Source organism: Camellia sinensis, chromosome 8 (genome assembly GCF_055761805.1).
Source record: "Camellia sinensis isolate YWXY chromosome 8, ASM5576180v1, whole genome shotgun sequence".
In the NCBI taxonomy this organism is placed as follows: Eukaryota; Viridiplantae; Streptophyta; class Magnoliopsida; order Ericales; family Theaceae; genus Camellia; species Camellia sinensis.
In genome coordinates, this window is record NC_138968.1 from 148,598,460 (window position 1) to 148,670,548 (window position 72,089).

The 72,089-nt window shown below is 37.6% G+C and overlaps 4 protein-coding genes and 2 long non-coding RNA genes across 6 annotated transcripts; 4 read left to right on the forward strand and 2 right to left on the reverse strand.

Annotated features, from left to right (window-relative positions):
* The first annotated feature begins 3,021 nt into the window (after positions 1-3,021).
* On the forward strand, positions 3,022-3,534 carry LOC114291162 (pyrroline-5-carboxylate reductase). The gene has a single exon (XM_028235214.2). The coding sequence runs from the start codon at positions 3,022-3,024 to the stop codon at positions 3,532-3,534; it is 513 nt and encodes a 170-aa protein (XP_028091015.2).
* An 8,574-nt stretch (positions 3,535-12,108) lies between these two features.
* LOC114301997 (uncharacterized) lies at positions 12,109-31,545 on the reverse strand. Its single transcript, XR_003643273.2, has 2 exons — positions 31,343-31,545; positions 12,109-12,445 (listed from the first exon to the last, which is right to left on the reverse strand). It is a non-coding gene; the product is annotated as an uncharacterized LOC114301997 (long non-coding RNA).
* On the forward strand, positions 25,565-28,626 carry LOC114283451 (uncharacterized). The gene is made up of 5 exons (XR_014337196.1): positions 25,565-26,027; positions 26,264-26,445; positions 27,948-28,055; positions 28,131-28,211; positions 28,337-28,626. It is a non-coding gene; the product is annotated as an uncharacterized LOC114283451 (long non-coding RNA).
* Positions 31,546-51,660: 20,115 nt separating the features above from the next.
* LOC114298437 (mannan endo-1,4-beta-mannosidase 2-like) lies at positions 51,661-56,605 on the forward strand. Its single transcript, XM_082883785.1, has 5 exons — positions 51,661-52,466; positions 53,387-53,584; positions 54,603-54,725; positions 55,149-55,363; positions 56,006-56,605. Exons 1-5 carry the CDS (start codon positions 52,110-52,112, stop codon positions 56,412-56,414), a joined length of 1,302 nt encoding a protein of 433 aa, XP_082739911.1. The 5' UTR covers positions 51,661-52,109; the 3' UTR covers positions 56,415-56,605.
* Positions 56,606-58,318: 1,713 nt separating this feature from the next.
* Positions 58,319-59,591, reverse strand: LOC114298436 (microtubule-associated protein). Its single transcript, XM_028243005.2, has one exon. It carries the CDS (start codon positions 59,358-59,360, stop codon positions 58,560-58,562), a length of 801 nt encoding a protein of 266 aa, XP_028098806.2. The 5' UTR covers positions 59,361-59,591; the 3' UTR covers positions 58,319-58,559.
* Positions 59,592-66,505: 6,914 nt separating this feature from the next.
* LOC145798174 (uncharacterized) lies at positions 66,506-68,121 on the forward strand. Its single transcript, XM_082885660.1, has 2 exons — positions 66,506-66,935; positions 68,051-68,121. The coding sequence occupies exons 1-2, from the start codon at positions 66,506-66,508 to the stop codon at positions 68,119-68,121; spliced, it is 501 nt and encodes a 166-aa protein (XP_082741786.1).
* The last annotated feature ends 3,968 nt before the right edge of the window (positions 68,122-72,089 follow it).

Here is a 72,089-nt window from a genome sequence, read left to right on the forward strand (position 1 = left end):
TTAGATATCTATCACATGGACTCTTTATATTTGCATTTTTCACATCAAGGACTCAAGGGATAAACATTTTCATTCGAAATGGAACACTTATTTGAGGGAATCTGCAGGGACGGAAAGTGAAAAAGAGAGTTAAAACACTTGAAGCCAAATCCAACTTTGAAAAAAGAGTAAAGGGCACTCTCACGCATCCAACACTTTTTGGACCAAAGTCTATGTGCTCTGAATTTGATCATTCATCGTTCCTTCGCTCGTTCGGTCTACTACCTCCCACCTGCCCATTCAAATATAAAAAAAAAAAATAATAATAATAATAATTAATTTTTACATTTGTCTTATTAGAGTATCTCTAATCTTTAACATTTTCTTTCATCGGTTATGAGAATAGAGAAAAATTAAGAGAGAATATAACTCTGTATATTTTAATAAATAAATGTGAGTAAATACAAGACTCCTTTATATAAGAGAAGAAGAAGTTGATATGAGAATGTACAATATAGTAATAACACAATATGGTAAGAAGCTAATATGATAAGTATGATAGACAGAATATATAGTTACTATATTTAACACCCTCCCTCAAACTCAAGTAGGGATACTAACTTGAGTTTGGAGAGGGAAATTAAAACATAAAATAAAACTAAAAAATAAAAAATAAAAAAAATAGATTGCAAAGTCCGAACAGGAGCACAATAGCACTTGAGATAGATCCAAAGCTGGAGCTAATGCTGAAAGATAGTTTATGGTCGTGTCGAACCATTGTAGGAACTGACTAGAATCAATGTCGGGACAGTTTACGTGGTCACATCGGACCATTATAAGAATTGACCAAAATCAATGTCAGGACAGTTTACGGGGTCAAGCCGAACCGTTGTAAGAACTGACCAGAATCAAGGTCGGGACAGTTTACGGGGTCATATCGGACCATTATAGGAACTAACCGAAATCAACGTCAGGACAGTTTAAGGGGTCATGTTAAACCGTTGTAGGAATTGACTGGAATCAATGTCGGAACAGTTTACAGGGTCATGCCGAATCGTTGTAGGAATTGACCGGAATCAATGTCATGACAGTTTAAGGGGTCATGTCAGACCGTTATAGAAACTGGATGTTGAACCAGCAAGCATGACACACACATAACTTATGACGTGGTGTTAAACGATGATGACAACTTGACTGAGTGTGCCAAGAAGCGGCTTATTAGAAAGTATGCTAGTGGGAGGCTTAGATGGTGTGCTAGGGGACGACTTTGGTGGTGCGCCAAGTGGCAACTTGGATGGTGCACCAGAGGAAGAGGCTTGGGTTGTGAGCCAGAGTGGGTGTCTTAAGTAGTTTACATGGTATATCACCATACTCACCATGATATAGGTATAATACCCCCCTCAAACTCAAATAGATTTGCAGATAGAAACCTATTTGAGGTTGAAACAGAGAGAAAAACAAAGTGGAGTAGAAACACACAAAAAAAAAAAAAAGGATTATGAGGGAAAAAAAATATGATAGAGATATCTAGGGTAGGAATAAACCAGTAGACAAAAGAAGAGATCACCTCGAAGTGATACTGACACGAAATATGACAGTGGAAGGGGTTAAGGTCCGGCGGGCGGCCAAGGTAAGTCTGTTGCCTGTTGGTGAAGCGAATTACTAGGTACTTAACCTAACTTTGATACCATGTTATAATAAGAGAGAGAGAGAGAGAGAGAGAGAGAGAGAGAGAGAAATCTGTATTATATTGAATGTTGGGTTGAATAATTATGTAACAATGTATACAAGACTCCATAGAAAGAGAAAAACCTAAGTATGATAATCCTAAATATGGTAATGAATATAACATAGTATGCATGATAGACAACATATATAGTTATTATATTTAACATCATCAATGAAAAATGTTAAAAAATAATTCTCAATTTGTTTTCGATATGCACGTAAATTGATCTGAACACTCAAATATAAAAACAAAAAGAGTAATGCACCAAACCCTGGGGGGTGACCCAGCACCCCCACATACACATGGGGGCAGCAAGAGTAGGACACAAAAAACAAAATTAAAAAAAAATGTACTAATCAAAAATCACTGGGGGTAGTGAGGGTCATCCCCAGTGGGAGTCTCACTAATTCTTCAAACAAAAAAAACAAAAAAATGATAGTGAATTTAAAAAGATGAAGTATTACACATGAATTTTTTCATCAAATTTGAGTTAAGAGAAAAAATTTATAAAGATTTTGAAAAGAACTTGATGAAGAAATTAGAATAGTTCATATCAAATTAAATTTTTTATTCAAATTTAAAGTTAAATTAAATAAAAAAATAGATAAAAGATTGAAAATACTCTCATGATTAAATTTTGCTGAATTTAACAAATGTCATGCAGGAATGCATTTCTAACCCTTTTACTTTTTTTTTAATTTCAAGCTCCCAGTAACGTTTAATTCAGCTCTAAGTTCAAATTCTTATTTTCATTATGAAAATGAAATTAATTAAATTAAAATATAAACTTGTAATCCAATAATTTTAAGTGAAAAAGGAGAATATTCGGTAAAGTCATCCTTACGTGCCAATATTGACCCATGTCACCATTTCACCTCGCAACCCCCTCATTGTTCCACAGCGTATTTTGAAGAGTATAACTCTTTTTAAAAAAGAAGTATTAAAATAATAATAATAATAAATTCTAATTTTAAAATTTTAAAAAAAAAATTAATGTAGTAATAAGAGAAAAAAAATAAAAATAAAAATAAAAACATAAGTATATCTATCACATTACATATGAACTCACTCCTTACCATATTATTACTTTAAACTTTCAAAATTAAAACTCTCCATCTTAATTAAAAAAAAAAAAAAAAGTGATAGTGATCGAATAAACTGACCCTTTTTTTTTATTTTTTTATTTTTTATAATCATAATATGCTTACATATCTCCCCTCCCAACCAAACAAACAAACAAAACCCAAACCCCAGCAACTCCTACATAGAAAAGCAAAACACAAGATCAAGCCAAAACTTGAAGCAAAGCAATCATGGCAGAAGAACAAGACACATCTCCAACAACATCAACCTCAACAACAACTAGTTCTGTGTCGATCATTAAACTCATGAGCAAAAGAAGAACATGGGTATGTCTATTTGTTCTCGTCTACACAATTCTCTTGTCATCCTCATGGAACATACTCAAATCCATACTCTCTTGGTACCAAATCAACTCCTCAACATCCTCCCCTTCTTCTGGGTGGCCGGCGTTGTACGCCTCGGTGGTTCTAGGGGCGGTGTTCGGGTTGCTGTCGATGGCCGCCGCCCTCGCCGTGGCGGTGCCGGCCACCCTGGTGACGTGGATCACCGTCCTGGTGCTTCTCACGTTCCGGGGGAAGTCCCGTAGGTCGTTGCTGGTCGATGCCAAGAAATTGACGGCTGAGATTATTGGGTTTTTGGGTAAGATCTTGATCAGGGAAGGGAATGTTGTCGCCGCCGTTTGTGCTGTTTTGGGTTACTTTGTACTTGTTTGGAAGAACAGAGAAGAGGTTGGGTCTTATTAGCTTTGGAATTTGATTCATATTGATTTGGATCACAGAAATATTGGGAAAGTTCTTTCTATTTCTTCAATCTATCCCTCTAAATCAGAAGAAAATTGTGTTGTTGTTGTTTTTTTTTTTTTCATGAGTTGGAAAAGCTCTTCTTCAGTTAGGGCCTCACGCTTGATAGTTTTGGCTAATTGTAGTTTATCATTTATTTATTTTTTTTATATTTTTATATTTTGTAATTGTTTTAACATATTGTTTTTTTGGGTTTTGTTACAAAAGTAATAATTTTATATTATGAATATATTACAAAATATATCCGTGAGATTTGATTAAAATATGAATCGCTCCTTGTAATTTTGAAAATTATATTGCACTTTCGAAATTTTCAATTTCATAACAAATCGTCTTTTTTATTAAAAAATCATCAAGTCAATTAATAATTTTTTAATGATGTTAGAAATATGTTTTAATTAATAATTTAAATAATTTTATTATTGTATAAGAGAACAATTATTAATTTAACTTTTTAGTTAAATTCTATTGAATAAAAAATTTTGATAATAAAATATTTATAATTTTTTAAAACACATAAAATAATTTATACGTAAAACAAATTTTAAGATGTGTATATGTAACTTAACATTTTATTATTATTTGTCAATGTGACTCTCATCTGCTTACAATGTACGCTATGCAAACTAATTTGATTGTTTGGGTACTGACGAAAATTGCTCTTCAGTATTCATTCCAAATTATATACAAAATGTTGTTTAATACACATTAATTAAATAAATTGTAAAATGAATTTATAAATAATAGGTATATTGGGAATAATATTTTCCTTGTTGACTCTTGTCTTTATAAATGTAAACTAATGTCCTTATTAACTATATGTCACAAACAACTATTTTCAATGAGTCAATGATAAAAGTTCCCCATAGCTCAAAGCTCACTATTGGATTTTTTTTTCTCGTTTTTTTGGCAAAATCTATTAGCCAAACATATGGGTTCCACACCTTACACGAATATCTAACCCACTAACAGCCCAATAGTGGCATTTTATTGGCCTCAACACTATTGGGCCTCAGGCCTTATACCTTTATGTGTCAGTAACAGCCGGCCCAAATTTTGTTAACTTGGTTGGGCCTTTCCACAAAAGAGGCCTATCTATTAAGGGTGATTCTATTTGCATTAAAAAAAAGAAAATTCATTAATTACGTTTAAATTTTTAATATTTTTTATTAAATTATTTAAATTATAATTTACTCTCAACATCCTTATATTGTTTTTAAATTATCCTTTAAGTTCCGCCTAAATAATAAACAAATCAAAAATGTGTTTGGTAACGTTTACATTTTCAGTTTATATTTACAAAAATTTTATAAACTGGTTTTTGTTTATTTTTTGTTTATTTTTAGAAAAACGTAAACTACAAACGCGTTTGGCAATTGACAAAATGTTTAAAAAAATTTAAAAATATAAAAAAGAGTGAGAAATGGCAAGTGGTGGCAAGTGGCGGCGGAAGATGGTGGTGGAAAGTGGTGGCGGGTGGGTGGTGGTGGTGGGTGGATGGATGGGTGACGGTGGCGGGTGGTGGGTGGTAGCGAGTGGGTGGTGGTGATGGTGGCGTATGGCGGGTGGTGGTGATGGTGGCGTGTAGCGGGTGGTGATGGCAGGTGGGTGGCAGATGGCGGGTGTTGGTGGGTGGGTGGGTGGGTGACGATGGCTGGTGGTGGGTGGTAGCGAGTGGGTGGTGGTGGCGGTGATGGTGGCGGCAGGTGGGTGGGTAGTGGCGGGTGGATGGTGATGGTGGATAGGCGAGTGGGTGACGGTGGTAGGTGGTGGGTGGTAACGAGTCGGTGGTGGTGGGTAGTGGTGGCAGGTGGGTGGCAGGTGGTGGCGGGTGGTGGTGGTGGCGGGTGGATGGGTGACGGTAGCGGGTGGTAGGTGGTAGTGAGTGGGTGGTGGTGGTGGTGGGTGGTGGGTGGTGGTGGCAGGTGGGTGGCGGGTGGGTAGTTGGTGGTGGTTGCGGGTGGGTGGCAGGTGGCTGGCTAGTGGTGGCAGGTGGCTGGTGAGTGGTGGTGGCAAGTAGGTGGCGGGTGGTAGTGACAGGCGGTGGATGGTAGTGGCGGGTGGTGGGTGGTAGCGGGTGGATGGCAGGTGGGTGGTGGGTGGTGGTGGTGGTGAGGAGTGGATAGTGGTGGCGAGTGGGTGATAGGTGGGTGGTGGTAGCCGATGGTGGGTGGTGAGTGGTGCTGGCAGGTGGTGGTGGGGGGTGGGTGGTGGTGGCGGAAGACGGTGGTGGCAGGTGGTGGTGGGGGGTGGGTGGTGGTGGCGGAAGACGGTGGTGGAAAACGGTGGCGGTTGGTGGCTAGTGTTGGGTGGTAAAAAAAAAAAAACTGAAAACTCAAAATAGAAACACATTTTTTGTGTTTTCATTTTTTAGCCAAATTTATAAACTGAGATCACTGATTTATAAATCAAAAATTTTACCAAACAAGTTCTTATTTGAGTTTTTAAAATTTTTGTAAATATAAACTGAAAACTGAAAACGCAAGTGTTACCAAACGGCATCTAAAAGTTAGTTTGGGATAATCTAAATAAGTGCACTTTTTTATTTTTTATGAAATATGAGTTGGGTTCAGGTCAGATTTAAAGTGATGTGCTAGAAAAGTAATGTAACTTAAATAAGATAATATGACTTAAATAAGATATTGACTTTTTAATTTTTTTCAAACATGCCAAACCAGTCATTAAATTACGTGACTTAAAAAATCCCTTAATTTCAAAGCCCTCAATTCTAACCCTTTTTTTTCTTTCCTCCCCTCTCTCCCTCTCCTTTCCTATTCTCTACAGCTTACGTCCTCCAAAACCCAACATCCACGAAGACCACCACCACCACCAGTTTTTTTAACCAAGCCCTCTCTATAATCCCAAAAGCTCACCAAAACACTCATCAATTTTTATCATCATGTGCAGCAGCTCACCTTGGATTCCAGTGACCCCATAGATTTCGGCAACACCATAAATTCCGGCGAACTTCTTTTTAATCACTTTCTTCTCCTTTTTCTCTTCTTCTTCACAAGTATTAAATTCAATGAACAATTTTTTATCAAAACCGATTAATATTATGTATATATTGTAGCAAATGCGTTTGTCAATTTTCAGCCGCAATAGTAGTTCAACACTGTAAAGATTGACAAAATCTCATAAAATTAAATCTTCATACCAATAGCAAAAGATTGACAAAGAAATTTGAACGGTTTATTTTTAGGGAAAATAAATGACATCGTTTTTAGGAAAAAATAAAAAACAATTACTCAACTTAACTCTGGGCTTAAATTGCAGTTGCCAACATCCTTTGTCCAAAACATAGCAAAAATGAAAAGTGGAGAAAAAAAAGATGAAGAGAGTTAATTATAAAAAATACGTATAAATGGTTTGGGATGTATTATGAGGAACAAAAATTATTTTAAAGTTTAATATATATTGCCTTTATTATTAAATATATATTAAGATATAATAGGAACTAAAATTTTAAATAGATATACTGATTTATTATGTTGGTACAAATAGAATCACCCGTCGATTTAGAAAGAAAGAATGATCAGAATGCTAATATTTGGGGGTGATTATTCAGTATTCTTAAAATATAAATATTTGGTGCTTCATAAAATTTTGATTGGTAGAGATTATGTTAGAAATGAGAGAACAACATAAAGATAATTGATGATTGATTTAAAATATAACCACGTAATGTTCCGAAATTATTAAACCCTTATAAAAATCATGTTTGGTTGACGATTATAACATGGATTATGAATCTCCCTAAAAGGTGGTGGAATTAGTATTATTATGATAGTGGGATTGCTAATCATATCTTATTGAATTGAAGGTTAAAAACTATTTTATTCACTTTGCATAACAAATTGATATTTTATAAATTTAATTTCATCCAATTTATACTATTATATTAGGTTAGTAATTCCATCACTCAACCCCTACTATACTCAAAATATCAATAATCTTAATCCAATGACAATTGGTTTGGGTGAAAATTGTGCTATTATGTTGACCTTTTGTCAATTAATTTAACTTATTATTTGGAGAGTTTTTTAATAGAAAGTATTTTAAATAATGGATATGTCACATGATATGATATACTTGATGTACCATTCTATTTATTAATGGATATATGATAAAATTGGGATCCAAGGAGTCATTTTGTGCTTAATATAGATGGTACTTGATTTCAAATATTGAATATTCAATCACATCAAACTTAAATCTCACTTTTATTTAATAATAAAGATTTGACATTATATATTTCAACTATGTAACATACTCATTAGATAAAATAATTTATATTTTTTAAGGTCCAATTCACCCCGAATAATAGGGTAACAAATACATGATTGTTTTGTCTTTTTGGTGTAATCATTAAAAATTAAATTCAATAACTTTCACGAATTATGATAGAAGCTACTCACAAATGAACGTTCAAGTAATGTTATGTACGTAAAATTACATTATTAAAAATTATTGAAAATGTACATATCAATATAATAAGCTCACTAATATATATATATATATATATATATATTATCGGTTACTTTTCTTATTATTTTTATTTCTTATTATTTTTACCATAAAAGATTTATTATACAAATATTTACATTTTTTTCTAATATGTTAAAGTATGCGTAGATAAAGTTCGCAAAGCCCTATAATTGCGGAAGAATATTGATTGGTAAGCTGAGGTTGGGCCCCTTGGACAACAGACATGCATAGTGTATACTAGTGTCGGTGGCTCTTTTTGTTTCTCTATTATTTGATTGGATAAATTACAATGACACCTTTGAGATTTATATTTATTACAATTTTTTTTTACTTTTTGAAAATTACATCTTTCTCTCTGAGGTTTAAAGTTTCATTACATGATTTTTTAGTTAGTTGATTGTTAAATCAACTAACAGATTTTGCTGATATCAGCAATTTAATTTTTTTAAATATTAATTTTGTCCTGACTAGGTATATTATATTGACACCCCTCACATTTTAAAAATTATAATTTCCTCCCCAAGGTTTAAAGTAGTATTACCAATTGCCCTCTCAGTTAGTATTAGTTGAAAAAAAAATTACTACTCAAATTTTTAAATTTCTGTTTAAAAACCAACATAAACTCATTTTTTGAATTTACGTTTTTTTCTCAAATTTACAAACTGAGGCAACCATTTATAAACAAAAAATGCCAATTTTTAAAATCTTTGTAAATATAAATTGAAAACTGAAAACAAAATGGTTACCAAACAGGTTTCAGATGGTAAAAATGTCGTAAAATTAACAAATAATTAAATAAGTTACTAACGTAATAAATGACTTATCAAAAGATTCTTAGGCTATGTATGGTTTGATTTTTAGAATTTTTTTTAAAATTAAAAATTAATTTGGTTAAAAAATAAAAAATAATTGTCATTTTTATATAACTTTTATCTTTCGAGTGGTTAAAAGTAATTTTTTACAAATTAAATATATTTCTTCATATTTATTTTTCTTAAATTAGTTTTTTTTTTAAATGTCGGAGGGAGGATCCGTATTAAATTGAAACCTCAGGGAGTGTCAGTATAATTTACTCTTTAAAGTATATATAAAGGTTAAGGGTAAATATGTCATTTTAACTTAAAAGTTAATACCGTCAAATAATTACATTGACAAGAAAATTAGTATAATTTTTTAAATATAAAATAGAACTGTAATAAATATAAATATCATGAGGTGTCAGTCTAATTTTCCCTATTTGATTTGATTGCTTTCCCTTGTATACTAATGTGGTCTGGTGGGCTTTAACAAGTTGTCATATTTTTAAGGCAAAGTATATTCAAAGCATTTGCAAATCATTATCATAAACTTATATCTGCAAAAAATTGGAATTATGCAAAGACGATTTTGAAGGAAATGTACACCACAATGGTGGTCAAGATGAGTGCTTGGTCTAGTAATGCATGCACCATTCTTTCACATTGACTTGTCGATCTACTATATTGAGACTCACAATTATTTATGATTAAAATTATATGTTAGAGTAGGTGTTATATAGTAATATAAAATAAAAGTATTTATTAGTATAGAAAGTGAGAGGTACTCTAATTGTGTAGTTAAACTGTGTGCTAAAAATATATTTTTTTACATAATAATGGAATGTCCATAACTATATTTTTATATTAAATAAAATAATTTTAAAATATAAAAAATGTTAGAGTGGTGGTACTAGTTCCCCCAACACTTTCACTGACTCTTTATCTCTTTGCTAATTATGTAGTCATAGTTAATACCTGACTTAATAAAAACTTAACATATGGTTTGTTTGAGAATTAATTATCTTAGTAATTTTTTGATTTTTTATAAAAAAAAAAACATGCGGAAAGATAGAAAAGATGATTTTGGTAGTGATTTTTTTGACTTTTTAACTAAAATAACCTATTAACAAATGAGATTTTAGCAATGTATATATGTCCCATTTGGTGTAACTGTTAAAACAGATTATAAATTATAATTTAACAAATTATAGGTTATGACTTTAATCATAAACTGTTAATCTGTTTGGTGTAACTGTTAGATTATAGATTTAAATTGTTGAGTAGTGTTTATTAAATAAGTTGTGAAGTAATTTTTTCAATTAATTTTTATTTTTTGTTATTCATTACTTGTCTACATTTCTCATAAATAATAATAATAATAATAATAATAATAATAATAATAATAATAATAATAATAATAATAATAATAATCTAGAGTCCATTTGGGTCTTTTTTTATTTTAAAAAAAACAAAAATAAAATAAATCTAAGAGTATAACTGTAAATTAACATGTCCACAATAGAAGCTGATAATCAGAAGTAAGGGATGAGCAGTTTCTCAGAATTAACTTTTTTGAGTTAAAATAAAGTGTTAGAATGAGAAGCTATTTGAAATAAATTTAACTAGTTTTTACAAAACTAAAAGCTATAAGTTAGCTCAAAAAAACCCAAACAAACACCCTCATAGATAGCCACAATTAGTCCATTGGAGCAAAAACAAAAATGTTGGTTTACTATCTTTGTGTAATAATAATACTAAGAACATCTCCAATAGTATGCTATATGGCATGGTATTGCTATATTTTGCCTTGAAGCTTCCAAATTCGCACTCTTATGGCAAGTCATTTGGCTTGCTATATATTACATATAGGAAAATGTTGTGTTAAATATACCACAAAATTTATTTATAGATAAAAACTTTGTGTCCATATATTTCATCTAAGGACTCACGTATAGCATTTTGATTTTATATTTTGTGAGAAGAGTTGAAATTTTTTACATTATATCATTAAAACAAGATTGCTAAAATCAAACATTTTAGCACTATTCATTACTAAATTATAGTAATAACTATCTCTTCATCTATCCAACCATTTGAGATGCTTTAATGGGTTCATTGGAAGTCCATTAGAGATACTGATCGTAACATTGAAAAAATTAATGAGTATCTTTTTAGTCTAATATCTCAAAAACATCACACCCCACACAATACAAAATTGGAATGTGCGACAAGTTTAGAAAATTTAAGTGAGGGACTTTGAATAATTGTTAGGGCATATTGGTGTTATCTTGAACTAGTATAAATCTTTGTTTTCTTCATACATACCAAGAGTACCAGTTAATTCTGATCAAAATCAACTTTAGTCTTCAAAAAATTAACAAGTAATGAAGGGCTTAGAAAAAGAAAAAAAATAAAAGAAAAGGTAAAGAGAATTAAAATAAAAAAATAATAATAAAAAAAGTAATGGCTCACTAAAATTTCACTATAAGAAATTGTACTTTTGGCGACTAAATTTTTAGTCGCCAAAAGTAAGATTTTATTTGCCAAAAATTTTTCCCGACTAAATATTTTGATCGCCGGATTTGTCGTGGGAAGATTGTCGGGGAAGGTATTGACGACTAAAAAATATTTAGTTGCCAAAAGTCGTATCAATGCTAACCAAATTTTTAGTCGCCAAAAGTAAAGGTATTGACGACAAAAATAATCTTTAGTCGTTGAATGAGGATAAATTTTCAACTACTAAAATATTTGTTGCCAAAACTTGAAGTATCTACGGTGACCAAAATATTGGTCGCTAATATTTCTTTTTTTGTGCATCTAATTTTTTTTAGCTATTAAATGTTTAGTCGCCTAAAGTCTTTTTTTTTTAAGCTACTAAAGTTTTAGTCACCAAAAGTGGTTTTTCCTTTTTTTGGCTACAAACATTTAGTCGCCAAAAGATTTAATTCTTTTTAGCTACTAACTATTTAGTCACTAAAAATATTTAACTCCATTTTTGGCTACCAATTGTTTAGTCACCAAAAACATTATTTTATGTTTTGTTTTTTGTTTTTTTGTTCAATTAATTTGTCTACAACCTGTATGTATCCACCGCAACCTATAATAGGTATAAAAACAAAACAATATATATATATATATATATTACCATCCATTCCATAACACATATTTCACTTACAACCATCAAACAAAAAAGAATAACTTATAATTTCAACTTCTATACAAACCAAGTATATATTCCAATTGGAAATAATAACTTCATACATAACAAATAAGCATACAAAAACAATGTCATCTTTATACAAAAATATATGTACTATGCGAAATGGCCATTTGGCATGATACAAATTACCATGGTAATCTGTACCACGACGAAACGTAATCTATAAGCCATGGCAATAAATACAAGTTCGATGTCAAAAGTATTATGTACCCCACCAAAAGTTATATGTACAATTCATCTAAATTCCACACAAAAAGCAGAGGACGACAAAAAAGTGGGACAGTTCAAAAGTGTAAATTATCCTCTATACACAAAAATAGAAGATCCACATGTCTATGCCAAAAGCCATCTACAAAACAAAAATTACACCCATTAGTTCCATATAGCATTTGAACATAATTTCTATGCCAAAAAAAGTTATTAGATCTGTAAAAGGATTTATTATTATTATTTTTTTTGGCTAAGGTGTATACATAGTTTCATCCCTATAGTCACAATATTTTGAAAATGAAATTAACATTACTGAAATATTAAGAACCTAAATAACGCAAAGTGCATAGGAGTACAAGTCCAATTAGCCTCTAAAAAAATGATAACCAATGTAAGGTCGTGCAGCATATATATCCAGCAGCAATGAGGAAAAATTTAACCATTAAAAAATTACAATTAACGTAAGGTTGTGCAGCATATTCAACAATAATGAGAAAAAATTTAGCTCCTAAAAAATGACAATTATGTAAGGTTGTGCAACATATTCAGCAGTTATGAGAAAAAAATTTAGTCCCTAAAAAATGACAATCAATGTAAGGTTGTGCGGTATATTCAGCAGTAATGACATAAAATTTCTTTGCAAAACAACTTGGCAATGCTTATTTGTCAAACCAGAATGTGATTAAAGGTCAACCTTAGGGTTAAATTGGGCCTACAGATCAGGTATATTTCTCTTCAGTTTGGTTCTTTACGACCCTGTTTGGTTGTCACATTTAGCAGAAATGTCATGTTGTTGAGTAAATTTTTGCAATGTATTGAGAGATCATTGAAATGGTTTTGCCTATTGCATATAAGCTATGACAATGCAATAAATTAGGCCATTGATTAGTCAATCCAAACCACCTAGAATCTTATAAATGGACCTATCTATATGATCATTCTCATCATTGAAATGGTTCGGGGGCTACTTTGCATTTTCGCCCCCCGAACAGTTTTTTTTGACTAAGTTTAAGTTGGTTTTCACTCAAACTCCCAACTATGAGTGTTAATTAAATCTCGTCTGTCCCCATAGGTCATATTTGTCATGAGGAAGCTACCTGTGACATCCATAGAGGGCTTCGGGGGCTGCTTTGCTTTTTCGGCATGAACAACATTTTTCGACTAAGTTTATGACGTTTTTCACGCCAACTCCCAACCTACGTGTGATAATTACATCTCGTCTGTCCCCATAGGTCCTATTTGTCACAAGGAAGTTACACGTGACATCCATAGAGGGGTTTGGGGGCTGCTTTGCATTTTCTCCCCCAAACGGTGTTTTTCGACTAAGTTTACGGTTTCACGCCAACTCCCAACCTATGTGTGATATTTACATCCCGTCTGTCCCCATAGGTCCTATTTGTCACAAGGAAGCTACCCGTGACATCGATAGAGAGAGTCGAGGGTTGCTTTGCATTTCTGGTCCCGAACGGCCTTTTTCAACTAAGTTTACGGCATTTTCCACGCCAACTCCCAACTTGTGTGTGCTAATTACATCTCATATGTTCCCACAAGTCCTATTTGTCACAATGAAGTTACCCATGACATCCATAGAGTGATTCAAGGGCTGATTTTCATTTTCTCCCTCGAATAACCTTTTTCGACTAAGTTTAAGTTTTTTTTTTTCACTCTAACTCCCAACCTACGTGTGCTAATTACATCCCCGTCTGTCCCCACAAGTTGTATTTGTCATGATAAAATTACCTGTTACATCCAAAGAGCCTCCTAACATGAAATTGTCAGTGTGTTATATTGATGCCCTTTACAGCAGATTTTTCGCTTGCAGCAACCAAAACTTGCACAGCATGAGTCAAACGACTATGTAAAGGTCAGGCATTAGCCATTGTGTTGTAGGTTCACAATTGGCCGATGCAGGGATCTTATCACACTGATCAGCAGTGAAAATCTCAGGTTATGCTTGGTGATGAATACTTGAGTGGTCCTATGTAGGGTACGTGTGTGTGAGACAGAGCTTGTGTGTGGAAATCTGCCTCTCTTAGGACAAGTTGGATTGCCATCTCCAACCATCACTACATCCCCCGTCCAAAGGAAAAAAGAAGAAGAGGAGAACAACAACTACAACTGAAACAATTTTCTTAATAAGAGCCAACATCTAGAATAAATTAAATGCAATAGACTTTTCCTTTAGCATTTACTGTTTTTCTTCTAGAGCACACAATTAGCAGATGGAATCACCATTCATTATAATAAAAAACACATTACACAAATGGAATCACCATTCATTAGCTTAAGGAAGTAATCATTCCGTAGTTGTCATGACCCGAACCCGCCCCCGTGGGTTAAGGACATAACCGGCCAGTAATCATGAGATTACCTACGGCCTTAAACCAAACCAAACGTATTTTAACAGAGTTAATGGGAGCCTAATGGGAGCCAAACGGAAGCAATTTAAAACTTTGTCCATAGAACTGTGCTTACATGGCATATCATAACAACCATACATATGCACATTAATAACTCACAACAAAATATGTACTACATAAGGTTCTGTACATACATGATCATATAAGTCTAAGTCAACCCATCACGACTATATACAATAGATGCAAAGTCTTCGCCAACATGACAGAATATAAATACGTAACAAAAGGCCGAAGACAGGTCTCGTGCGTGAGACACAAAGGCTGACTCTCCTAAAACCTTTGTTGTTCTACATAGACTTCACTGGGGCTCAGTTTGGACTTCTCTTGGCTCATCTACAAACACATGAATGAGCGCGAGCGAAAGTCCAGTGAATAATATCAATTAAAGAAGCTATACAGACGATATGTAGAACAACATGCTTCAAACGGCCTTAGGCCCAATTCATATTTCTATTTAACATATATACACAATTTAGGTCAAGTGACTGCGGTTCCAAACAAATTGGTCTTCGGCCCATTCAAACTTTCATTTGTGTCAAAACGGCCTTTGGCCCATTCAGATGACAAAATGGCCTTTGGCCCATTTATTCGTTTATGTCGAAACGGTCTCTGGCCCATTCATTCATTCGTGTCGAAATGGCCTTTGACCCATTGATTCATTCATGTCAAAACGGCCTCCGACCCATTCATTCGTGTCAAAACAGCCTCCGGCCCATTCATTCATGTCAAAACGGCCTCTGACCCATTCATTCATGTCAAAACGGCTTCTGGCCCAACCATTCATGTCAAAACGGCCTCTGGCCCATCCATTTGTGTCAAAACGGCCTCTGGCCCATCCATTCATGCCAAACGGCCTCTGGCTCATTCATTCTATTATCCAGATCAGACTGGCCTCTGGTCCACTCATTTGGTATAGCAAACATTGTCCACCAATTGAATCAATAAACTTATGAAACTTGCATAGAAGTAAGCAATTGGACAACAACATGTTTCAGATATCTCTGTTAAGATATTACTCACAGTGATTGGTTGGTTGGTTTGCCTTGGAGCTCGACCCTACACATTCCATGAACACAAAAGGGTCACAAACAATTCGATCCGTTCTTAATCCACATATTCCTCTTTAGACTTCATTCTTATCTCTTTAACTTATTTATAATGCTCAGTGTATGCCTAAGAGTGCTTGCAAGCGAAAGAGAATGAAAAACGGAACACAGGATACATTTTCAAAATTTCAGAAAACAGGGTCCCTGCTCGAGCGGACCCATGAGGTCTGCAAAAGTGCTGGATGCATCAAAATTACGCTCGTGCGTGAAGTCTGGCGCTCGAACTGAAGGTTTGTCTACATAGCTCCCCGCTCGAGTGTGAACTTCCCCACTCGAGCGGACATCCATGTCTGCAAAAATACTAGGAGCACGAAATTCACGCTCGAGCGGCAGTTTCCCCGCTCGAGCGGACATCAAATTCTGGAAAATCCAGAACATGTTCTTGAGTTTCAATTTGATGTTTAAAGGTTCCAAATGCATGATTTTGGCTCAAACTTCACATGTACATGTACTAATCATGGTACAAACACCAAATTACATCATCATGAAGCTCAATTTCATGAATCAAACACATGCATGTCCTAATTTACACCAAACTTGCTATTATGATAACAATTCCATGTATTTTCAAATTCATTTCTCATAAATTGTACATGCATGTGGGATATCACTCCCATTTCAACTTACATGGTGCAAATGGTGATTACAAACATGAGCTTTAACCAACATTCTACATGGATCATGTATTTTGTGTTCAAACATGCAAATTTTAAAGCAATTACACACATGCATGCATGCATTGATCTTCAATTCAACATGACCAACCCAATTTCATGTCAAACTTACACTTGATTACCCAACTAGCTTGAATACACAAAATTACAAACTAAAACTCATGAATTACTCACTAAAGAGCTTTAATCTTCACAATTTATGGCCAACTCTTGCACCTAGCCTTCCCAATTCACAATTCATAAGCAGAAGTACACCAAGATGCCTCTTTTCTCTCTCAAGGTTGGCTCTCTGTCTTTCTTGAGTTCAAAATCAGTCAAATGAAGCTAAAGAGAGAATTTGAGTGAATGTGGCCCACTAAATAAGCTCCTCTAATCAAAATTCCTAATATTTAAATAATTGAGCACTACCCCATTAATTTAATCCATTTAATTTGATCCGAATCAATTTTCAATTAAATTTCACCGTAGGCTCTAAAAATTATGCCAACCACAATGGCATAATCAATTTCAATTTCTGTGGCCGATAGGGCCTTCAATTTAATTTTCAAAGCAGACAATCAAACAGATATTCCTACGGTGAATAGATGGAAATTCAAAACTACATATTTTCACATAATGGCACACAAAATCATATTAAACACATAATCATATTCATGTTAATGACCAATTAACATATTACGGAACAGGGATATCACAGTAGTGGTGTCTAAGAATGGCCATTTCATTCCATTCCATCTCATTCTAAGCAACCAAATAGAGCAATATTAAAGCATGCAATTAGCAGGTTTAGCTCTAATGCAAAAAAGATAACCCCGACATAAAGTCAACAAAGTGAACTACATCATAGGTTGCAACTTGAATGATGCAGTAACAGTTGCACTTGGGAAACACAATTCTCTGCTTCCTTTGAGGCAAGTTGGGTGTACAAATTGCTCAAATGGAGCAGACAACAAAAAGTACCTTAATGAGCTTCAACTCCAATAGTCCAATGATTAAGCAGTAGGTTTATCTGAATCCCTTGCTTAGACGTTAGAATGAGATTAGCTATTTGAAATGTAAGACCATGTCTTTTCATCACCAAATGAGGTTTATTAAATTATTATCTTCTATGACCTGAGTTTACAGTTGTGGAAACATGCAAGTTGTAAAAAAATGACCATGATAAAGCATGCAATACATCTTTCCTATTTACTTGGCATGAGCTATAGAACAAGTTAAGGTAATATAGAACATGGAAGAGGACATACATAACAGGTATGATGCCATGAGAAAAGATTGCAGACTCTGACTTAATACAAGACATGCTATATAGTGAAAAATGAAATATAAGTTATATGACCAATTTAAAGCATAAAAAAGTAAAAAGGCTTTGTGCAATTAACTGGTATTTCTTAATTAGACTTCAAAGTTCCCATGAACAATAGTAAGTTATTGAACTTTACAGTAAAAGGCCACTACCTAGAATAATTGTGGGAATCTCCAATTGTCTAGAATGGCCCCCAGTCTGAATCATCAAGCTTTTACAAGTCTAAGGTAAGGATCTTAAGAGTTCCATAGTTGATGTTAATTAACTATACCTTCTGTTAAAATTTACCATCACCTACCACCAATTTACCATCACCTACCACCACCTACTCCTCACCTACTACACTCACCCTCTCCTATATAATGAGCCACTCACCATTTGTAATATACACAATAAATATATAAATCAATAATACAATTCTCTATTTCTCTTTATACATTAAATTTCTACATGGTATCAGAGCTATAGGTTAGCTCTTGGTGATCTTCACCTTCCGGCGGGCGGCAACCTTGCCTTCACCGCCCGCCGGACCCCAACCGTGCCAATTGAAACCTCCAACACATACCTCCTCGCCTTTCACCTTGGTCTCTGCAACCTCACTCTGTAAAATCACCACCTCCATCGGCGTCGTCCAAGTCGGCAACGGCAGCTTCGGCAGCTACCCTTCTTCCATCCAAGTCTCCTAGCCGTTCGATGGCGGCCTCGCCTCGAGACCAGGTCGTTCGGAAGCAGAACAACAATCCGTTGTCAAATCTCCCGAAGAGGACCTGTATGTGCTCGCCGACGAATCATCCGGGATCGTTCCGGTGTAATCTTCACAAGAATTGCAACATCTCTGCCACCCCCACCTTCCTTCATATGGTGGACGCAGACCAAGTACCACAGGTCTCTCTTCTTTGTCGAGATCAGCCTCCTTCAATTTCAAGGATTTGTGTGTCAAACGGAGGAGAAAAGAAGAGTGAAGGGAAGTCTCCTTCACTAAAATGGAAAGCTCAATCTGGAAATAGACAGACAAGCAAACATGATTTTTTGCAGTTCATTGATGATTGGCAAGAGACAAGAACATTAACAGCTTCACTAGAGAGAGTTGAATCCTGGATTTTCTCTAGAATAGTTGAGTCAATATGGTGGCAGACCTTGACCCCTCATATGCAATCTCCAGTTGAGGATTTGAATATCACTAAAACCATTGGAAGGATATGACGACCTGCCTTGGGAGACCAGCAACAAGGCAACTTTTCGATTGACCATTGGAAAAATGCTTTCCAAGATGCTTTCAAAGGACTTTGTCCAGTTCGCTTGCCGTACCAGATCAGATACTATGGCTCTCTGGGAAGGCTTGCAATTGCCGTACCAGATGAGATTGATTGGGATTTTGCCGGAAAGAAGAGGCCCCTTGTGGTATTCCAGGAGGGTACTGGGTTGGTTTTGGACTAACTCAGTGAGGATTGCTGCGAGATCCGCCTTGAAGATCCACTCCTCCAACCTGCGATGGTTTCCTTATCGACTTGGTTTCGATACATAGCCCACAACCTTGAGTTCTCTGTCTGTCTCTCTGGTCCCTTTCTCTCCACTAGACCCACTTTCATCATATTCATTATTCCCCTTGTTCCCCACTCTCTCAGTATATATATATATATATATATAAAACCCACTTTACTTTTCTTTATTTTATTTTATCACAAAAAAAAAAAAAAATAAATAAATAAATAAAGAAAAGTCATAAAATAAAAATAAAAAATAAAAAAATCAACTCCACTCACCTTTGAATTTTCATTCCCCAGACACCCATGTGGGCTTGTCCCCTCTCTCTTCCGTTTGATTTCAACTTCAATATTTTTATTTATTTTCTCTCACTCACTTTTAATCTCTTTCAAATATCCCTCTACAATAATATCTCTTTCTCAAATAATCCATCCAAAAATATTTTTTTTTGTAGGACCCGACCAAACACATTTAACTCTGGAACCAACCCATGTGCACTTTCTTTTATTCTACTTTTTGGTCCATCATTCCACCACCTCCCTTCTTTTCTTTTTCCTAAACCATCTTTTTGTCCCACCGCCCAAATTTTATTTTTTATTATAAAACTTAATTGGTGCTCTATTTTTTATTCATTATTATATATTCATCATCACCATGCTTATCCTTTCATCACTATCTCCATACTTTTTTATTATTCGATTCCCTTACTTTTCAAAAAAAAAAAAAAACATTCATCATTCCACAAACTCATTTTATTCATGTCGGGGCTCACCCCGATCCCCATTTTACATCAAAAAAAAAAAAAACCAAAAAAAAATAAAAAATAAAAAATAAAAAATAAAAAAATAAAATAAAAAAATAACAAAACAATCACACCCACAGTGGGATTTTTTCTTCTCTACTCTGCAGCCGGTCTCTTCTTCTTGCCTCCGTCTTGGACGACCCTTGACGGTGTTGCCTCCGTGTTTCCTAGACCACCAAACATGTTGCCTCCTCCCTGCTCCTCCACTACAGCATATGGTGGACCTCCAAATCGGAACATCACGGTAGCCTTCCGCTTCAGCTCCTTGTTTTCTGCCTTTAGCACACTTATCTCTGCTCGCGCATCCTTATACATGCGTTGGAGCAGAGCCAGCTGGGAGTTTAACTGTTGCACCTCATTTGTCCTGCTCTGCAGCCGGTGCGACAAGTTTGTGACCGCAGTCATGGTTTCCACACATGACTTCAGAGTATACTGATTGGCCTCAATATCAGTTTGCACCGCCATTTTTTGCTCCACCGACCGCATCGGAAAGTTCAACGGAGCAAACACAGAGGTGTTTGGTTGAGGTTCACTGGCCACCGCACCAGTTCTCTCTCTTGTTGACTCATTGAGGTCTGGAAAGAGAGTGAGCAGACTACGGGACGAAGAGGCCATTTTCTGGGCAACCGAGTATTACAGAGTGTTTCAAGATTTGCAGCTCTTAGAGACACTCTCTCAGCAAAAGGAACTATCTCTCTCAGCAACACGAAGAGTTTTTTCAGAGTTTTTTAGCGGGTTTTCTGCCTCAGTCTCAGCCTCCGCTTCGATTTATAAAGACCTTGACGAAGAGGCAGACACGTGCATCATGAGCCGCTCGGCGCTCGCCGACAACTTGGAACGCCTTTTGATGGCACGTCTTTTTATGGATTGGGCACGCCTTTTGATGGCACGCCTTTTTATGGATTGGGCACGCTTTTTGATGGCACGCCTTTTGAAAGATTGGGCACACCTTTTGAGGGTGCGACTTTTTAGGGGTCCGACAAGACTCTGTAAACTGTCCCGACATTGATTCCAGTTAGCTCCTTTATGGGTCCGACAAGACTCTGTAAACTGTTCCGACATTGATTCCGGTTAGCTCCTTCATGGGTCCGACAAGACTCTGTAAACTGTCCCGACATTGATTCCGGTTAGTTTCTACAAGGGTCCAGCAAGACTCCGTAAACTGTCACAACATTGTCTGCTACAACGGTCCGACATGACCCCATAAAGTGTCCTCTACACCGTTATGACACCACCATACAGTGTCCTCTACAACGTTATGACACCCCCATACAGTGTCCTCTACAACGTTATGGCACCACCATCTAGTGTCTTCACCAATGGTCTGACACGACCATACAGTGTCTCCTATCCTTTTTTATTTTTATGTATTTTCTTGTTTTGTTACTCTCTCCAAACTCAAGTTGGTTAGTTTCTATCCTCCTTGAGTTTGCGGGGGGCTGTTAAAATTTACCATCACCTACCACCAATTTACCATCACCTACCACCACCTACTCCTCACCTACTCCTCACCTACTACACTCACCCTCTCCTATATAATGAGCCACTCACCATTTGTAATATACACAATAAATATATAAATCAATAATACAATTCTCTATTTCTCTTTATACATTAAATTTCTACACCTTCTTTTTTCCCTGATTATTCTTCTTAATTTATAGTTTTACCTATCTGCCTTCTATTTTTCCCTTTTCCTTTTTTTCTCCCTTCCTTTTTTGATGTACGTTGCAGACCAAATACTCTCCATACAAAATAAATGTAAAAAACAAAAAACAAACAAAAAAACACAATAACCTTAATGAACCAACACCAATCTCTATTCAACATCCAATCCATTACAACTTTAGTGAGAGCAGCACATGAAAGAACAGAAGATGATAGATAAAAGAAATATTTGCCAAATTAAGGAAACGACAGCTTCTGGAGTACTAGTCCAGTTTCATGAGTTGAACTCCCAACATTATTTAGGAACACAGCCATTTAATAATAAGAATACAAAAATAATAGGAATTAAAGGGGTAGCAGAGTATTAATAAAACAAACATTTGACTAATTGTCTACCCAGAAGAAAAGTGCAAAGGAGAAGAATATAATAATCATAAACAAACCAGCCCTCTTAACCAAAAGCTTACAAATAAAGGTTGTAGCAAATTGACTATAAGAAGGCCTAACAAATAAAGCTTACAAATTGGACAATAATAATTATCAACAAGTATCTATGATGTTAATTGCTTGACCATATTCAGAGCATATTTGGCTATATTAGTAATGCCATTCAATTGGATGGGGCTCCTAATTTAGTGACTTACCTCATATTCATAAGCTTATCCTACTCAATTCTGGGAAAGTGTATATTTCATTGAAATCATGTGGTTACCTTATGGAAATCAGAATAAAGTCCTTTGGAGTATCAAAACACCAGGTCCTTTGTTGCTAAGTCTACTAACATCACTACAAGAAAAGTGGGTTTATGAGACGGAACTATTTGCGACGGCACACTTGCCGTCTCAAAAAGTCACTTTTTGCGACGGCAGAAAATGCCGTCTCAAAAAAGCAGAGTATTTGCGACGGCACCATTTGCCGTCTCAAAAAAGCGGAGCATTTGCGACGGCACAATTTGCTGTCTCAAAAAATGAGAGCATTTGCGACGGCAAAAAGTACCGTCGCAAATGCTCCGCTTTTTTGAGACGGCAAATGGTGCCGTCGCAAATACTCTACTTTTTTGAGACGGCATTTTCTGCTGTCACAAAAAGTGACTTTCGTGTTTTTTTTTTTTTTTTTTAGTGAATATTTTTAAATTTTTAAATATTTTTTTTAGATGCACCTTACTTAGATATATCTAAAAAAAAATTATGAAAAATATTCTTAAAAATTAATAAATACATAAAAATACAAAAAAAAAATGTATTGAATTATTGTTTTTTTTTTTTTGTATTTTTGGTATTTAGTGAATTTTTAAAAGATTTTTTTTACAATTTTTAAAATTTTTAGGTGTATTTATGTTAGGTGTGTCTAAAAATTAAAAAAAATACTTAAAATATTAAAAAAATTCAATAAAAACAATATAACACGGAAAACAATAAAGTATAATTTTCTCAAAAGAGTTTTTGGAAAACTCTAACCTAGCATAGTGATTGTGGTTTTGAGATAGCTTCATATATATACAGTCACAAAATGGTTTGAATAAATTCAATGGTATTTTTCTGTCACAAAAAAAAATTAAAAAAAACAATGTCGTCTTACTCTTTTGATATAACATTTTTCTTTTCATTCATTTTTTCATCTTCTTGTCTCTCTGTCTCTATCTCTCTCTCTCTTCTCTTTATCTCTTTCACTCATCACTCTTCTTTCTCTGTCTGTCTGTTTCTCTCTCTCATTTTCTCTCTGTGTCTCTCGCCTATCTCTTTTTTAACTTTTTAGGTGTATTTATGTTAGGTGTGTCTAAAAATTAAAAAAAAAAATACTTAAAATATTAAAAAAATTCAATAAAAACAATATAGCACGGAAACACAAGAAAGTATAATTTTCTCAAAGGAGTTTTTGGAAAACTCTAACCTAGCATAGTGATTGTGGTTTTGAGATAGCTTCATATATATATAGTCACAAAATGGTTTGAATAAATTCAACGGTATTTTTCTGTCGCAAAAAAAATTAAAAAAACAATGTCGTCTTACTCTTTTGATATAACATTTATCGTTTCATTCATTTTTTCATCTTCATGTATCTCTGTCTCTATCTCTCTCTCTTCTCTTTATCTCTTTCACTCATCACTCTTCTTTCTCTGTCTGTCTGTTTCTCTCTCTCATTTTCTCTCTGTGTCTCTCGCCTATCTCTCTTCTCTCTATCTCTCTTATCTCTCTCTCTCTCTCTCTCATTTCTTATCTTTCTATCTCTCTATATCTCTCTCGCTCATTTCTCTTCTCTTTATGTCTCTCTCTTTTTCTGTATCTCTCTCTCGCTCATCTCTTTTCGCTCTATTTCTCTCTCTTTTTGTCTATCTCTCGCTCATCTCTTGTTTTTCTCTCTTTTTCTATCTCTCCATCTATCTGTCTCTCTCTCTATCTCTTTTTCTGTCTATCTCTCTCTCCCTGTCTTTCTCTCATTCATCACCCTTCTCTCTATATCTCTCTCTCTCTCTGTCTACTTGTCTATTTGTCTACTTCCCCCTCACTATGCTCGCATTGTTCACTCTCTTACTCTCATCTTCTTTATTTATCAAGCTCCTTCTCGATTTATCAATCCACTATAAGAAAATACACTTTTAGTAACCACTTTGTCTATCTCTCTCTTTCGCTCATCACTCTGTCTCTTTCTCTGTCTCTCTATCTCTTTTCTCTATTCGTCTCTCACTCGTCTCTCTTTCTCTCACTACCCATCTTTTCTACCACATTTACCACTACTGCAAATGCCATTCAACTACCACCACTCTTCTCGTTCTCTCTCACTCATCTCTCTTTTTCTCTCTCTCCGTCTCTCTCACTCATCTCTCTTCTCTCTCTCTCTCTATTTTTCTATTCTCTCTCTCGTTCATCTCTTTTCGCTCTCTTTCTATATGTCTCTCTCATCTCTTGTTTCTCTCTATTTTCGATATGTCTCTCTCTATCTCTTTCTCTCTTTATCTCTCTCTCACTTATCACTCTTCTCTCTCTCTTTCTCTCTCTGTGTCTGTTTGTCTGTCTCTCAGTCTTCTCTCCCTCTCTATGTGTCTGTTTGTCTATTTGTCTCTCTCTCCCATTGTGTTCATATTGCTCACTCTCTCCCTCATCTCTTCTCTATTTACCGAGCTCTCCACTACAAGAAAATGCACTTTTAGCGACCACTTTGTCTCTCTCTCTCTCGCTCATCACTTTGTCTTTGTCCGTCTGTCTCTCTCTCTCTATCTCTCTTCTCTATCTGTCTCTCACTCATCTCTCTCTCACCACCCATCTTCTCTACCACATTTACCACAACTGCAAATGCCATTCCACTACTACCACTGTTGTCACTCCACCTCTACAACTATCATTACTACCACCATCGCTACCACTCCATTACCACCACTACTACTACCATTACCTCTCATCCACCACCGCTACTCTATCTCCTCTACCACTACCACAACTTCACCACTTATCTCCTTCACCATCACTACCACCGCCACTATCACCTCTTATCCACCACCTTCACCACTATTGCCACTTCCTATCCTCTACCACAAAAAATTAGTTCTTGATTTTTAATAACAAAAAAAAAAGGGCACAAAAAAATATTTTTCATTGATCACAAAAAATTAACTTTATTTTAATAGAAAATATTATTCCTACTTCTACCAAATAAAAAAAAATATTTTTTTATTCATTAAAATAAATATGAAACAAATAAATTTTCAACCTTACTAAATAAAAAAAAATTCATTAACTATAAAAAAAAATTATTTTAATAAAAAATAATTTTTTTAGCAACAGCATCCTCCGTTACGAAAAAAAAAAATCGTTTTATTATTTAAATATTCATTTATAATGAAAATCAAAAAAAAAAATCCAAAAAATTTCCATTCCCTCCCCTCTTTTCCATTCCCGCTCGGGTTGCCCCACCCCCAAACCCAAAATCCCCAATCTCAAAAATCCCTAATCCCCCCCCTCTCTTTTCCATTCCCGCTCGAGTTTCCCCCCACCCCAAACCCAAACCCACGGTCGAGGAGGAAGAGGAAGAGCAGGAGTTCTAGGCGTAGAAGTAGGAAATCGGAATCAGTCGGTGATAGTGAATCGGATGAGTTGAGTGACCAATGCCATTGCCTAGGGCTGAAGAACATATTAGCTATGGAGGGGCACTCAGGCCTGGTGAAGGTGATGCCATTGCTCAGTACGTTCAACAAGGAAAGCGTATCCCACGGAGAGGTGAAGTCGGTCTTTCAGCTGAGGAGATTCAGAAATTTGAGAGCCTTGGGTATGTGATGAGTGGTAGTAGGCATATTTGGTATATATGGTAGATCTATCAATTTCGTATATATGTGAGAAAATCGAAGACGAAATCGATGTATTTGGTATATCTATAACAGAGATCTTTAGCTTAAATATGGTAGATCTATCAATTTCGTTTTCCCAACACACACACACACACATACATATATATATATATACATACATATATATACATAAGAGCTTATTGAATGACATTAATAGGAAAGCGAATGGGTCACTTTACTTGGCGGAGGTAGAGGAAAGGAAAGACATCAAGCTTAAAGTTGAAGGTGGTTCCATAAATTTTGATTTGAATACTAGAGGGAGCTATGATTTCATTAGCACAAGTAGATCTGAAATGGAAGCCAAGACACTTGCATATAGGAGTTAGAATTGAAAATATGGTATTTTACATTTTCTTCTATTGATATATATTTCACCTTCAGTAGGTAAATATATTTGTTGTCATTACTAGTCCAGATACATTAATGCTATTATTCTGAGTCTTGTTGCCATGATAACTCATCAGCCGATACCTATGTATTGGTGGTGTTGATAAGTTTTGTTGGGTCTCTGTATATTAAAGTATGTTGCGTCAACACGTTGAACTATGGAGCCTACGGGTGAGGACTGAAGGTCAAACAACTCATATCATATGGGATGATTAACGACATGTTTTTGAACATTGTTAGTGATTCTTTGATTTTTTTTTTATTGTACTGCAAATTATTTCCAAACTTCCTTTTTCATTATTATTTTTAATATATATATATATATATATATTCTTGTGAATTATGGTTGATAAGTTGATATATATATTCAGCAGTCTGAATTATGAGTTCTGGGCCATAATTTGATCAATTCCATGTATCAGATTGCTTATTCTCTAAATTACTCATCACTGTCAATCGAATCAGTCTTATTTAACCTTTTCTTACTCGTTCGTTAAAAGGGAATGCATTTGGTTCTGATAAATTGATTCTGTAGATTTCTCTAGGGTTCCAATTGTTGATGGCTACTCATTTGCTCATCTCACAAAATGGATGAATGTTGCTGGCAGGCATATAACTTCTTATCTCGTTGATTTGCTTCAACGTAGAGGGCAAGGGTCAACATCAGTTATTCTCAATATATATGTAGTGTATTATATTTGAAAGATGCCAAAATGGGCATAACCTTTCACAGAAAAATTACTTGTACTTTGATTGGAATACCAAACTTTCATTTCTGAAGGTATGCAATGAATAGCACCGCTGACTTTGAAACTGTTAGGGATGTCAAAGAGAACCTTTGCTATTTAAGGTGAAGAAATAACATTATAGTTTGGTATGCTTTTGGGATTTGTTTCATTACAATTTATTAGATTTGTTTTCCTGCTGTTATGATTGCAAAAGGGAATATCAATTGGGACTCAAGACTACCATCCTTGTTAAAAATTATACTGTAAGTTTATTCTCTTATCTATTTGTGTAATTATATAGAATCTTCTAGGAATTGTTCAAGTTACTTTCCTTTTGGGCATGTTGTGACTGTGATTGTGACATACAAAATATCCCAAGCTGGGAGGTTTAAAGCAATTAATAGCAATGGTTGTGTTTTTAAAATTATCTCATAGTAGTTTAATATATGGTGCCTTCATGCGGAATATTTTAGAAGTAGTTGAAAATATGTACTTATGGATTTTTGTCTCATATTTCTCTTTGGTCAATTCAGTCTGGTATGCCTTGTCCATGATCTGTCGGTTATCCTCAGTTCTCTCAAGCATTCATTTCTTCATGGGACGTGGATGATATTTTTAGAGAGCATATGTTTAACTAATTGTTTTAAAAAACAAGCATACTGATGCAGTCATGTGGCTAATTTGAAATCCTCCAGTAATTCATGAGTAAAAATTTGTGATCTACAGGTGGACATTGCCTATGCTCCATTCATTGAAAGGTTTCAAATCTTCTTTGAAGATGCCTTGAAGTATGACATCACATCAGGAAGACCAAAACTAGCAGCATGGATTGAAGTGAGTTAATGAACTAAACTCATTCTTGTATATATCTTGAATGATGGTATCTCTTATTATCGGATCTATGTGCAGGAGCTGAACAAGATTGACGCTTATCCATAGACAAAATGTGAACCCAAAATGCTTGTTGAATTCTACAAGAAACGTTTTCTGGTAATCCCCTCATGCCTTTAAATTAAAATTCAATGGCACTCGGATATGCTTTGATAGTGAAAAAAAAAAATTAAAAAAATCAAATAAAACTGCTAACACTTCAATATATATATCTTCACTTGCAGGCTCAGCAGTGAACATGCAGCAGCTGTTCATAACTCAAATAAGTGGCTTGATGCCCTATAATCAATATCTCTAATCTAAAACTCAAATGTATCCGCACGGGGATGTGGATTTATGTTTTGTTTTTGTTTTTGTGTTTTTTTGTTTTTGTGTTTTGAGGTCAGGGTATGTGGAATTGCTAATAAGATCAAGAGTTGTCTATGTTGTAATGTGTTGATGTGTATTACATCATGCTCTTCGTTTTGGTTTGTTTTTTACATGATCAGAATTTAGACCATATTTTCAGTTTCAAGGATGTCCAAATGCTACTTTTCAGTTTCAGATTTTCTTTGACCATGCAACTTATACAGTTAAAAACAAAATTTCATACTTCATTTGCAATTTCTCACGCTTCCTTTATGAGAGACTAAGTCTGTGTCTGATTCATTAATTTGGAGAGGGATTGGAAAAGGAAAATCTTGTCAAATTTATGAATCAAACAGTCTAAAAATTAAAATAATAAAATCTGATGTCATATTTCATTTTTAATTTCTTACACTGTTTTTGTGTGCAACTAATAATAGACAAAAAAATAATAATAATAACCAAAACAAAAAGCAAAAACACCAACAAAGAAAAAAAAAAACAGCAACAAAATTTTATTATTTTTATTGATTTTGTTATAGGATTTATTTTTTGTTACGGCACTAAACTGTCGCAAAAAATAAAATTTTATTATTTTTTAATACTTTTTGCGACAGCAGCACATTGTCGCAAAAAATAGAGATTTTCATATTGTTAGTACTTTTTGCGACGGTACCATACCGTCGCAAAAACAGTGTTCTTGCCACTGCAAAAAAAAGACTATTAGCGACAGCATTTTTTGCCGTCTCAAATAACATTTTTAGCGACGGTAAAATAGTGCCGTCGCAAAAAGTCAAGAAATTTCAAACATTATTAGCGACTACAAAGTGCCGTCGCAAAAGGTAAAAATGCCGTCGCAAAAACATTAGCGACGGACTGTGCCATCGCAAAAACTCTTTTGCAACCCCCCCAATTGCGACCCTCTCTTGCCGTCGCAAAAAATCATTTTGCCGTCGCAAAAAGTTTTTGCGACGGCATTAGGAGTATTAGCGACGGTATTTTACCGTCGCAAAAAGTTGAAATTTTTGTAGTGCATTACGCCTCAAAACCTATTCGAAGCACAAAAAACAAAATAAATAAATAAATAAAATAAAATAAAATAACGAACAAAACCTATAATCAACATTGTAATAGGTTTGAATAGGAACCTTAGAAAACAATTCTACGTTCATCGTACAATATTAATGTCAATATGATGAATTTTTGTAGAACTTTTAGTACCATATCAATAAACTTCTTCTTACCTTTTAGTAGGATAACCATCTGAACCCTGCAAGAGGGTTGTGAGCCGTGAGTGACTGTATTTTCTCATGTGTGAGTATGACTACTACCTCTCTTGTAGTTGAAAAGGAAGATAAATGGAAAAAATGCTTCCAAAAATGATTAAGCAGTTAAAAAGGAGATGTTAACTTTTCGGGAACTATACATAGTAAGAAATTTGTCTCTGTGTTGAAAAGGAGCAAACATGGTTATTGGTCCAAATTAAACATGGTAATCCGTGTGACATTTTCAGCATGCTTCGTATTCTGTTGGGACTTTGCAGTGCACCGTAGGCAATATCAGAGGAGACTTAAAAGCCATAAAGCTAAAGATGTTAGTTGAAAAACAAATTAATTTTGTGTGCCCACTTCTTGTTTTATATCCTATTAAAAAAACATAAGCACAATTGCCCTAAATTCGTGTGTGTTCATGAAATAACTTGAGTTTAGAAAAAAAAATTAGAACTACTTGGCATTAAGATTTTTGTTCTAAAACAATTTGCAATTGGTAAAAAAAACAAAATTACACGTCAAGCCTAAATAAAAAAAATTACATAATTAGCTATTAAAATTAAGAAATCCTCAAATCAGGCCTAAATAAAACAAATCAAATCTCATTCTTCCAACCACATGTCACAAAGGTGCAATGAATGCTAAATTTCAACAATAAGCTCTGCACATACTACCTTCGTCCATGTAATTCTTCCGCAAGTTTTTATGCACTTGTTCAGCCTATTTTAGTGTTTCTAATAGTATATCAGTGTCTTAGGCATGCTTCTAATAGCATATCAGGTCTTAGGCTGCTTAGGACTCCTCCATAAGCCTCTCATGACTTCTCAAGACTACAAACTTCTCTCTTGAGGCTCCCAAATGCTTTATCTTTGCTGCAACCTAGATGTTAAGGCCTGAATAACTTTCTATTTTTGAAATTTATTCAAGTAACCTGTATCAAGGTTTTTTTGGCCCTTACAATGTATAAATTCACACTTAAGGCTCAAATGCCTCACTTTTAGCCCACTCTAGTTGTCTTCATCTAAGACCAATGCAATTTATTTCAGCCTTACTCAGTATTCAAGGACAGAATCAAAATTCATACACGGAGGAGGCCAAGACCAGGCACATATATATGTGTTAGACTAAGCAATGGTGGTGTTAAACTATTAATTTTTTGTCTGAGCAACTCTCAATAGGGCATGTTTGGTTGTCAAATCATTTTAAAAAAAAAATAAATATAAACAAAATTATTGATTAGGATTGATATTTGCAATGCTAATGCCTTGGCAAGGACCATAATTTCATACAAATCAAACACAATAACCCATAATTTTGGACATCAAGAATAAACCCATTTTGGACATCAAGAATAACATAATTTCATACAAATCAAACACAAAGTACCCATAATTTCACAAAACTAAAATCAAACCCACAAAACTAAAATCAAACTCATTTTGGACATCAAGAATAACATAATTTCATACAAATCAAACACTTCAACCAAACCCATTTACGAAATCAACACAAAAGTAAACTACAAAAATCATATAAACCCTAGATCAAGTGTGAGAGATGGGAAATACGGGAAGGGAGAGAGAGAGAGAGAGAGATGGATCGAGAGAGACAAACCCAGATCGACAGAGAGGGAGAGGACCGGGAGTGACAAAGACAGAGAGACAAAAACCTATTATTTGCGGCAGTGGCGGTGGTGATTTCCGGCGGCAGCGGTGGTGATGTGCGACGGTGGAGAGGAACGGTGGCCAGCAACGTGCAACGGTGGAGCGGGTGTTCGGTTTGGTGGTGAGTGGTCTATGAGTGGTCTGTGTGTGTGTAAAACAAAGGGCGCCAATATATTTACACTTCCCTAAAAAGAATATCCTACCTTTAGCAACTAAACTACAATTTGTCGCCAAATAAGAGTCAATAACGACAAAAGTTTTTGTAGCTGTTTGATGAATTTGGAGACTAAATATTTCTTTTGTCGGCAAAAACTAATTGAGCAACGACTAAATTTTTTTAGTCATTGATAGTATATTTTTTCCGACTAAATTGTTTGGTCGACAAAGAGTTCCCCAATAAATAAGCCTATTTTTTAGCGACTAAAACTTTTGGTTAGCAAAAGATTGTGTACGCCGACTAAAATTAGAATTAGTAGTCCAAAATAGAGACAAGCGCCGACTAAAAAATTTTCAATCACATATTTTCATATTTGTAGCAACCAAATTTAATTTTAGTTGCCAATAACTAGTACATGGCTACTAAAAAATTTTACTAGCTAAAAGTGCACAACATTGCCGACCAATAGGAAAATTAGTCGGTAAAGGTCTGACTTTTGGCGACTAAAAAAGTTTTAGTCACCGAATTTGGTCGCCAAAGGTGCATTTTGTTGTAGTGTTAATTATTCAGGTGTCACTTTTTAATCAAATTTTATAAACATTAGTAAATTATCATTGGAAAAGAGCACATTCTTTTAATCTACATACAATAAAAAATTAAAATGGACCATTTGAAAAAGAATGTGCCATTTCTTCATATAATATAATGACAAAAATTTGAATAGACATAATCTAAAACCCCATATTTGATTGACCATGTAAAAAAAGAAAAGAAGGGAGAATAAAAAAATTGTTTTGACAACATCCTCCTACTAAAACATTAGGCATTCACAAGTTGGTCAACTTAGTGATGTTATTTTAAGATAAAACACAAAATATTAATAACATTGAATTATGATGGCCTCCAATTTCAAATCCAATGCAAAGGATGTTAAGGATTGAGCAAACATTTACAAATAGCACAACTTTAGAACAAATTTTCTTTAAAAAAAAAAACTTGCGTCTCATGGAACTAGTGAGAGAATAGAACAAACCAGATATAATATTCTTGATTTCACATTAATATTTTGATATTGTGAATGAGATTCAATAGGACGATGAGGTGATTAACTCAATCAGTCTAATAATATATTAAGTACATACACTTTCAAAAGATTAAATACTTAGACAAAAAGAGAGAGTACATGGTCACATTTTAGGCCCACAACACTAAACAAGGAACAACATTGCTAAAAGTTATTTTAACTCAAAACATATATTTCATTGTTTATTGGACAGCCCTTTAATTGAGCATTGATCCATGTTTGACGTAGACTTGTATTAGTTGTTGAATGAGTTGGTTTTGATGATGATGATTGATATATATATATATATAAAGATGAGAAAATTATTCTTGGTTTGGTAGATATGACCAAAGAGACTTTTAAATTGAGCAACAAAACGCATCTTTTTGTCTATCTTTGTACAAGGAACTGAAAATTTTCCCCTTTTGTACTGATAGTCCTTCAAATAAAAGATATTTCATGGAGTCAAGGCAGAGATTTAGGGTCCACTGAATTTTATAAGTGCAAAAATGCGTTGTAGCTCAAAATAGTCAAGGCTCGAATGGCCCGACCCTCTCTCTCTCCTTTATCTTTTTCTTCCATCTCGAGAAGGAAGAAGAAGAAGAAGAAGAAGAAGACCAAGGCAGAGGAGGAGCTATTTTGATTCTAAGATCTTGATTACGATTTTGATTTTGATTCTGATTTTTGGTTTGGTTTTGGATTTGATACATTCTGTTTGGTAAACAGAAATTGATTTTGATTTTGAAAAGGAAGAAGAGAAAGAAAGAATAGAGGAAGAACAAAAGGAGAAGGAAAAAGAAAAAAAAAATTGAAAGAGTGATTCGTTCCCCTCTATTTGATTTGTTCAAATCCAGCTTTCTCTCTTTGAATTAATCAAATCCAACAACTCTGCCTCACATCTTCTTCTCTCCTCCTCCCCCTCTATTTTTTTTTTCTCTCTTCCTCCCTCTTCTCTCTTTCTCTTGCCTCTGTTACCAGTTTTAGAGACAAAAGTGAGGGGGAAGGAAAGAAAATATATATATATATATATTGCAGAGTTGAGATTATTCCTGTGTTACAAAGATTGGCCAAGAAAGATGATGGTGAAGAACAAGTGAAGTATGAGAGATTTGGGAGAAAGAGAGAGAGATACGAGAGAATCCATTGTCAGCTGGTTTTATGAGACCGAAAAAGAGAGAGAGAGAGAGTATAGAGAAGAAGAGATGAGAATGAAAAAAAAAAAAAAGTGCCAAAACGATGTTGTTTTGGCACCTCGAGCCACTCGAGCCTTGACTACTTCGAGCTACTTAGCGGGATTGTTTATAAGTGGCTCATCGATAAAAAGGACAATATTCTTCATCAATTTAACTTCTACTTCTTCTTCTTTTTTTTTATTTGTTTTTAAAAGTTATGAAATTTGTGGAAAGAAAAGAAAAGGGAAGATATGTCACGACCCGCTCCCCGTATGTAAGGGTTAAGCATCGTGATGGCTAGTAACTGAGGTTACTTACGGCCAATTCTTAAACAAATCAAATAACGCGAGCGGAAGTAATATTTAAATAAGGGTACATTGGAGCTTCTATTTTTATTATAAAATTTATTGACCAAAAAGGCCGATATTTACATAGAAAAATATTAATAAAAGTGCTATGTGTGTTTATTCCGCAGCCCCGCATCTAAGACTTTCCAAAGCTATTCTTGAATTGCATTGTTTCCTGAAAATTGGTAAACAACTATAAACACATGGCAGAGTGAGAAATATTATACCAAGAGTATAAGGGACACGAAATAACCATGGTTAGTTAGTTAGGCCAAAACATTTATATAACTCAGTTTGGTGAATAAATCATTGGTAAACAAATCATTTAAGTGGCAGAAACTGCTCATTTAAGTTGCATAACTGAAATACAGATATTATGTAAATATATAACCATAACCACGGTACAGAACAGAGGTCACATAAATGATAGTCAGAACAGAGGTACGGATTCAAGAGGTGGCTCATACGGATTCTAGAGGTGGCTCCCACAATAGTGTAGCATTTAGCTCCACACAGCACTGCACTTTGGTCAGCATCGAACAGAGGTCAATAGATCCATGACAAACAGAGGACCACAAAGTGGTCAAACAGAGGCCAACGGTTATTTAAGTCCCCCAAGGCGTGTGACTACCGTGGTGGTACTTACAAAACATAATTGTTGACAAGGTTATAGTCAAATATTCTTAAAATATAAAACAAATATATCCATGGATTTCCTTTTCACAAATAGGGGTCAGAAAATAAACCACGTAACTGAAATATTTATATAATTAATAATAGTTTATAAAACATAACTTGTATAAAATAAATATGGTAAGTCAAAACATACGTAAAATACATTATGGTGACTCAAGGTATAATATAATTTACCTTAACTCTAATACATTACTTTTTCTTTTAACTATTAAAGACCCTTTTAACTTTCACCATTTTTTTCTTCTTCCTTTCTTTTCTTTCTTTTCTTTCCTTTCTTCTTTCTTCTTTTCCTTTATTTCTTTTCTTTTCTTTCTTCTTTTTTGGTCTTTCTCTAGGTGGAACGCCTTCTCCCTTTTATAGGGAGGGGAGAGCGCGTACGTGGCTTCCACGTGGCTAGGCGTCGGTCTCTCTCAAATTTAATTTATAATTATATAGATTCATTTTTATTCTTAACAGATATTTAAGATAATTACTTTTTGACCTATTATTTTAATATAATTATATAAATAAATTAATTTCTAATTAAATTATACTTTATCGTATACCAACTGAGTGGGAGATTTATGGTCTGGAATTGGGCCGAGGTAACGGCCGGGCGGGTTGAGAGCCCAATGATGCATGGGGCTAAGATGACCGGCGATCCGCCCGTTGACGGGCTGCCAGGAATTGGGCCGGGCAGAAATTGGGCCAAGCATGTGCCGACCAGACCGTAAAGAAGCTGCTTGGCAGACAGTGCTCGGTTGGACCGAGCTCCTTGATCAGGCAAAGGCGGAGCCAGTTAAGCTGAACGATTGGCGCCCGGAAAGGCGTGGTTAGCCGAGACAATTATTTGATCGGCAGTGAGGCCGACCACAGGAGGTGCCTCGGGCTAGGCTTTGCCGAGATGCAGCCTAGCCCGGTCCTCCTTGGGCTTAGCCAGTGAAGTGCTTGGGTATGAAGCACGGCACGACAGTGGATAGAGCAGCACGGCTGCCGAGCTCCAGCTGTGAAGGCAGGCAGTTGAGATTAGGTGATGGTCAACAAGGTTTATGCTAACAGACGGGATAGCGGAGCCACGTGTCAGGAGATGACTGGGAGTAGATATGGGGCACAGAGGGTATATATGCATGTGAACGCCCCCCGTACAAGAGGGAACACGAACATTTTGGTAAAGAAATTCTTACACTCAAACACTCTTCTCTCTCTCTATCCTAAGGTGTGTGCTAACTTGATCGTCGGAGGGTTTTTCCGGCCACACACCGCCGGGTAGCTCACCCTTATTGGCTCGCAGGTGATCGGACAGAGACGGAGCTCGGAAGAAAGGAGTACGGGCTTGCCGAAATATTTGCTCCCCGTACAATTGGCGCCGTCTGTGGGAAACTTGACAGACAAAACCTTGTTGTCCAAGTTCATCTGATCGCCGTCCATAGCGAACAACGACGAGTTTCCGTTGTCTGCCATAGACGGAGCCACCCCGGAGTTCACCCGAAGGAGAGAAGGTCCTCCCGCCATCCATCCAATGGCGGACTTGGGGACGCCCACTGGAGGATAGTCAGTAGACGCGCGGGATAAGCGCGGAAGAAGTCATGGTCATTCGCGGAGTCCAGACGGTCACCGGTGGAGGAGAGACTCACACGCCAGGCGACTGGAAAGTAGATTGAGGGACCAAGATGCTGTCATCCGGCGAATGGCGGCGGAGATGGAGGACCTGAAGCGGCATGTCAAAGGGAAAGGTGTAGCTGGAGTGGGAGACCACAGTGAGTGCACCCTATCCCGCCGTTCAGGCGAACAGAGTCAGCGACGTACTCAGTCCATATCTATTACCAGAAGTTACCAGGTTGGTGATTCTGACGCGGGTGCAGAGAAGTCTAGCGCGCAAGATAGCACCTATAAACCCTCACGTCCGGAGACGACGTCGAGGTACTCTTACTCCGCTCATTCAGAGGATTTGCGGGCAGTTTTAAAGGAGCGGGCTCGCCGGCGCGAAGCTCAGAGAATACCAGCGTTCCAGCGGTTATCCTATGGGGTTCACGCCAGCGAGGAGGTTGGAATGCCTCCACCCCGCCAGGCAGTGCCACTCATTGAAGATACGGACTTGGCCAGGCTGAGCGCCACCCCTTTCTCCCTAGAAATAGAAACAACGCCACTTCCGGCAGGCTTCCACCAGCCTAAGTTCACACTCTACGACGGAAAAACCGATCCTTACATGCATGTGAGCCACTTCCGACAGGTTATGGCCGGACATAGGCGAAATGACGGACTTATGTGCCTAATCTTCCCGTCAAGTTTAGGCGAGCTGGGCCTAAAGTGGTTCGAGAGGTTGCCGGAAGGGAGCATACAAAGGTGGCATCAGTTGGCCGAGGCGTTTGTTACCCGCTTCAAAACCAACACAAAAACACCAAAGGAAGTCGATCACTTGCTAAGTGTCAAGATGGAACCGTGCGACACACTGAAGGCGTACAACTCAAGGTACTGGGAAACCTTCAACGAGATCTTGGATTGCCCGGTCAACCTCGCAATCACGCAATATAAGCGTGGTCTCCCGGTCGGCCACAGATTGCGGGACTCGCTGACCATGCACCAACCGACCTCCATGGGCCAGCTCATGCAGCGCATCAATGAGCACATCAGAGTAGAGGATGACGCGTCAGCTTCTACCGTGAAGGCAATACCGGTAGCAACAGACAAGAAGACAGCAGGCAAGGTGCACGCAGTTGGGCAAGAGTCCAGCCGCGCAAATGAACGAGCAGAGGAATCAGACTGTGGCTCGAATCGCAAAAACCGGGGTAGAGGACGTCGGAACGACCGGGATGACTATGCCCGAGACGATGTGGCGGATGCTGACAGAAGATTGAAGGCAAGGACTGGCATCACCACGGTCTTCAAGATTCCAATTTATCGCATACTTAGTGAAATCCGAGACGAGGAGTATGTCCGGTTCCCGCTAAGTTGGGTGATGGACAGAAGGGTTACAATCCGTGGTATCGTTGCACATTCCACCGGGAGAGGGGCCACCGAACAGAGGATTGTTTTCCTTTGTGGCAACACTTAGAAGAGCTGGTCGCGGCCGGGCATCTAGACCTTTACATTGATGGCGGCGTAAAGCCGAATCAGGCTCCGGTCGATCCCAGGGGACAGGATGACCGAGACGCACCACCACAGGGGGTCATTAATGTCATCCACGGCATCGTAGAACCGGAGCATGTTTGCGAACTCCGGGGCATGATAAAAAAGGCAGAACATATGCGGAAAGTTTTGTCGGTACAACCTGCCATCAAAAGGGGGAAGACAGAAGAAAAAGACATGATTAGTTTCACCTCAAGGGATTTAGAGCGTATCCAGACGCCGCACAACGATGCCCTGGTAGTAACACTACGCGTCAAAGAATTCGATGTTAGACGGATCTTAATCGATCAGGGAAACTCGGTCGAGATCATGTATTATGATGCGTTCAAGCAGCTCAAACTCCGTGAGACAGACTTGGCTCCGGCGACTTCACCACTGGTTGGATTTAACTCGCAACCGGAGTGGCCCTTGGGAAAGATTATCCTGCCGGTCAAAGCGGGATCCGTGGTCAATCAAGTGGAGTTTTGGGTGCTACAAGTGCCTTCGACGTACAACCTTATCCTTGGAAGGGGATGTCTTCACGCTATGCAAGCTGTAGCGTCGACCTACCACCAGGTGATGAGATTTCCCTCGGCTATGGAGGCAATCGAGGAGATTTGGGGCGATCAGGTCATGTCCAAGCAGTGCTTCGTGGCGGTCAACGGGAGCCGGGCTGCCAAAGGATTCGTTCAAATGATTGAGGGACCGGAGGACCGGGGTGTCCTGGATGATGTGGGCACCAAGGCCGAGGACAAGGCTGTTGAGGAATTAGTTGAAGTGTGAATTGATACAGAACAGCCGGACAAGTTCTTCTTGCTCGGCTCAAGTCTCATGGCCATAGAAAGGACCGAGATGGTCGAGTTTTTGATGGCCAACATCGAAGTCTTCGCGTGGTCGCCTTACAACATGCCTGGCCTCGATCCAAGTTTTATCTGCCATCACCTCAATGTCTTCCCTGGAGCGAAGCCAGTCATCCAGCGAACAAGGAGATCGGCACTGCATCACGCCGAGGTAGTTGCAGAGGAGGTGAAGAACCTGCTTGAGGCACGAGCAATACAGGAAGTGCACTACCCTTGGTGGATTTCCAACACTGTCGTGGTGTCCAAGAAGAATGGAAAGTGGCGAGTTTGTGTCGACTATAAGACAGTCAACCGAGCTTGTCCCAAAGATAGCTTCCCCTTGCCGCAAATTGACCAGCTTGTGGACCTGACGGCTGGACACAATAGGCTCAGTTTCTTGGATACCTACCGCGGCTACCATCAGATCGCCATGCATGGGCCTGACCGAGAGATCACCTCTTTCACGACACCAATGGGACTCTTCTGCTACCGAGTCATGCCTTTTGGTTTGAAGAACGCCGGGGCAACCTTTCAGAGGATGGTGACCAAAATGTTTGCCCCTTTGCTCGGCCGTACAATGGAGGCTTACATCGATGATATGGTGGTAAAGAGCCGACATGAGGCAAACCATTTGTCCGACTTAGCCGAGATGTTTGCCATTTTAAGGAAGCACCAGCTGCGCTTGAATGCATCAAAATATGCCTTTGGCGTGGGATCCGAAAAATTTTTGGGGTTCTTAGTCACGAACCGAGGCATCGAAGCAGACCCTACTCAGATCAGAGCCGTGCAAGAATTGAAGCAGCCCAGCTCGGCTAAGGACGTGCAGCATCTGGCCGGGATGGCCGCCGCGCTTAATCGGTTCATAAGTCGATCATTAGATCGCTGCCGCCCTTTCTTTCAAGCATTGAAGTCAAAGTTCTCGTGGGACGAAGAGTGTGACCGTGCTTTGGCTGATCTCAAGGAATATCTGTCTACTCCGCCACTGTTGGTTACACCAAAGCCGGGTGAGGAACTTTACCTTTATCTTGCCGTTTCCCAGCATGCGGTCAGTGCGGTGCTAGCCCGTGCTGAAGGAATCAAGCACTTCCCAATCTTTTATGTCAGCAAGACCTTGCTGCCGGCTGAGACGAGATATTTGCCGTTGGAAAAGCTTGCGTTGGCATTGATGATGGCTTCGAGAAAGTTGGCGCATTATTTTCACGCCCATACCATCATCGTACTGACTGAGTTTCCCCTCAAGGCCTTGTTTGAACGGGCAGACTTTTCAGGCCGAATTCTTAAGTGGGCGGTCGAATTGGGACAGTTTGATGTGAAGTTCCAGCCGCACACCGCTATCAAAGCCCAGACCTTGGCAGATTTCGTCGCCGAGTTCTCACCTGGCACTCATCCGGTATGCCCGGTCGATATTACCGTGGCAGATGGTGAGATGCACGCCAGGCCAACCGAGGTACAACCAGTTGGAGGAGGTAGCGACGCGGAGTTTGCGCGCACCATTGAAGCACCCTCAGTTTGCACGGTTTTACCACCCGGTGATGCGATGATGGAGTTGAGTATCACCGACCCATCCGCTCTGTCCGGTCCCGCATCACCAAGAGGGGAAGAAATGGAGCCGCACGGCTCAGAACCTGCGGCCGGCTTAACACCGCAACCTGATGATTCGCCTACGGACTTGAGCATTACAGATCAACTTGCTGAGTCCGGCGTCGAATCACCAATGGGGACTGAATTGGAACCGGTCAACACAGAACTCGAAACCGCACAGCCAAACAGTTGTGATCCCATTGCCCTTCGCAACTCTCAGGACCCATCAGACTGCTGGAAGCTTTTTGTGGGGGAAATGTGGAAGCTTTTTGTTGATGGGGCGTCCAACCGTCATGGTGCCGGCCTTGGTATCGTTCTTATCTCCCCGGATGGCCTAACCATTGAACATTCTATCACGCTTGGCTTCCCAGCATCTAACAACGAGGCTGAGTACGAGGCCCTTCTCGCCGGGCTCAAGAGTGCAATTCATATGAAGGCTGCCGAGCTCCTGGTGTACAGTGATTCCCAGCTTGTGGTTAACCAAGTCTCTGGGATTTACGAAGCAAAGGACGACAGGATGGCGAAGTACCAAGCTCTGGTCAGGGAGCATATCAAGCAGTTTGAGGCAATTAGAGTCCAACAGATTGGCTGTGAAGAAAACAGCCGAGCTGATGAGCTGGCCGGCCTCGCTTCCATGGTAGATAGTACTCCAAACCCCCTGTTGATTGACTTTCTTCCGCGGCCAAGCATTGAAGACGCCGGGCAGACGGATGTACTCTGCGCCGCGCTAGGTCCTTCCTAGATGGACCCCTTGATCTTATTCCTCAGAGACCGGACTCTACCGACTGACAAGAAAGAAGCCCACAAAATCCGGGTGAAGTCAGAGCGGTTTTGGCTCTCTCCATCTGGTGCGCTCTATAAGAAATCCTTTACCGGTCCTTATCTGAAGTGCGTGCACCCGAACAGTGTAGAAGCCTTCTTGTACGAAATTCACGAAGACATTTGTGGCAGCCACATAGGGGGCAGGTCCTTGGCCTACCGAGCTATTTCGCAGGGATACTGGTGGCCGTGCATGCAGGCCGACGCACAAAAATACGTCTGCAAGTGCGAAAAATGCTAGAAATTCGCCCATCAGATCCATCAGCCTGCTAGGGAACTTCTTCCCCTCACCAGTCCTTGGCCCTTCGCCATGTGGGGGCTGGATATAGTGGGGCCACTGCCAACAGCACTGGGCAACCGGAAATTCTTCATAGCGGCCACAGATTACTTCACGAAATGGGTTGAAGCTGAGCCCTTGGCAACCATCAAAGAAAAGACGTGAAACGGTTTGTCTGGCAGAACGTGGTCACCCGGTTTGGCGTCCCCAAGATTTTGATCTCTGACAACGGCACCCAGTTTAATGGTCGCCTATTCAGAGGATTTTGTGAAGATTTGAAAATAGAATTCTACAACTCCACCCCGGCTTACCCGCAGTCCAATGGCCAAGCCGAGGCATCGAACAAGACTATACTGGCTGGGTTGAAAAAACGGCTGGAGAAGGCAAAGGGAAATGGGCTGAGGAATTATCCAGCGTCCTTTGGGCATACCGAACAACCCCGCGGCGATCTACCGGGAAAACTCCATTTGCTTTAGCTTATGGCATGGAGGCAGTCATACCTTTGGAAGTTGGAATGCCCACCCTTAAAAGCGAGAGTTTTGAGCCCGAGCTGAACGCCGAGGCTATTGCCTTGGAGCTGGACCTAGTGGAAGAGCGTCGGGAGAAGGCCCTCATCCATGTGGCCGCCTACCAACAAGAGCTTTCAAAGAAGTATAACAAGACGGTGCACCCCAGACCGTTCAAAGTTGGTGATTGGGTTTTGAGGAAAGTTATGGGCAACACCCTGGTGCCAGGAGAAGGCAAACTAGGGGCAAATTGGGAAGGACCTTACAAGATCACCGGTCTGGCAGGCAAGGGGGCTTACCACTTGGAGGATCTAGAGGGAAGAGCAATACCCCGGCCATGGAATGCGGCCAACTTGAAACTATATTACTTTTAAGTTTTTGCCTTCTTTTCTTGTGCAAAGGAATTTTTTGGCTTGCACTTCACAATGTAAATCTTTTTGTCAATCTATAGAAGTCATTTTTGCTTTAGCACTTGGACTGTTGTTTTAATGAAAAAAACCAAGATGAATTATTCCGGTTGGAAGAGTTGGTGTTTTGTCCAACTTAGGACTCCTAACCGAGATAGTCTATTCCGGTTGGCAGAGTTGGTGTTTTGTCCAACTTAGGACTCCCAACCGAGATGATTTGCTCCGGTTGGAAGAGTTGGTGTTTTGTCCAACTGCGGACTCCCAACCGAGATGATTTGCTCCGGTTGGAAGAGTTGGTGTTTTGTCCAACTGCGGGTTCCCAACCGAGATGGTTTGTTCCGGTTGGAAGAGTTGGTGTTTTGTCCAACTGCGGGTTCCCAACCGAGATGATTTATTCCGGTTGGAAGAATTGGTGTTTTGCCCAACTCAGGATTCCCAACCGAGATGATTTACTCCGGTTGGAAGAGTTGGTGATTTGTTCAACTTTGTTATTACCAACCGACATGGTTATTTCGGTTTAAAAATTCGTTTTGTTAACACCGAGATGATTTGCCGAAGATGGAATTGACAACAACCGTGAAAACACTTAGCGAAATTTGAGTTTTTTCATTGATAAGAAAGTAAATACAAAAGGTGGGGACAGAGCCCGGTTACATCAAAAGCGCGAAAGCAAAAATACAAAAATAGAAGACAACTAAACTAAGGGGGAGAGATTGGTAAACTCGTCCTCCGCGGCTTCAAGGTTGATGGTTGGACTTTTGTCTCGTGCACCGGGCTCGTTATGGCCGGGCTGCTCCTGCATCTCGGCATCTTCTGCCTCTGAATCTGTCTCACCATCTCCTTCTTCAAGCCCTTCCTCGGCCTCAGCTTGTAAAGCGCTGAAGACGTCGTTCGCGTAAGGCACGAGGTAGACCGGTAGTGAAGCAGGAGGAGGATTGGCAAATACATCGGTGTTAGAGCCCTGGCCGAGATGCTCGCAGGCAGGCTTCCAACCAGCCTTGAAGTAGATGTCTTGCGTTGCAAAGACTTGCTTCTTATAGCTCTGCTCGGCTTCGTTAAAGCCGACGTTGTTAGCAGCCCGGCAGGCTTTCTTCTTCGACTTCTTGAGCGCGTCTACCTCGGTCTGGAGCTCGTCCCGTTTTTTCTCGGCCGTATCCAGCTGACCGAGCAGTTTGTTGTTATCTGCGTTTGCAATCTCAAGCGAAGACTTTGCCCGGCCGAGCTAGGCTTGAAGGCTCTCCACTTGGCTGGCTGTGTCATTGGCCTTTTGCCTAAGCCTATGGATGCGCTCCAATGCGAGATGTTGTTTCTGAATGGCCTGCAAGAAGCAAAGTTGATTAGAAAAATGAACCGGGCAAACACTTATGAAATTTTCAGAGGAACATTGACTTACCCTGGCCATAGACTTTACTGACGATTTGACCAACCGAGTGTCAGGGACGTGGTCGCTGCCGACCACGTCGCTCGGTAGTAGAAGAGCTTTGGTAAGATCAAAGGCGAGCAAATGCTCTTTGTCGCCCTTGATCGAAGCCGTGGCCGGGATGTCTTGACCCCGGTGCTTCAACTGTGGACGCCAGGCCGGCACTGGGGTGGGGGCGTCAGATGGATGCTCGGTAGTCAGCTCGGCAACTAGCTCGGCGGATGGGTCTGCCCGAGCTCTTTTACCGGCACGTCGTGGAGCAGGTTCTCGGCTGGACTGCCCGGTCGCTTGTGAGGCAAGAGCGACCATAGCGCCACTGGATTGACCGGCGGCTGGCGAGCGAGTGACAACGCTCAGCATCTTGGCGGATGTGGCGGTGAGCAGGTTCTTGATTTTGCTTCGTTTGGCCATTTCTTGTTCCTCTGTCAGGCGAATGAGGGGAACGTCTGGCAAAGTTGGATCTGGTGGAGGCGTTGGAGCGCGCAGGAAGTCTGTAACCTTACTCCGGCGGGGAGCGGAGTATCTGTATGTGGGACTGTAGCCGAGCAACTGGTTGCAATCTCAGTCGCGATAACGGAGCGCGATCCTGATTGCCTCTACGTTGGGGAAATGATAGTTGGCTTGCAAGGCTTGGATTGCTACAAAAGAAACAAGAAAGAAAATGATTAAAGTACAAAAACACGAAGAAAGGGTGTTAACCGAGATAGTTTGGGCGGCTTACATGTGCTGCCAAAGTTTTTGCTTATCATCCAGCCCGGTACCTCGGCTGTCTCGTAATTTCCAGACACCCAGAAAAAATCGTCGTCGTGAAGATCCTTGTCTGGTGTGCCGGTCACGATTTTCTCTCTGCCCGGTCTAATCTTGAGATAATAGGCGAGACCGTTGCCGGTGTGGCCTAGGGTGTATTAACGCAGGATCTCGGCTAAACCTAGGCTTATGCCTAACCGGTTGTTTAGCTCGTGCATGCCGTTTATTATCCGGTAAGTGTTGGTGGACACTTGGGTGGGTGCTAGCCCGGTTCGGCGTAGGAACTCGATGATGAGTGGGTTCAGAGGGAAGCGGAGGCCTCCCTCGACGATTGACAGTACGGTGAAGGGGCATTGTTCGGTTCTACCCCAAGGGGTGGTCTCTTCTTCTACGAGCTCCAGTGGACATCGGCCGGGACGCCGTACTCCTCCCTGAACGCAGCCAGCACGGCCGGAGTATCCACTAGGAAGCGGAATTTCCCCATTTGTGGCCGACCTAGTATAGCTCGGTTGAGGGGTTTGGCACTGTGGTAATTGGTCGCTGCTCGGTCCTGAGAGCCTCAGGAATGGACAGTGGTCCCCTTGGACTCTGCAGGAAAAGGATGGCAAGTGTAAGAGTGAGCGCGGTCGCGCGAAAGGAGCTGGACTTTAGCTCGGTCATTAAGAGTGCCAAACCACCTCGGTTGTCTAATCTAACTAAGGAGCTCGGTCGCCCAAGCAGACCAGATGTTAGCCCGGTTGAGCGGCCAAGTCCTTTTGTTATCTCGGTTTTTGCTGGGATATAGGCAAACATGTTATTTGCTCGGTTAGATTGGTTTTTTGGATCAAATGAAGACTAGGAGCCCGGTCCACTCCAGTTCTTCAGTGTTCTTCAGGAAAATAAAGAACACCAAGAATAGTGGGCGATTTGGGACAGTTTCTATGGCCTATGCCCTAAGAGCTATGCTTTAGTGCCCTAATGTGTGTAATATTAAAGAAAATAGTGACTAAAGAGGGATTGAAGGTCTTACCTGTGAAGGGTAGGAACTGTTCCTTCAAGCACGAAGAATGACAGTCGAGGCTGGGAGGAAGATGCTTGAGCTCCAAGGCGTCAGTTAGAAGAGAGGCAGTAGGAAGAAAATAAACAAGAGGGGTCTGGTATATGTAGGCAAGAGAGGCCGCCCAAATTCAAATTTTGGTAAAAACGGCGGGTTGGCTGCTCGAGGGCCAATGGCAGCCCACTACGTGTCCCCATTTATGGCGACGTCAGAACTGAAGAGACAGGTTGAAGAGTCGAAGAGCCAACCGAGATACTTTCAAAGAAGAGGATGCCAGCCGAGGAGTACAACCGGGCAAGTTTGCAGACAGTAAAGATTAACTAGCCCGGTCGCCCTTTGGCGTTTTGAATACCGAAGAAATGTTACCACGGTCGAAGTATAGGTAATCCCAGTCACACTCACGCGGACGGAATTAAGGGGCAATTGAGTGGGAGATTTATGGTCTGGAATTGGGCCGAGGTAACGGCCGGGCGGGTTGAGAGCCCAATGATGCATGGGGCCAAGATGACCGGCGATCCGCCCGTTGACGGGCTGCCAGGAATTGGGCCGGGCAGAAATTGGGCCAAGCATGTGCCGACCAGACCGTAAAGAAGCTGCTTGGCAGACAGTGCTCGGTTGGACCGAGCTCCTTGATCAGGCAAAGGCGGAGCCAGTTAAGCTGAACGATCGGCGCCCGGAAAGGCATGGTTAGCCGAGATAATCATTTGATCGGCAGTGAGGCCGACCACAGGAGGTGCCTCGGGCTAGGCTTTGCCGAGATGTAGCCTAGCCCGGTCCTCATTGGGCTTAGCCAGTGAAGTGCTTGGGTATGAAGCACGGCACGGCAGTGGATAGAGCAGCACGGCTGCCGAGCTCCAGCTGTGAAGGCAGGCAGTTGAGATTAGGTGATAATCAGCAAGGTTTATGCTGACAGACGGGATAGCGGAGCCACGTGTCAGGAGATGACTGGGAGTAGATATGGGGCGCAGAGGGTATATATGCATGTGAACGCCCCCCGTACAAGAGGGGACACGAACATTTTGGTAAAGAAATTCTTACACTCAAACACTCTTCTCTCTCTCTATCCTAAGGTGTGTGCTAACTTGATCGTCGGAGGGTTTTTCCGGCCACACACCGCCGGGTAGCTCACCCTTATTGGCTCGCAGGTGATCGGACAGAGACGGAGCTCGGAAGAAAGGAGTACGGGCTTGCCGGAATATTTGCTCCCCGTACACCAATAGTAAATTAATTATTTATTTATATTTTGACCCTTAAAATTATATTATTTTACAAAATTACGCATAATAATATATAATAAATTATATATTTTCCAAACTGAGATTAAATAATATTAATATAAATTCTACAGAATAATTAAAAATCTAAGTTGTTACAAGATAGATTTGAACAAAAATTAACTTAAATATTATTTGTATTTCTCTTTTCATTTCTTTTCCGACACATTTATTTTCAAATACAAAATCCAAGCACAACTTAAGAATTTAACCTTGTACTATTTTCAAATTGGAAAAAGCCTTAGACTCCTACTGGGGTGACCCCCCAGGCCCCAGTGGGGTGTGATTGGTCCTTTCTTTTTTTTGATCTAATGACCAACCCCTACGTGTGTGTGAGAGTGGTAGGGGTGCTTGGAGACTGAGGGTCTCCAACACGGCTGTTTGAAATTATTGTCTTGCATTTGTCTACTAGGAGAAAAAGAAATAATTACAAGATGTAATACATACATTAATATGTTATAGATTATATCAACATTTTTTTACACTCTAATTTGCAATGTGTTAAAATGTAATAGAAAAAATATATATTCAATATAAAAAAATATACACTAATGAAAATTTTAAAAAAAATAAAAATAAAAAAACATAGTATTTTCTTAAATTTTGTTGAGTCTGTCGCTTCTTGTTTTGTTAAGTTGATTTGGTATGGATTACATCTAGAATGAATTTGGTCCATAATTTTTACTTTGCAACACTTTTTGGGTAAAAGTTATACATAGAGGCCATGTTTGATTCACAATACTAATAGTGAGGTATTAATAATCCTATCAAATTAGTGTGGTATTAACTATCTCACCCCTACCCCATTACTAATTATCCTTCAAATTTGTTGGATAAATTATCCATTGGATTAATAGTCCTAAACCAAATGTCAAAACAAACATAGGATGGTTGGACCCACGGATTAATAATCCTAATCCCATACTTTAATCCTTCCAATCAAACATGCCCAGAGAGTAGAGGTGACAAACATGTAGGTTTGGATGGGTGAAAATTGTTATGTAATTAAAACAATTCAACCAAAACTTATCCATTAAATAAATGACTTGGATTGAATTGAATACGATTTGGACAAATGAACTCGAAACCTGTTTACATTATTGATTTTTTTTTTCTCCCTAATAGATGGTGGTGGTGGCAGTAGAGTAATAGTAATAGTGTTGCTAAAGTTGCAGTTATTATTGTGATAGTGATAGTGGGGTAGAGTGACTACTGTGATTGGTATAGTGGTGGTGGTGAAGCAATGGCAATAACATTGGTGAGAATGAAATGGATGGAAATCAAGAGAGAGAGAGAGATAAATGCATTTAGGTGAGGTGTGTGGTATTAGGTATTGGGTCGAGCTAGATTAAATTTAGATTTGGATTTTGATTTAGGTTTGGAACATATCTTTAAGTCAGATAATTCTTGAATTAAAGTAGAAATATTTTCAGTTAGTGCGAATCTGACATTACCATTCATAAAGTGATAGCATGATTAATGACCCAACCCAAGCAAAGGAAATATTTTATTGATGCTGTTGAAGTATTACCGATAAATACGCAACACATCCTGTGTCGCTGTGTTGGCTAAACAATAAGCTTCCAAGTATATGCACTAAACACATGGGTGCAATGTACTTTTTTAACCACCATATAATTTTATTTCAAGAAGATCAAATAATTTATGGAAGCAAAGAATAAAATAAAATAAAAGATAAAAGTCACTCCTCGGGGAAGATTTATGTGGGCCAGGTCATGAAGGACTTTAACCTAATTGGTATTGATGATGTATTTGTTATTTAACAGATACATTAAAACTTGGAGAGTGAAATAAGGGATATTTTCCTTGTTTGACAAAGTAAGAGAGAGAGAGAGAGAGGATTCTGAATTTTTGTTGGAAAATTTATTGAGAATTTGATTTTGAAATTCAACTCTTGTTTGAAGGATTCTTCATGTAAAATCACAAATTAATTTTTTAATAATTTTTTAGACAAATTCTGAAATCCTATCATAGTTGATTTTGTATCATAATTGGTGAAAATCACTTCCATTGGCTATAAAATCTTTAGAGAAGATGTCACTTAACTGTTAATTTATTCGTGTGAAAAGAACATTAACAGTTGGGTTTGAATTCTCTTAAATTGACTGTTTCAATTTGAGAGATTATTTAAGTTTGATAGATATATTTTGAAGCTGATTTCGGTGATTCGAACTATTCAATTTTTAATACTCATTTAGTATAACATTTATGTAAAAAATCGATTATCTAACATGTGTAGCTATATATTTAAATTACATTTATATTAAAAAAATAAAGGGCATTTACACACAAGTTATAATTTATGAACTTATGCTCCATTAAATCCTAACTAAAATTTTTTGAACCTTCAAATTCTATTAAAATTTTAATAGTCGGAATTGTTCTTCAAATAATGATTATTCATCATTTATGATTATCTATAAAGGAACATGATGATTTGACATTTATTTTGATTTTCAAATTTTAAAATAACAACTTTCAAATTGAAAAAACTAAAAAAAATTATGTGCAAATTTTATTTTATTTTTTGAAAAAATTAAAAAACCTAAATTATTTTTTATGCAAAATTAAAAATTTTGTGTCTATAAAAGAGCATGATGATAAAACATTGATGCGCAAAACTTTTTTTTTTTTTTTTTTAAAAAAAACTTTAAAAATGAAAAAATTGATAATATTCTCAGTTTTAAAATTAAAAAAAACTGATAATGTTCTCGGTTTTATAAAATAATTGAATCAAACCAATAAGAAGAAAGACAAAAACGTTTAATCCCATACTCTGTTTTTTTCATCAATAAATGAAACAATTATCTATAATATTACTATGCAAAATTGATAATACTCTTAATTTTAAAAATTAGAAATAACTGATAATATTCTTAGTTTTACTAAATAAGACTTATTAATTTAAAAAATATTAGATAAGACTTGAGCTATCATAACATTTATAAATAGGACTTTTAGGTAATTGATGCAAAAATAAATGACTACTCTTAAAATTATAATTGTCATCTTTTTTTATAAAACAAAATGATTCAAACACAAACTACTGATATTTAATTATTTTATTTTTTTATATAAATATTATAATCAATAAATTTAAAAAAACAAACAATTTAAATTATCAAAATCAATTTCCAAATAAGCATTTTATGCCCAAATGTCCTCTCAAGTTGGATGACTCACTCGAAAGAGAATCCCATCTCGTAAATGCAGAAAAAAAAATGAAAAATTGGGCATAGCGATATCTGTTAAAGAGTCCCATCTCTTAAATGTGGAGGAATCCCATCTCCTGAAAGCAATATCTCATCTCATAACGGAAAATGTGGAAGAAAAATAAAAATTGACCAAATGAAGAAACTAGGAGGAGTTCAACTATTTTGTTCAACCTTCACATGGGAGAGAAACTTTCAATAAATATTTAACATAAAAATCAGTCTCATAAGGACAATATCAAAATGGGCATGCAATAAATATTTAACGTAAAAAAGTCTCATAAGGAAATGGGTATCAAGATGGGCATAGCAAATGAGATTCTTGCTTGAGAAAAATGATTTTTAGTCAAAAAAAATTAATTAAAAATTATAATAAGTTTTTTTTTAAAAACTTTATACGTTATTTTATAAAAAATTAAAAAAATTAATTTTCAAACAAATGCTAAAAATATTCCAAAAATATTAAAAATTATTAAATAAAAATGATGAAAGATATGAGGGGAAGGGGATGAGGTATCGATTCCCGGGTGGATGGGTCGGACCGGCCCAGGCTCTTCAGGCTCCGGCTCAAGAAGGAGACTCCGTCAGATGACCTGCATGCAAGTTCAGGGGGGAACGGGGTAGTCCCCCAGTGAACCCTCCGGTGCAAGAATTAGTAGAGCAGAGTATGAAAAAACTGTATATCGAGAGATCAAGAGAGAGATAACTTAACCTTTTTCTTTCCTCTTATCCTTGCTTATATCCTTTTGTCATCATTTTTCCTGTCTCCTGTGACGTGCTTTTTTTCGCCGAAAGCCTGTGCCATAGCTCATCTTGTTTAGAGTGATGGAGGCTCTGTTCCGGCGGGGAGTGCTGTTGTAATAAATGCTGTGATGGGTTGCATTAATGGTGATGTGTTGTGATAATAACTCTGCAGATCTTTGTCTGCTGATGTGGCCCGTGTCCCACCTGCCGTGTGCCTAAATGCCGTTGGCCCTTCATGTCTAGGTGGCCTCCAGCTGTTCTGGGCCTTGTCAACCGGGTTGTGCCATTGGCCCCAAGTGATGGGTTCGGGGTGGTTTGCTGTGGGCCGTATGCCTTGTGGGCCTATCCATGTCAAGAGGAAAGGACATATCACATATGGCCCAATAGTGTTGAACGAGTTGTTGATTTCAACATTAAAAAATAAAAAGTAATTATCTCAAATAAATTATTAAATATTTACTTAGATCATAAGTATAGGACCTCTCATACTCATATAATTTGTTAAAATATTTAATAAATCATCTTGAATTCTTAATATTGTTCTTATAAACAAAATTAAAGAAAGAGCCAAGAAAATAAGAGGGCAGATCCAATAAACAATATTTTTTTTTTGAACCAGATCTAATAAACAACATTTGATACCAACATTTCACCACACAAGACAACCCCACTCGTCTTTCGGTTGGAACATATTATTTAGTAATTTTTTAATTTTTTTATTAAAATAAAAAAAAATTAATTTATTTAAAATATTTTTTTTACTTTTTATAAAAAAATATATAAAAAAAAATAAAAAATTTAACTTTTTAATATAAATTATTAATTTTTTAATCTTTTTAATGATTTTTTAATTTTAACAGTCAATTGTCAGACGATTTCTCAATCTCATCCCCCATTAATCTTTTTGGCTGTTTTGATAGGGCCACTGTTAGGTGTGCTTTCTCTCCCATTTGGCCTTACTCACCCCATTTCCACCCCCACTCTGTCAAACAGGACTGAAACATACAAAACCCATTAAACCCAACCTCTTCTCTCTCACCAGAAGTATATTTTGAAATTGCATATGAGGTGTCTGAGATTCTGAGCCCCATTGCTGATTTTGGAGTTGGGTTGTGTTCCATTTCATTTTTAGGGATCTGGGTATCCTTCAAAATCTATGAATTCCAAGATTTTGTGGCCGAAAAGATCCAAGGTAAACAAACCCTAATCTGGGTATCTAAGAATTTGACAAATTTTATAGATTTGAAGCCCAGAGGTATACAAGAGTCATTTTTTCTTCATTTTTTATTGGGGTTAAATCATCAAAATACAGAGAATGGTAGCAGGAAATGGGATGTTCTACCCAATTGTGGGTTTCGCCTCATGTGTTGCATTGATTTACTTGTCATTTGGGGACTTGTGGGTCAATTACCATAAAGAACAAAACTTGAGTTTTGTGCAGAGGAATGGGACTCACTTCATGGTTGATGGTAGAGTCTTCTACATTAATGGTTGGAACTCTTACTGGTTAATGGACCATGCCGTGGATGAATACAGTAGACCTAGGATCAGAGCAATGCTTCAAGCCGGTGCGAAGATGGGTCTCACTGTCTGCCGGACTTGGGCCTTCAATGATGGTGCCTACAATGCCCTTCAGATCTCCCCTGGCCAATACGATGAACGTGTATTTAGGGTAAGAAAATTTTTGTGATTGTTAGTCTTGCTTCAATTATAGTTCCCCTTATATGTGTTTTAGTGCCCTAAGGGCATGTTTGATTGGGTGGATTAGAGCATCGGATTGAGATTATTAATTCGTGAGCCCAATTATCTTATGTTTGTGTTAATATTTTGATTTAGGATTATTAATCCAATGGATAATTAATCGAACAAATTTGTAGGATTATTAATAATGTGGTAGGGGTTGGATTATTAATCCAATGGATATTAATCCAATTGGATAATGAATACCACACTAATTTAATAGGATTATTAATACTTCACTATTAATCTTGTGAATCAAACATGACCTAAGAGAATTGTTGTGATTGTTTCCCCTTATATGTGTTTCAGAGTTCTAATGTAGATGTAAGTCTAAAAATAAAATTTGAGTTTTAGCCTTTTATTTCCTTTAAATTTTGGTTCATGTAAGAGTTCTATTACTTGAATCAAGATGAAATGAAGAAATATGCTTACGGATCTTATACAAATTGAAGGTCCATCAAATTTAACCCTCGATGCACTATATATTTGTCATAATCTGTTATGTATGTCTATCAATTTCCCAATGAACCGAACAAACTGTAGTGAAATTTGAAACATTAATTCGGGTTGTCCCAAATATTTGTTTTTTGCATTTTCTCATTAGTTATGGGTTCATCATCCATCAATCATGTTAAGCTTCAAAATTTACTAAACTCTGTTGACCTTTCACCACAAAATTAGTTCACATCTTTACATGTCTGTTCATTCTAGTATTTTCTAATATTGTACTGAGTCACAGATATGGCCAATGGATCTTAAAAGCTGTTCAAGTTATCCCAAAATGCTCCGAGTACATATGATCATTTATTGTTGTTGTGCCCAATCATTTTTAACGAGGGAATAGTATCGCAGGCCTTGGATCATGTCATTGCGGAGGCCAAGCAGCACGGGATTCGATTGCTACTTAGCTTAGTTAATAACTTGCAAGCATTTGGCGGGAAGATGCAATACGTGAAGTGGGCATGGGAAGAAGGCGTAGGTTTGAGTGCTTCTAATGATTCATTCTTCTATGATCCATCCACTCGCCATTATTTCAAGAATCATGTCAAGGTAATGTCTGTCTGTCTCTCTCTCTTATCAGTTTATTTTTATTGTTTTTCTTTTTTCCCCTTCTTTAATAAGAATCTTTTGGATGTAGCTCTCTTGATTTTTTATCTTGCTCAATAGCCAAAGGAAATTTGTATTGCATGTGATGAGAATTTTGAGTCTCTTTTGATAGTTTAAGAAAATTAATAATTTGGTTTTGATGTATCAGAAAGTCAACAACTATGGAGTTGGATATCTTTTTTCCTTTAGACACTCATACTCATGGTCCAAACCAAAGAAATAACTGAGGAATGTAATAGAAGGACAACCCTATTGCTGTACATAACATGGATCAAAAAAATATTACTGTACATAACAAAGAAAAAGAAGAAAAAACTAACAGAGCTTCTTATGGTTTGCAAGAATTCAAGCATTAAAAACTACCTAATTGTCAAAATGCAATGCAAAACACAATGGACTGATAAAGTATCCACTGAATATGTTATGTTGGAATAATAATCAAAACCTTCTCAATAAGTCGTCAGCACCATTTTTAATCATACAAATAATTTGATTGCAGAAATAGTGGTGAGGGGATTGTGATTAAAATTTTAAATAAATAAATAAAAAGAATCATCAACCATTGCGCAAGAACTTGAAATTTTATATTTAACCAGTATGGGTTACTTTAGTGGGATCATTTGCCAGCAAAAAACATAGAAGCTAGCACAGTCTTTGTGATAATTATTGTAATGATTCACAGAACAAATACATAAATGGAAGTAAAGTTGTGTATAGCTTGCCCTCCCCAGACCCCGCTTTAGCGGGAGTCTCGTGCGTTGGTTTGCCATTTTTTTAACCAAGTAATAGGTGATTAACTATGCTTTATGCCAACAACTATTCAGGTTCGGCAGCATGAACTATTGAGATTTCTGCAGATATTGTAATTTTGGAACACATCATGAAGATATCAATTGAAACATGAAAGTAATAATATGTCGTTTAAAATTTTCACCAATGCAATTTAAGTTCACTCATGCAGACTTTGCTGACACGAAAGAACACAATCACTGGAATTCAGTATAGGAATGATCCCACGATCTTCGCATGGGAGTTAATTAATGAGCCCCGATGCATGACTGATCGTTCAGGTGACACTCTCCAAGTAAGTTGTAGATTTCTTACATTTCTTTATTTCCAATTAGTATAAAAAGACTAGAACACAGACAAACCTTCTATCTCCAATCTCTCTGAATTTTGTTGCGAAAATAGTTTTAGTTCTTTAATTTTTTGCTATAAAAATTGTTCTGTCTACTAGAATTAATTAAGTTGTACAAAATACACTCTTGCACTTATCAAGAATTCATTTGCATTCATGTTTGGTTTTCTTTTTCCATTTTTTAAATTGGGTAAGTTACAATAACTCATTTACGCTTCATTTGTACAAGTACATATATATATATATATATATATATAGAGAGAGAGAGAGAGAGAGAAATACAGACACATACCCACGGATTCTCTTGTTATGGTGAGTCATTGATGTCTGAATATGAAGTAACTGTATGACATAAATATTTAATTGCAGGACTGGATAGAAGAAATGTCGGCTTTTGTGAAATCAATTGACAAGAACCATCTAGTAACTGTTGGCCTAGAAGGATTCTATGGTCCTAAGAGTCCCAAAAGGCTAACTGTCAACCCAGCAGGAATATGGGCAGACAGCCTTGGATCCGATTTTATTCGCAACTCCAAGATCTCAACCATTGATTTTGCCTCTGTTCATATCTACCCTGACCATTGGTAAGTTTCTCTTAGGGGCTGTTTGATACTGTTTATCTAAGCTGTTTATAGCTTCATTTTTTTTTTGGGGGGGGAAGTCTACCAAATTGTTTAGTATTAGCTTCTGTTTACAGCTTATTAAGGTCGGAAATAGCTGAAATAAACTAAAAAAAGATGATTATTTAAAAGTTGAGGAAGGGGTGTTTTTGGTTTCTACTTTCTAATTATCGGCTTTTGGTTTACCATAAGCTGCACCAAACAGACAGTGTTCAACTTTATATATTTCCTGGATTACAAAGTCTTACGAAATGAGAATTTAAATTTATTTGAGGACCTCCTGAGGGTCTGTGTGCTTCAGTTCTGCTTCAAGCTGGCTATGGTGTTTTTTGATGCTGCTTATAGCTTCTTTCTTCTTCTTTTTTCTTTTTCCCTTTTGAGAGCTTGTGCTAGTCTGTTTGGTGCAGCTTCTACGTATATAGCTCTGAAAAAGATGATTATCTAGAAGCTGGAATAGAAATGCTTTTATCATTTGATTATTAGCTTTCAACTTGCTAGAAGCTATACCAAGCTGGCCATATATACATGCTTCCAAACCTTAACAAAATTCAGAAACAGGTCTTTGATCTTTACCCTATTGTCAGCTAAAACTTTTCATTTTTGTAGGTTTCATGACCAGGATCTTGAAGAGAAACTAGAATATGTTGCCAATTGGACGGTTTCTCATATTGAAGATGGTGATAAAGAACTGATGAAGCCTGTCACGTTCACCGAATTTGGCTTGTCAGATCTGAATAAGGGTTTTGAGCCATCTCAACGAGACAGGTTCTTCAAAGTTATTTACGATATTTTGTATGAATCTGCCAGGAAAAAGAAGTCCGGTGCAGGATCTTTTGTATGGCAGTTCTTGGTTGGAGGAATGGAAGAGTACAACGATGATTTCGGGATTGTCCCTTGGAAAAGACCATCAACATATCAGTTGATAACCGGACATTCATGTCGACTAGCAGCGGTTCAGGGTGTACTGCCTTCGCAAAAGGAGCACTTGAAAGAATTGTGTTCAAAGAGACGGTAAAAATTGAATTCTTTCTATTGAAATATGAATTTCTCATAATGCGGGTGAGTTTGGTTGTATTTTATGGCTTGAGATTGTCTAAAAGGGGGAAGGATGTAGGTGTCATTAGATTTATATGTTGTTTTGGATTTTATACATATACTTTGAATTATGTGAAATTGCAGTATAAAATGCAGAAAAATGTTGTGTCATGTATTTTGTATGGAGTTTTGAAGAGAGAGGATTAACCCAAAAGGGAAGTCAAATTAGAGTTCATGCGATATATCATAGCTTTTTCTTTTCTCGTGTTGAAATCCACCAAGCGAAACAAGAATTTAATCATCAAATGTGGTGTAATATGATTCAACCTTAACATCTTAGGTGAAGTATAGTTTGCAAGTATCGTTGTAATGGAACTCATGGTAGTTGAAACAGAATTACCCAGTTCATCAGGTCTTGGAATTTCTTGTTGTATTGTTCAATTGCGTTACGACAATACAAAAGCAAAAAAATATGTAAATTAAGTGCAAAAATCAGAGTCTTTAGTCATAAAATGTTACTGGGATTCATTTTGCTATAAGTCACCTAGTGTCAGGCACTCTGGACGGGTTACATTGAGTTAATTTAATTACACGACCAAATGCTCTAGAAAAACTGCAAAGCATATGCCAAAGCAAACTGGCTTACAATGTGTGCTTTCAGTTACTCATTGTCACTGCATCAAAAGGAGTGGATTAATTGGAAAGGTATTTAACTTCATCTGGAGATGTTTACATCAAAAAATGTTGACAATAAGGTGTACCCTTTTGTCATGCTATTTCCTTGGATGAGTTTATCGCCTAAAATTTGGAACTGGTCTCCCAGTGTTTTTAGATCACTGACCAAAGAAGGAAAAGCTTACAAGGCAGTGCAGGACAGTTTTTTTTTTTTTTTTTTTGGAGATGCAGCTCAAATTCATTTTAGATCAAGAAATGTGATGTTGTACAGAGTTGCAAACCTAATCATTACACATACAAACTAACAAATTTTACAAATTTCATTTTAGTGTATCCTGTTCTAGATTCCAAAGTTTTTTTTATTTTTTATCGTTAGTTCAAATTAATCCACAAGTGAAACCTTCTGTTTTTGTTTTTGAGATAATGAAACAAAAGTACATATAAATTAAATCAAATCAAACTTTAAATCTCATCAAATGAAGTTGGGAATGAAAATTGAAAAGTATGAGAATGAAATTTTTTTGAACATTTCCGGCTTTGTTTAGCATGAGAATGGTGAAAATGCAAGAAAGTAATATTTTTTGTACAACCCGTATCACCATATGGTAACTTGACTCTCCGTTTCTTACCCAAAAGAAAGAAAAATGATATTTATTTATTTTCTCAAGAGAATAGTTACGTCATAACTTTCTTTCAAAAAATTCATCTTACTAAGGCCAAGTTTGGGAAGACTAAAAAAGTGCACTTTTTGTCTTTTTGGACTAAAAAATTGAGGTTGAAAATATGGATGTTTGGGTTAACTTTTTGACTTTTTATTAAAAAATGTGTAATAAAAAATTATAAAAATTGATTTGTAGGAAAAAATTTGAATTGGGAGTTGTGCAGCCGTAATTGTTGACTTTTGATAAATAGTGTTAACTTTTTAGCTTTTTGAATAACTTTTTGGTTTTTTGACTTTTTTAGATCTTCCCAAACTTGGCCTAAATGCATGTCAATATTTTTTTTAATTTCACTCGCTTCTCATCATATTTTTCATCCTAATTAAATAGATCCTAAGCAAATAAGTATTCTTGACAAAACATATTGAACCAAAGAAAACCAAAAATGCACCAGATTTTCATATCTATACATTTATTTTTTCGGATGAGTAATTATTGGTTTTAACTTGACATTCAACAATTTTCCCAAAACCCTTAAATACATAACATATAAATGCAACTAGTAATCATTCTCTGGATTCATCAATTGCATCTTTGATTCCCCCATTAGGGATAAGCAGATTAAACACATGGTCAATCAATGGATAAGAACGACTCTCTCAAGAATGATGAACAACATGGACTTAATTTAAAAAACACACACTAACAAAGAAAAGCCTACATAGTTGCATTTTGGATAGTCAAAGAACATAGTATCCACAGAGACCAATTATCGAACACATCAAACGCAATCAACGCATCGCCAATCTCGGCGAAGTCCTGGTTTTACCAGGAGTAGAAGAACCACTCTCTGCAACACTCTTAGCTTTCTCTTTCTCTCCAACACGCTTCAGCTTCTTTCCCTTCGAATACGTCTTCTTCACATCCTCAACCACCTTCACCACCTCATCGCCACCATCACTCTCCTCAGTCCTCCGGCTTCGAGTTCGCAACGCCATGATCTCCGATCCATTACTCAAACTCTTCACCGGGCTTTCCTTACTCTTCCCCAACCCACTCTTGGTCGCTACCCGATCAAAATCATCCCCAAGCTTCCTCGCCAGCCTCCTCTTCCAAACCCCAACCTCATCACCTCCAGCGCCATTTTCCCCTCCCTTTAAATTCTTCAACGCCAGATCTACATCCTCACGGTCATCTTCCTCTTCAATCATCGCCGTGAACCGCCTCCGCCGTTTTGTCGCCATCGGTGCCGGAGGCGGCAATGGGCTTGAATCCTTGTCATGTACATCATCGTCAGAATAGCTGCCAAGATCGGCAATCAAATTGGCAGAGATTCGGCTTCGGTTCTTGAGGAATTTCTCGCGCTGGGCGCGGAGCTTGATGACATTGCCTTCAATGCGGCCTTGGAGGCGCAGGCGCTTGAAGCTGAGTCCGCCCATGGACCAGTGAGCCTCCTCGGCCCACGCCATCAATGGGTCAATAACCGAAGAAGGTGGGTCGACCCTCTCGTCGTTAAACTTCACGTCGGTGTAGATTTGGGGCCTGGGTAGGCTGCTACCGTAGAACTTTCCGGGACCTAGAGGTACCACCATCACTGACTGTTGAAGGATTCAACAATTTCTCTCTCTCTCTCTGATTATTGAAGGATTAATAACAATGGTGATTATGTATTTATGTGTGTATATATATATATAGAGAGAAAGAGAGGTCTTCGATGGTTGTAGAATGGGCGGGAATTTTGGCGCCAAATAACTGCGCGCCAAGTTTGAAGTCCGTCCCGGTCATGTCGCTGCTGCGCTGTGCTGATTTGGATTAATTTATTATTTATATGACTTTGCCACTAAGCTAACGGATACATTATTTTAAGATGTGTAATTTGTTACGAGAACCTGCTTAAAAGTATCAATAATGATTCATACCTCACAAAATATTATTCTTATAATCCTCACTTATTTGTGATTGATCCAAGTAAAAAAAAAAAAACAAAAATACAAACACATCATTGGTCCACATTACTGTCGGGTGGTGGGATCTCCCCAAAAAGGGTCCCAAACATTTTCTTAAAAGTATTTTTTTTAAAATCTTTTTTAGGTTTTTTAATTTTTATTTTTTTTATACCTTTTTAAAAAAAATTAAAAATCAAATTTTAACTTATTTTTTAAAATAAATTAAAATATATATGTATATATTTTTTAATTTTATTTTATTTTTAAATTATATGATTTGTTGATAGAACTTGTTAGGGTAAAAAGTATAATGGTATAAATGAGAAAATATCAAATATAACGTTACTATCAAAACAAAATTTGAAAATTTATGGTTACGTTTGGTAGAGTTTTGTAAATGTGATTTGAGAGTATGAGTTGTATTTTGAGTTTGTGAGTTGTGGAATTGTGATTTGAGTGTAGAAAATTTGTTTGGTTATGATTTTTGAATTGTGAGTGAAATTGAGTTTTGAATTGAGTTTTAAAAGTTTGATTTGATATGTGAAGTAAGAAAATTTGTTTGGTTATGAGTTTTATAACTCATAACAAAACACACTATTTTCACACTATTGAAAATTCTGATCAATACTCATAATCAAATTCTTTTTAAAATTCAATTAAAAATATTATTATTAAGAGAAAATAACATTAATCAATTTTTTAATTGAAAATACTACAAAGGAAATATTTTTTTTTTCAAAATAAATATTCAAAAAATTTAAATCATAAATATTTAAATAATTTAAATAATTTAAAAAATTTAATAAGTAAAAAATTAAAATAAATATTCAAAAAATTTAAATCGTAAAAATTTAAATAATTTAAATATTGAAAATTTTTAAATAATTTAAAATATTAATATTTTAAATTTGAAAAAACTCTACACTCAAATCGTAACCAAACATATAAAACAAAACTCAATTAAGAAATTATTTTTAAAACTCATAACTAAACACATAATTCGAAACTCCATACTACTTTTACAATTCTACACTCAAATCGTAACCAAATACATAACAAAAAAATTAAAATATTTAAAAATATTTTTATAAAATAGAGTTTGAATTTATTTTTATAAAATATTTTAAAATTTAAAAAATTAAAATCGTAATATTTTGAAATTAAAATATTTAAAAATATTCAAAATTTTAAAATTTTAAAAAATCATAACATATTTAAATATTAAAATATTTAAAATCTTAACAAAATTAAAATATTTTAAAAATATTTAAAAAATTAAAATATTGATTTAAATTGAGTTTTGAAAAGAGTTTTGAGTTATGTATTTGGTTATGAGTTTTGAAAAGTAATGATTATGTTTTGAATTGAGTTTTGAGAAATGGGTATAGAATTATAATTTGAAAGCTCCAAATAAACAACACACTCAAATCAATGGGTAAAATTATATTTTGAAAGGCTTACCAAACGGAGCCTATATATATCTATATATTATATAAGTAAAAAGAAATTTCTAATCTTGAAGGCTTAACTCCAATGTCTCAACTAAAATTTCTAATTTTTTAATTTTAAATAATTAAAAAAAAATTCTATTAGCTAATTCTCATTTAAGAAACAAAAAATAAATAAATAAATTATATCCCTTAATTTATGATTTTCAAATAGAAAATATGCTAATTAATTTCAAAATTTAAACTTCAGAAACCACTTAATATGGAAACTAATCTATTAATTTAAATTTAAAATTGGTACAATATAAATTCAAAATTATAATGATCTATCCCATAATTTATAAGTCTTGAATACAAATTTAAAATTTTCATAATTAACTCATAATTTTTTGTATTAAGAAAGGATAATAGTGACATTGATATTTATATATTTTACAAAATAATGCTTTGAAAAGAGATTTTATGATAGTTTCAAAATCTCATACAAAATTATTTTTAAAATCAAAACCTCTATTGAGTATCTTATTTAAGTATTAAATTCATAATTATCACACTACAAATTTAAATTTGTCAGGATTTATTCCATGATTTAAATTTTTTTTATTTTTTAAATTACTGACGTGGGTATGCCCATAAAGGCCATAGCCCACTATGAACAACCCAAGCCCATCACTTGGAGCCCAATACATAACCCAACTGGTGAAGTCCAGAACAGCTGGAATCCAACGTGGCATAAAGAGCCAATGATATTCAAACATACGGCAGGTAAAGGACAAGCCATATCAGCAGACAAAGATCTGCAAAGTTATTGCCACTGCACATTACCATTAATGCAGCCCATCATAGCATTTATTACGATAACACCTCTCCGTCGGAACAGCACCTCCTCACCCTGAACAAGGTAAGCTACAACATAGACTTTCGACCAAGGTGGCAGGCCGGAAGGGACGGCGAAATGATTACCAAAGGATATAAGCAGACGTTGAAGACAAGAAGAAGGTTAAGTTTTTCTATCTCCAATTCATATCTCTACATTTCACTTATCTCTCTCTCTAACTTGCTCGTCGGAGGGTTCGCTGGGGAACTCCCCGTTCCCCATTGAACTCCTATGTAGGTTCTCTGGTGGGCTTGAACACTTAGTTACCGGTTGAAGAAGCGTGGATTAGTCCGACCCATTCCACCTGGGACTCGTTGTGTAGTAACTGTATCATCAGTTGGTGCCGTCTGTGGGAAAGCTTTGCTCCTCGCGCCAGTTGTATTCACTGTCGCCGGAGACCCCGTCCCAATAACCCTTTCTCGTTACCCGTCGAAGTGTATGGTCACGACTAGATCCATGGCTTCTCACCAAAATGCTGCCGACCACCAAGCCGACCCCCCCAATCCAAACAACCCACCACAGTATTTCACCGAGCTTACCAACAGTATTAACCGCATTGCCAAGCAAAACCAAGCCCTGATCAATGCCCTACTCCAAAGAAACCTTCTTATGCCCCCTCCACCACCTCCCGATATTCCCCCCAACTACGAACAAGCCCCGAGCCATACTATTCCGCAGCCTAATCCACCCAACAGAGAAGGCTTGCAACCCCTTCCTCCAGGTATAAACCTACAACCCCGGGGCCCACAACCATCGATCCCGCCACCAATCCTTGAAGGAGAGGCTAGCAACGTCTAGCCCCCGTTGCCCTCCGGAGGTGACCATATCCCTCTCTAGGACGCGGAACTCCGGGTCATGAAGCTCCAACTCCAAGGGGTCATGCAAAACATCCAGCATAAACCCTCTACCACAGAAAACCCACCATTTGTCGCCTCCATCCGCGACAAACCTCTACCCTCCAAGTTCAAGATGCCCACAATCGACTCTTTTGACAGTACGACGGACCCAGTCGATCATCTGGAGACCTACAGAACCCTTATGATCCTCCATGCATTCCCTGACGAGATCATGTGTCGAGCTTTTCCCGTGACATTGAAGGGGCCAGCTCGGCTGTGGTTTAGCCAGTTACCAGCAGACTCTGTCTCCACTTTCCAGCATCTCAGTGACTCCTTCCTCAGCCATTTTATTAGAGCCCAACGCCAGCGACGCCTCGCAACCCAACTCCTCAACATTCGACAGACCGAGGGGGAGTCGCTACGCAGTTTTGTTACCCGCTTCAACACCGAGGCCCTGCAAGTAGCGGAAAATGATGACAAGGTCATTCTCACTGCTTTCATGGCCGGTCTGCGGTCGTCCGACTTTCTGTTCTCCCTCTCTAAAAACCCCCCGACCTCCATGGCAGCACTACTCTCCAAAGCCCAAAAATACATGAATGCTGAGAATTCCCTAGCCACCCGGCAAGATCCCATAACCAAAAACCCGGCTCCCAGAGAAAAGAGAAAAGAGAAAAGAGAAAAGACTCAGAACCGAGAAACACCCAGTATAATAGCCAAACACCACACTATACCGACCGGCCCTCCCGAGCTGACCGGTCGACACCAGCCCGACTGCCCGGTCGGTTTGAGTGGTACACACCCCTTAACTCCCCCATGGAACAAGTCCTCAATCAGATCCAGCGGGACTACCCCTTTAAATGGCCCCAACCGTCACGAACCCCTTCCAATCGGAAAGACCAGTCCAAATATTGCCGCTTCCACCAGGACCATAGCCAGAACACCGATGAGTGCGTTAACCTCAAAGATCAAGTCGAGACCCTCATACGCCAGGGACGTCTTAGCCGGTTCACGGACACCCGCCCTCAGTAGAGGCAATGAACTGAGCCCTTCAGAAACAACCGCCGGCGCACCCCCCGGCAGCTAGCCCAACCTAACCAAGGCCATGATCGCCCTCCACAGCAACCACGACCGCCAGGCAACCCCCTCCACCTGTTGGAGAGATCAGAGTCATTTTAGACGGCCTTGCTTGCGGGGGACCATCCCGCTCGGCTTAGAGGGCAGAACTCAAGAAGATAAGGCCCACAAAGCAGTTGCCACGGTCGATTGACCCTCCAAACAGCCCAAGCAGTGGACCGAGCCTATCACCTTCACGGACGTCGACTGTACAGGTATCCGCTACCCTCATGATGACCCACTCGTCATTTCTGCCCTCCTCTCCAACTACAAGGTCAGACGAGTTCTCATCGACAATGGCAGTTCTTCAGACATCATATTTTTCAACTGCTTTCGTTAGCTCAAAATTAGAAAGGAAAGTCTGTCTCCTCTCCAAACCCCTTTGGTCGGTTTCACTGGCGACCGGGTCACCTCCATCGGCTCCATTGATCTTCCCATCACAATCGGCGAGTACCCACGGCAGACTACAAAGTTGCTCACCTTTCTTGTTGTCGACTGCCTATCCGCCTACAACATCATCCTTCACCACACTGCCCTAAATGCCTTCCAAGCTATCACATCAACTTATCACCTTGCCGTTAAGTTTCCCACCAATCTGGGGGTCGGGATTGTAAGGGGAGAGCAGACCGTGGCCAGGGAATGCTATGTTGCCTCACTAAAAGAAGTCAAGCTGAAGGAAGCTATGATCATTGAAGGACTTGACGTTCGAGATAAGGACGAGCTGGTTAGAGGAGAACCTGTGGAGGAACTCGTAGAGGTTCCCATCGACCCCACCAACCCAATGAAAACTTCCAAAATCGGCAGCCAACTATCCCCCCAAGCAAAGACCAACTTTACTACCCTCCTGACCGAGCACAATGATGTCTTTGCCTGGACCCATTCAAACATGCCGGGAATTGACCCCTCCTTCATAACCCATCGCCTCAGCATTGAATCCCATTTCCGACCTTACCGCCAGAAGCTACGCATCTTTCATCCTGAGCGCAATACTCTTATTGCCGCAGAGGTTGACAAGCTCCTTGAGGCCCAATTCATCAAGAACGTGGACTACCCTAGATGGTTGTCAAACGTGGTCCTGGTTCGCAAGAACAATGGTAAATGGCGACTTTGTGTCGACTACTCAAACCTCAACCGAGCTTGCCCCAAAGACAGTTATTCTCTTCCCCGCATAGATCTGCTGGTCGATGCCACGGCCGATCGCCAAATGCTCAGCTTCATGGATGCCTTCTCTGGGTATAACCAAATTCTGATGCATCCATCTGATCGGGAACAAACCTCCTTCACTACCGACCGAGGCACCTACCATTACCAAGTGATGCCATTTGGACTGAAAAATGCTGGGGCCACCTACCAACGGTTGGTCAACGCCGTTTTCCATCATCAGATCGGTCGAAACATGGAAGAATATGTTGATGATATGCTAGTCAAGAGCAAACTCTCCGCTGATCATCTGACCGACCTGCGAGAGACCTTTGCCACCCTACGGAAGTACCAAATGAAGCTCAACCCGGAGAAGTGCACCTTCGGTGTAGAATCTGGGAAGTTCTTGGGTTTCATGGTCAGTCAGCAGGGCATTGAAGCTAACCCTGAAAAGATCAAAGCCTTGATTGAAATGCAGTCACCCAGAACGGTTAAGGAAGTTCAAAGACTCACTGGCCGAGTTGCTGCCCTTAACCGCTTCATTTCCTGCGCAACGGATAAGTGCCTCCCCTTTTTCAAAGTTCTTCGGCAAACTTTTGAATGGACGACCGAGTTCGAAGAGGCTTTTCAGCAATTGAAGCAGTGCATGGCCAACCCCCCCTCCTATCTCAGGCAATCATTGGTGAACCCCTCTTCCTCTACTTAGCCGTTTCAAGCACCGCAGTCAGTGCAGCTCTTATCAGGGAAGACGACTCTGTTCAACGGCCGGTTTACTACATCAGTCGGGCCCTCAGGGGCGCCGAGCAGAATTACCCACTGTTAAAAAAATTGTCCTTGGCCTTGGTCATTGCCTCCAGACGACTCCGTCCTTACTTCCAAGCCCATTCCACAGTGGTCCTCACTGACCAACCTTTGAAGAAGGTAATGCAGCAACCAGAGCTCTCTGGCAGACTCATGCAATGGTCGGTGGAACTCAGTCAGTTTGAAATCTCCTACCGACCTCGAACAGCAATTAAAGGGCAGGCTGTCGCCGATTTCATCCTGGAGTTCACTAATCCTACCCCAACCACGGCCACTCCACCCCCACCAACCCCTACCGAGCCAGAGGACCCTCATTCTTGGATTCTCAATGTCGACGGATCATCCCACAGAGAAGGTAGTGGGGCTGGCCTCATCTTCACCACCCCTGAGGGTGGTTATTTCAAATGTGCTCTCCGTTTCTTGTTCGATGCCAGTAACAATGAGGCCGAATATAAGACATTGATAGCAGGGTTCCGCTTAGCCAGGGACATTGGTGTCAGCCACATCCGGGTGTTCAGCGACTCCCAGCTCATTGTCAGACAAATTACGGGGGAATTCAATGCAAAGGAGGACACAATGTGGGCTTACAGGGATATTGCTCTTCCCCTCGTTCGCCTCTTCAATACCTTCCACATCCAGCACATTCCTCGGGTGAAAAACTCAAAGGCAGACGAGATGGCTCAGTTAGCTTTTGCAGACCAGTCCGACCTCAACCATGGTGTCCGTCTCGAATACCTAGCCCACCCTGCCATTTCTTCTGATCAGCAAGAAGTGCAGTTCCTCCAGAATGAGCCCATCCCTTGGGCGTCGGACATCTTTCTATTTTTGACAATGGGGGAACTTCCAGATGACCAACAGCAAGCCGCCAAAGTTAAGGCTCGGTCATCCAATTACATCCTCGTCAGTGGTGTCTTGTACAAACATGGTTTTTCACGCCCGTATCTGCGATGCCTCAGTCCAGCTCAAGCAACCTATGTGATGCGAGAAATCCATGAGGGTATCTGCGGTAATCATTCAGGCGGCCGGTCCCTAGTCCACAAAATACTTCGCACTGGATATTTCTGGCCTACCCTCAACCAAGATGCGACCGACTTCATGCTCAAATGTGATAAATGTCAATGTTTCGTCAACATCTCCCATGCTCCTCCCACCGAGTTGATCACACTTTGCAGTCCTTATCCGTTCGCCAAATGGGGGATCAATTTAGTTGGTCCACTTCCCACCGGCCGAGGCCAGACCAAGTTCGCGATTGTCCCCATTGATTACTTCACCAAGTGGGTAGAAGCAGAACCCCTTGCCACCATTACCGAACGGAACACAACCAAATTCATCTAGCAATCAATCGTATGCAGGTTTGGCATCTTTCAAGCCATCGTCTCCGACAACGGCAAACAATTCGACAACGCCAAGTACAGGAAGTTCTATGCAGACCTCCAGATCCAACCCTGTTTCTCCTCCCCAGGTCATCCCCAAGCTAATGGCCAAGTCGAGGTCACCAACCGTTCTCTTCTGAAGATCATCAAAACTAAACTAGAAGCTGCTAAAGGACTTTGGGCTGAGGAATTACCGAATGTACTCTGGGCTTACCGTACTACCGCTCGGACTCCCACTAGAGAGACCCCCTGACGTGGGTAAGCCCATAAAGGCCATAGCCCACTATGAACAACCCAAGCCCATTACTTGGAGCCCAATACATAACCCAGCTGGTGAAGTCCAGAATAGCTGGAATCCAACGTGGCATAAAGAGCCAATGACATTCAGATATACGGCAGGTAAATGACAAGTCACATCAGCAGACAAAGATCTGCAAAGTTATTGCCACTGCACATCACTATTAATGCAACCCATCACAGCATTTATTACGACAACACCTCTTCGTCGGAACAACACCCCCTCACCCTGAACAAGGTAAGCTACAACATAAACTTTCGGCCAAGGTGGCAGGCCGGAAGGGACGGCGAAATGATTACCAAATAATATAAGTAGACGTTGAAGACAAGAAGAAGGTTAAGTTTTTCTATCTCCAATTCATATCTCTACATTTCACTTCTCTCTCTCTTTAACTTGCTCGTCGGAGGGTTCGCTGGGGGACTCCCCGTTCCCCATTGAACTCCTGTGCAGGTTCTCTAGTGGGCTTGAACACTCAGTTACCGGTTGAAGAAGCATGGATTAGTCCGACCCATTCCACCTGAGACCCGTTGTGTAGTAACTGTATCATCAATTACCATGATTTATCCTAAAGGATTTCAAAAAGGAAAGCTCTCTAACTCAATACAAGATTACCACAATATATATATATATATATATCTACAATTGTCAAAACTTATCTCATACTTTTATGTTTTCAAAAAAAAAAAAAAAAATTTCTTCCATAATTTTCTTAATTTAAAAGTAAGAACATTTTATCTTCGAATGAAAATTGATTTAATTTAATGATTTTCTATTTTAATTATAGTAATACTTTTGTAAATGTAGATCTATATAAAAACGGAGATCATGTTGATGGTGATGATAAATTACAAGAATTTGTTGTCATACGAACAAAAACACGCAGTTAAAGCATGAAAACGATAACACGTTAACTTTATATATATATATATATATATATTTAAAGTGATTATATTTTTAGCCAAAAAAAAGTTATTAGTTGATTGATGGCAAAATTATATATATTGTCTTTTTTTTATTTATAATTGTCAATTGTGAGAAATAACAAAATTGATCATATTTGTATAAATGATGGATAAATGAACGTTTATGATGAAAGATAAATGCATGCCATTTTTTCTTGCTTTCTTTCTATTTTTGGTAAATAAATAAATTTCATTAAGAAAATGTTTGAATTTAAGCTGGAGAAAGAATTATATATAAATATTTTCCTTATCTTTTATTTTATTATTTAAAAATAATATTTTATAAATAGATGGGATGTATCAAAATCCTCTCCGAAGTTCATTCCAATAAAGTACTAATAAAAAAAAGGTTAGAGGTGGTGTTTGGGAAGTTTGTATGTTGGGTTTTTTTTGATTTTTTTCATTAAAAGACAAATTTTTTGTAAAACTAAAAAAAAATAAATTCGAACAAAATATCACATCTAATCTCATAATCATTTCATTTTTTCACTCACAAACATCACATCTAACTACAAAAAAAACTCAACTATCTTTCTAAACACTAAAAAATTTTTTTCCAATAAAATCTTACAACTAAAAAAACTTACATAAAAATTCACTTCCCAAACACTCACAGAATTGTACCTTTAGGCTTTATTTGGCATATAGTTTGGGTTAAAATATCCACAAAAAGACAAAATAAGTTTTTTAATTCAATAAGACAAAACATCACATTCAAATCATAATCATTTCAATGTTTTGTCTCACAAAAGTTAAAAAAATCAAAAAGACTATCCTAAATGAGTTTTAGCCACAGGCTAAAATAGCCGAAAGCCAAAAAGCTAACCCACGTCCCAAACGAAAGCATTATATCTTAACTATTTTGGATAAAATAAATAGGTTAAAAATCCAATTTAATCCCAATGAAATAATTATTCTTAAAATAATAAAAAAAAAAGTTAGCAATGTACCAAATCAAATTATATTTTAAATGCCTAATTTTAGTCAATAAATGAAATTTGTAGCTAACTTCCAATGAAAATTGCAAAAGTCCCGTTATTCAATTATTTTGTAACTAATAGTAGCTAATTGTAAAGAATTACTTACTACTTAATTTTTAAAATGAATTTATATTCAATCAAACAAAACGTGTCTAAATATTCTTAGTTTTAATTTTTATAATAAAAAATAATTTTATATTTTTTATATTTCAAATAACTTAAGTTACAAAATAATTAAATGTAAGATGCACAATAATTGTTGAGTCATTTATACCATAAATGAAATAAAATGAACTAATTAAATTAAAAACTTATGTCCTAATTATTTTTATTTTTATTTTAACATTTTATTTTGTAAATTTTCGTGCATGGCACACTCTTCTCTCACAAAAAAAGTCAAAAAAATCAAAAAATCAAAAAGTTCTTCCCAAACCAAGCTTTTTAGCCCAGGCTACAATAGCCAAAAAAATCAAAAAGCCAAAAAGTCAACCCAATTCCCAAACCAACCCTATATAAGTAACATGGAGTTTCTAATGAAAAAGTCTCTAAGGCCTCTAAATCCTCATCCTAAAATTGTTACTTTTTATTTTAAAATTATTTTAAAAAACTATTGGCTATTAATTACTTAAAATTAATTATTACACCATATTTTGAAAATTTTGAAAAGAAAATATAAACTTTCTACTTTATGCTCTTTCTTACCTAATTTTCTCTCATTCCATGATTTGTTCAATTTACAACATTACAATTTCAATACATCCATTTTATCCCTAAAACATTATTACAATTCCTCTATAAGATATTTACTATCATCAACAAATCATGGCTAAAAAAAAAAACTATGGAGATAAACTATGAAAGGTGATTATTATTAAATTATCATCATCTTCTTCTTCTATTTTAGGATTTCTCTTGGTATAACTTAATACTTATTCAATCTCTCACCACATTATGAATTGTGTTTCATTTTTTTTAGCAAGAATGACGTGTAAAGTTGCTATAAAATTAATCTGTGAGTAGTGAATTGAGATATGTAAATAAGCGTTTAATTTTTGACCTTTTCATTTATTTGTTTTGACTTTTTTTTGTTTATATTTTTATTTTGGTGCAAGGGTTGTATGAATTGCAATATAAGAATAGTGAATGCAGGTATGCAATAAAGCATTCAATTTTTAAACACTTTTGATTTTCTATGTTTTTTTATTTTTTATTTTGTTGTAGAGGTTGTATGAACTGTAGTATGACTTATGATTTGTGCTCAAACTAGCTTCCAAGGTTGTTAGACCATCTCCAACGGTTCACCAAAACTGATATTAAATTCAAATTTTGATGAAAAGTTACTGTTCACTGCTCCAACGGTTGCACCAAATGAATATCAGATTGAGATTTCATCAAAAAATTTATCAAACTGACGACGAAATACTGATTTCACCAAAACACTGTTGGTGACCGTTGGAGGGAGACCAACCGGTCAACCAGCCGGTTGCCCGGCCGGTTGACCACCAAAAAGTTCAAACAGTTCCAAGAAAAGGTTCAAATAGTAAAAAAAAAAAAAAAATTTTGCCTTACCGGTCGACCACTAAAAGGTTCAAAAAGTTCAGAAAAAAAAAATTCAAAAAAAAAAAGAATTTTTTTTTTTTTTCGCTTAACAAGTCGACCAACCGGTTGTCCCGGCGCAAATTTGATGAAAGTTCACCGTTGGAGCGAGTGATATCAGATTTGGTAAAATGGGTCATTTTGACTCAGATTTGATGAAAAAAGAAATGCACCGTTGGAGATGCTCTTACCCAATACCTTTAGCATGAAAAATATTTTCTTTAGCAATTTTTCTTAAATTTACTTTGTATTTTTTTTTATTTTTTATTTTTTATCTAGTGTTCATATTTGACTTTTTTTTGAAGGATCATTGTAGGAACTCTTAATTTAAACTTCGGTAATTACTATTTTTGTACAAAATTGCATGACTAGTTTGTTGAATGCAGTTTTAGTATTTTTTTTTATTTTTATTTTTAGAATGAAGTTTTTGGGAAAAAAAAATAAAATAAATAAATTGGTGCGTCTGGCAAATTTTTAAAAAGTTACTTTTTTTGTTATTGAGAAAAATTCAAGTACGCTTAATTTTATTTTATTTTATTTTTTGTCTTTTATTTCTATTCTTTTTATTTTTCTTTTCTAATTTTTAGATTCTTCTTGAATAAAAGGAACTCAGAAATAGGAAAAAAAGTTAATATGAATTTATTTATTTTAATTGAAAGAAAGAAAAATTAAGAAAAAAGGTAACGTTTTAAACAATTGCCAAATAAGGTGGATGCTCACATTTTCTATTTTTGTTACAAAAAAATATTTAAAAAAATATTTTCTAATTAAAAAATAAATAAATAAATGGGCCAAGTAACACATGAATTAGACAAAAAATCAAAACAAATCTGTAAAGACTAGGCTTGAGCCAAGAATTATTGGTATAAAAATCAATTCAAACTCAATTTTTAGGCTAATTTTAGTGTTTAATGTAATATTGGAACCCCCCAAACTGGCTCATATTTATCA

What these genes read in the sequence shown, in the direction of transcription:
- LOC114291162 (XM_028235214.2), top strand. Translation starts at nt 3,022, where the DNA reads ATGGCAGAAGAACAAGACACATCTCCAACAACATCAACCTCAACAACA.
- LOC114298437 (XM_082883785.1), top strand. Translation starts at nt 52,110, where the DNA reads ATGGTAGCAGGAAATGGGATGTTCTACCCAATTGTGGGTTTCGCCTCA. An exon ending in GTTCAGGTGACACTCTCCAA is followed by an intron (nt 54,726 to 55,148) that starts GTAAGTTGTAGA and finishes ATTTAATTGCAG; the next exon opens with GACTGGATAGAAGAAATGTC. An exon ending in CATATCTACCCTGACCATTG is followed by an intron (nt 55,364 to 56,005) that starts GTAAGTTTCTCT and finishes TCATTTTTGTAG; the next exon opens with GTTTCATGACCAGGATCTTG.
- LOC114298436 (XM_028243005.2), bottom strand. Translation starts at nt 59,360, where the DNA reads ATGGTGGTACCTCTAGGTCCCGGAAAGTTCTACGGTAGCAGCCTACCC.
- LOC145798174 (XM_082885660.1), top strand. Translation starts at nt 66,506, where the DNA reads ATGTGGGCTTACAGGGATATTGCTCTTCCCCTCGTTCGCCTCTTCAAT. An exon ending in AATCCATGAGGGTATCTGCG is followed by an intron (nt 66,936 to 68,050) that starts GTAATCATTCAG and finishes ACTCCTGTGCAG; the next exon opens with GTTCTCTAGTGGGCTTGAAC.